General features: G+C 35.0%; 1 protein-coding gene and 1 pseudogene across 1 annotated transcript; both read right to left on the reverse strand.

Annotated features, from left to right (window-relative positions):
• Positions 1-7,863: 7,863 nt before the first annotated feature.
• Positions 7,864-9,735, reverse strand: LOC127104197 (photosystem I P700 chlorophyll a apoprotein A1-like; annotated as a pseudogene).
• A 1,691-nt stretch (positions 9,736-11,426) lies between these two features.
• LOC127107790 (protein DETOXIFICATION 40) lies at positions 11,427-36,543 on the reverse strand. Its single transcript, XM_051045108.1, has 6 exons — positions 36,111-36,543; positions 28,834-29,465; positions 12,679-12,735; positions 12,191-12,548; positions 11,848-11,934; positions 11,427-11,752 (listed from the first exon to the last, which is right to left on the reverse strand). The coding sequence occupies exons 1-6, from the start codon at positions 36,474-36,476 to the stop codon at positions 11,684-11,686; spliced, it is 1,569 nt and encodes a 522-aa protein (XP_050901065.1). The 5' UTR covers positions 36,477-36,543; the 3' UTR covers positions 11,427-11,683.
• Between the last annotated feature and the right edge of the window lie 35,546 nt (positions 36,544-72,089).

The following is a 72,089-nucleotide window of genomic DNA, read 5'->3' on the forward strand; positions in this document are numbered from 1 at the left end:
TTCCCAAACAAGTCTTTTCCTCTCAACGTCTTCAACTCCTTGTGCAACTCAAGGAACTGATCCTTCATTTCATCCATCTTCTCATAAACATCTAGGCCCTCAGACGGCTCAAAATGGTAGATGGTGTCCTCAACACGAGGCAAGGTATGAACAACTGGAGGCAGCACAGACATGAGCGGGCTAGATGCTAGCGTAGAAGCAAATGTGGGTGAAAACCCTTCAGGCATGAAATTCGGTGGCATCCCCCACGAGAATCTGGAAGGAATAGATGGACCAGATTGAGTAGCAGCAACAGGCATGGTTGAGGTAGCAACCTCTAAGATGACATTCCTCTGAGCAGGAGGGGTTGCAGGAGTTGGTGAAGACTGATTCTGCGCAGCAAGAACAGACTCCATCATAGCAGTCAGACACGCCATCTCATCCTTCAGTTCTCGGTTCTCTTGTTCCAAATGCTCCATAATTTTGGGTTGATTGATGCGAGTGTTGTATCGGTGAGTCAGCTTTGCTGAATCACAGAAGAATAACCGATAAGACATCTGGTAGAAGAAAACCTGTTATGCAAATGATGCATGAAATGCAATGTTTTTGTTTTTTTAATTTCAAGTAACATACAAAGTTATATTTGCAAATATTAAATAATAACAATAATAACAATTAGATTGAACATAAAAATCTCTTTTATTCATAAAATTTAGAAGGATTACACTGAGTACAATTTCATAAACCCAAAATACAAATACAAGAGAAAAGGAAACTAATCATCCTAAGGATCCCTTAGCAACAATGTCAGATGATCTGGTTGCGGGCGCGTACTTCCTTCGGATGCGTCGAATCTCGGACTCAAAAGATGTCTTCATCTAAGCCTTCTCGAGGACAAGTTGATCAACAATCTTCTTCCAAGCTTCGGAAGGCTGAGGCATACTAGAGGAAGATGGATCCTCTGGCTCTCTCTATCTCTTCACTACTCGGTCTTCAATAAGTTCAATAAGCGCATCTTTGTCCTTAGACTCAAGCTGCAACTCCTCATTTTTTCGGCTTAAAGCATGGAACCACTCTTCCCACATATCTTTCTCTTGCTTCATCTTGGCGAGTGCGTCTTCCAACTCCTCTACATTTTGGTTAGGGAGAGTTGATGGGTCAGCCACAACCATAGACATAGGTCTCTCACAAGAATACGACATCTTTAATTCCAAAGCTCTCTTCTTCACCTAAGTAGTGTAAGCTTCCAAAGCTACACAGTTGCACGGACTAAGCTCAGATCTTCCTTTCCTATACACATTATGCCAAGCATGTATCATCTTCTACTTCAAATGTTGGGGATCTTTACCCTCTTGATAGAAAAGACCTTTTAACTGAGTGTTATTAGGTTTGTCTCTCAAGGGGAACCCATGTTGACAATGAGCCAAAGCAGGATTGTAGTTAATTCCTCCTTGTGTACCAATGAGGGGTAAATTAGAGAATTCACCACAACTATCAATAATATCAACACTACTCAATGCAGAATTATACCAAACAATATCATCATTAGTGAGGGACATAAGTCTGTGAGACCACCGTAGACATTGCTTGTTTTCCATAAAAGCAGGCGTCTAAGGTAAGTGCGAAATAAACCACTTGTACAGAAGAGGAACACATCTTACAATAGTCCCACCACCTTTGGAATTCCTCAAATTCAAAGAGTAGTACATATCACCCAACAGAGTAGGCACATGATTCCCAATCAAGAAGACTTTAATGGCGTTAGCATCAACAAAACCGTCAATGTTGGGGAACAAAGCCACACCATAGATGAGAAACACAAAGTTGGCTTCAAAAGCATCCACACTAATGTCTTGAGCAAAGACAGTAGCTTTCCTTATGAGAAACTCATAAGTTAACCCGAATATTCCTCCTTTCTTTACCCAATGAGCCTCAATCTCAGACTTCTTCAGATGAAGAGCTTAAGCTATAATATGAGATCTGGGAATCTCCTCCAATCCACTAAAAGGCACCTTGTCAGAAACAGGTATTCCCAATAGATGGGCATACTCCTCTAACATAGGCACAAGCTCAAAATCGAGAAAAGTGAAGCAATAGTAGAGAGGATCATAAAACTGAACCAACACACTCAAGAGTCTTTCAACCACGTCAGTAGATAACACAGATAGAAGCTTTCCATGATGTTGCTTGAAATCCAAGGGATCTAATCCAAAAGATGATAGCTTCCTTAGTTCTTTCAAATTTGGACATCTGAAATTGTACTTCTTAGTGTTCCTTCATCCATAATCCATGGTCTGAAAATATTTGCAAATAAAACCTTAGTTCCTTGAAGTTATTTTTCGTGTGATGAATGTTATGATATGCATGAATTCAGAAATGCAACAATCACAAATAAGGGATCACACACAAGGAAAACAAAGGTCAAGGGATGAATCAAGTTATTGTCAAGATCAATCATCCATTTTGGTGGATAATGGTTTTCACCTTATCAACACCTAAGTTCCATTGATATTGACAAGACTTGATTGGATCAACCAAGAATTAAAGGGTTTGTTGTGGGTCACGAGCATGGAGTCAGGTTAAGAACAATCCCAAAGGAGTGTACTAAGGATAAAAAACCTGTAGATCATGTTGTAAAAAGTTCCCAGAGTCTTAATTCCATCTATCGGATATTATAGGTTATGGTGACTGACTTATCAACCCATAATATTCTCAAGAGAAACTCGTCTGAGTGTAGTATCGCGTAACAACTATTATCAAGTCTACACCTGAACAGTCTCCGCACTACATCCTAAATAGGCCAAGATGGGTTAAATGTTCTACGGTCCTCAGCTTCTCGGACCCCAAATCAGAGAAAGTAATTCCTAACCACAAATAACTTGTGTGACATCAATAACTCCAAAAGGGTCTCCATTGAGTAGATGGGTATCAAGTCGACATGTTAAGGACTACTCCACACAACTTGAAGATGACTACACCATCCTTCTATCTTAATTGCACTCAAGTTCGGGTTAGAACTTATCTCACCACTCAGAGATCACCAAGCACAACAAGCAGGTTATATCACACAAACAAGTATACAAACATAAAATATACAATTATATACACATAAAAAAGTAGGCTAAACCCACTGAGGACTACTCCCTAGCAAAGTCGCCACTTAATTTCTGTAGCGGTAAATTCAAGACTATTAAGCAATGGATAAACTTAACGTCAATAAAACCAGAGTCGCCACCGCAGATTTATTGTTTCCAAAGGAAAAGGGAAAAGTACGAACAAAACCCAAAGATAAGAAGTTTTCAAATCAAAAATAATAAAATTCCAGAGATTACATGTAAGGGGGTTGGTTACATAAAGGGAAGATGTTAGCACCCAAAGTGTCCTAGGTACTCCTAGGGAGCCCTTTTTTATGTGTGTATATGTTTTTGGTATAAAAGATGTTTGCACCAAATAGAGTGTGGGGATGAGAAAAGAATTCATTAATTATATTTTTGTGTTTGACAAGACCTTCAGACTTGTCCCTACGTACCAACATAAAAATGAGGGATCAAAACCTCGTAGTTCGTGGTGTCAATTTTAAAATGAGTGGATTGATTTTAATCAAAAATTTAAATTTAAAAGAGGCACAAAGGCCCAAAAGAGTTTGAATGAGTGTTATTTCTTTTTGTCTTTTCAAATTTTTAAGTCAATATGGTTAAGTTCATTTACAAATTTGATTAAGAAAAGAGTTTTAAAATGCAATGGCATAAGACCTAAGTTTCTAATTTGCAATAAAGTCTAAGTTTTGAAATCACAAGCAAAGAAAGTTTTTGAAAGGGGGGAGAGATTTTGAAATTTAAGAAGTGGGAGGAGATGAAGAGACTAATCCTAAGCATAAAATTAAAAGTTAAGAGTTGAAAAGATATGACCAATGGGATGCAATCCAACAGACAAAAATGTCATATAGAAAACCCACTTTCCCTTTGGACTTTTGAATCAAGCAATATCAATAAGAAATTAGCAATATGGAGAGCAAGGCATCAAATAAAGATAGCCACATCCAAGCAAGAAACTTCACAGCTAACAGTCTTCTTTTTCTTCTCATGTATCAGATGACATACTCCTTAATTAGCTCAGAATAAGGCATTAGACACAAGTTAAAAGTAACATTTGCATCAAGACCATGTAGCATATGAATTAATGTGGATACATATACTTACATCATATAAAATCTCAAATCACAATAACTTGGTCTCATAAATGTTGGCATTGGCCAAGTCCTTTTGAATAGGGAATGTTGCCTAATTCTAAGTTCGAAAACTCAGATCAAATCCAACAGTCCACACAAGCATTTTTTAGGGTTTTTGTTGTTTACTAAGTATTTTAAGGTCCTAAGACCACAAACACAAACAAAATACACAAAAAAAAATATATACATTCACAATATATGGCTCAAATGAGCAAAGTGAAAAATGACATAAACATAAACAAGATAAATGATATGTAAATGACAAATGAAATGGTAAATGGCTTGAATTTTAATTGGATAAAGTAAATGACTTGAAAAATAAAAGCAAGTATAATAAAAGGTTAGTCAAATATTAGTTGATTAGATGTTAGTGATGTTTTGATTTTCAATTGATTAAGTCATTCTTTGAAGAACATTGAACCCTCTATTCACAAGCATAGATCCTTGAACCAAGACATCTTCCAAATGAAGGAAAAAAGACCAAGTTTCCACACAATACCATGAAAGGGGGGAGACTTGAAATCTCCCTTACTATAATGTTATGCCTTTAGGGTCAAAATTTAGCTCTATGTTAAGCAATCGTAATTGGACTTATGTAGAAGTCACAACTATCTGAGGTCGGGCAATAGAAATGTTGGTGTTAATGCGTGTTTGAGATATGGTATAATGAACCATACTCCTAAAACATACCACACACAAAAAGAAAAAGGATCAAAGGATGGACTTATCTCATTCATACTTGTATTGGTTCATCTAACACAAGGTTGTTGATGAACCAATTAGCCTTAGGATATTGAGACTTCATTGGTAAATGGAAAGCATGGGACTGAATGAGATTGAAGATGAAGAGGGAGGGGAGATGAGAGAAACACAAATTGGTCATGGGAGGAATTTTATCAAATTAAAATTATTCATTCATTTTGGAAGATGAAATGTACATTTTATCAATCCCCTAAATCCAATGATTCTAATCCAACAAAAGTCAAATCAACCTTGACCAAGGCCCAAACACATAGTCAAACTTCACAAGTCAATAAAAATGGCTCAACATAATTTCTACACAATTAATCAATTAAAAATCAAATTAAAAATGCATTTAAATTAAATTTTGTTTGGTCAAAACCTAAAACCTCTTCAAAACACCAAATAAATGCCCACGAGATTTATCCTAGGTCAAACAAGGTCAAAGGACCTTAGCCAAAAAAAATCATAATTTTTGAAAAGTCAGAATAATTTTTGAACAATTAAAAATATGTACAAAAACAATTAATTCATGAAAAATATCTAAATTAATCCAAAAAATAATTTTAATTCAAAAAATGAAAAAGAAAAATATTTGAATTTTTTTGGTGAAAGTCCCATATTTTTTGGATTGAAAATGAAATTAATATGAATTAATCAAAATAAATGGATTAGACATAAAAAAAAGAAAAAAAAAGGCTATCAGATCTCCCTCATTAATTGAGGTGGCAGATCTGATGGCCAAGCGCTTATCATCCACCATAGTTCATAGTCAACGCGCATACAAGCTTGGTAATCAAATTGGACGCGTGAGATTAAAACATTTCAAACGGATCATGTGGCGGAGATGTGTGACAACACATCACCGGAGCTAGGGCTCCGTTCTTCTTCTCCGGTGGACCTTACCGGACTGGTCCACCGTCAACCATCACCAAAATGAAAAACAAAAGCATGGATTTAAAGAAAAAATGCTCAGGAGTTCGAATCTGACCTCAATTTTCTCCAATTTCAAGCATATAAAAAGATACGGGGATTTAAATTTTGAGGATCATGAACTAAGTTGCTTCTATTTGAACTCAAAGCAACTCAATCTTCTTTCCTACATGATAGGACTTCAGACAATCAAAAATCATAAAGGATGGTGAAGAATTAATGCAGAATCAAAGAGAAGAAATTTCTGAAAAATTCACCTTCAATGAAGCTTCAAACTGGAACGATCTTGATTCTAATTGTGCTTGGCCTTGCTTCAGATGCTTGTTGGAAGTGATTAGGATCAAAAAGAGGTCTGGACTCTTGAAGTTTCAATCTCAAAACAGATTGAGATTTGAAACTCGATTTTCAAAGAAAACCTTCAAGATTATCCTTCAATGATGAGGGTTTGGGATTGCAGGTTCAAAGCTTGGGCATCAGGTCCTTAATTTTGAGCAATGAGGGTCTTACTTATAGCCAAGGAGATTCATTTCCACACACTTTCAAATTTGGCAAAAATGAGAAATTTCCTTTACATGCTTTCATGGGCGTGTGATAGGCCTATCAAGTGATGTATTCAGGTCCAAAAATGAGTGAGAATCATGCTGAAATCATGTCGCAAGGCCATGAAAGTGTGTATGAAAAGTGGAAGTCGAAATCATCCAAATGGTTCTTCATATTGCACCCATGCGCGAGTCCTTTATCCTTTATCCAAATGAGATGATCTTGGACTTTTTAGAAAGGCGAGATCAAGGAGAACAACTTTCATGTTGAACACTTTTTCATTTGAAGCTTGCATCATGATGAAGTTTGAGGTGTAAGTTTGGCAAATCGCATATTTGAAAATTTTCTAAGTCCCAACTCAAATGTTCACTTCTTCCACCTATAATAACTTTCTTTATGGACTTCAAATGAGAAAAGTTCCTTCATCAAAGTTGTATCTATTTCAAACCTATATAATTTGGTCACAAATGTAACCTTATTTGGATTTGGAATGAAGGAGTTATGCATTTTAAAAGTTGAGGAAAATCACTTATTCAATGGTAATGGCCCAAAATGACCTATATCGTTTCCTCTTGGAACATGCATTTGAAAGTTGAATTTGAACTTCCTCCAAACATAAAAGTTGAAGTAGATATCTTGAATTTGATTATGGAATCTTAATGGCTTTCGTCTCATAAAAAATGAGCAAGTTATGGTCTTGGGAAGTTGACCTCCAAACTAGGGTTCAAACAAAATGACCTATAATCTTTCACCATAAAAAATGACTTTCCATGCAAAACTAGATCTAGACTTTAACCTGAAAGTTGTTTGGAATGTCATTTTGAGTAACTTTTCTCTTAAAATCAATTTTATATGACAAAACTTGTAGGAGATAGGGTCTAGGGAACCCCAGTTTTGACTAGTTGACTTTCTCTGGCAACCAACATGAACCATCTTGCTAGCTTGATATTCTCTTGAATTTTGGGACTCATGGAGGAGCATATATGCAGAAGATGATGTAATGTGTTTATATATTTGATCAATTGTTGAATAAACTTATTGAAGAAGTCACACAAGATACCTAGATGTATTAGGATTTCTTTCAAACTCTTGATGATTTCTTAATCGAAATGATATGTGAAGATCAAGGGGATCCATATATGATTCCTAGAGCCCATGTGAACTATATCTTGATTGAAATCCTTGCATTGAGGGTCTCAAACCCTAGATATGAGCTTGATAGAGCATAAGTGAGCATACACACTACCTACAAAAGCAACAAACCATGCATTGCCATATTTTTGGTATTTTGGTTAGTAAATAATGAAAAACAAAGTATGATACAATCAAATGTGCTCGATGATCTCTCCCAATGCAAACCCAATGAATGAGGTGTAAGGAGGATGCCAAGGTGTGATCCCAATGCCAATACATATGATGGGATAACGTGAGGGATCTTAGGGTCAAAATTGGGGGCTTACAGCATCTAGAAAAAAAATATCATATGTAGATAATGAGGAACCATAACACTTTATTACCTAGGATGCTTGCGCCTATAAGAAATCATGAAGCCACCCATTAATGGTAATCTAACTTTATGCAAAATTTCCTTTTGTGATATGAGTTACTACTCCTTTACCATTTATACTTCCCCAAAAATATGGTTGCATTTTCCAACTGAAATGGGATATTACTATAGAATTTCATTGTACATACAAATTAATACAAGGAAGACATGATCCCAAGCGGATACATGGCATGTCACCCCTCTTACAAGGCCATCACAAGGGAATTATAAACCAATATTTTCTTTATTCGGGATCAATCGCAAGCTACAAGCAAATATAACACCTTTTAGGAGTATCAATACCATCATATGAATTGTAAATGCATGAATATGATGTACCAAAAAATGTGCAGTTCCTAATGGCATAGGTAACAAAGCTACTTTCTGGCCACTGTCACTAAATCACGACCACCCAAAGTCAAATTGGTTCTTGTTGTTGCACTAGTGGTTGTTGTTCCAGGTGCTATGTATTTTGTATCCATTGTTCAAAGACAAGTTGTAATTGTATAGTGGTATCTAAAAACATATCTTGAGGGCACCCTAAAGCAATCATGGTATCATTATGAATATAAATCCCAAACTTGTAAAAGTCTAAAAATATACACACCCAGTTAATATGTGATATGATTGCATCATGATGTCTAAGAACACAATCTAATAGATCATTGTATCGACTAGAGAGACCATTGTCTTTTACCATAAAAATGGTTGCATGTGCAGCAAACCAACTATGAGAAAGCCCCCAATGCCCGTGTGATGTGTAGACAATGACAATTGTGTACCATAGTCAGTAGCTAGGTATGGATAAGGAGGCATAACATACATATGGTCAGCTACAATAATGGTCAAAAAGCCTAACGTATCTAGGTTAATAGATAATTGAGCATGCCATGATGTTGTTAGGATCTCATATAGACATTAATGACCATAGCCTATAAATGAACCATTGTGGTATTCTATAATATCTTTTATACCATAACCAATACCCCGGTTAGTTCTATAAATATGCCTCGTAATAAGAAAAAGAATTTCAATAGCTAAATGTTGATGTGCAATATCAGGCAGCCATATACCACCAATTATTGGGTCTAATCCTCCATTAAAAGTAAGTAAGTTAGCATATTTTGACCAATTCAAGGTTTAAAAAAATGGGGTTGCTCCCTCAACAAAACTTGGATAAGGTTGAGCTAAAAGATACTGATTCAAGATAAATTTATGAGAAACTGGGATCTCTTTGGGATCTACTCGAGCATTTAGAAATTGGTTAATTGGTAAAGATACATGTACTTAATGCCCCGCCTAAGAAAGAGACCAAAGTCCTAGTAGACTGCCAAATGGTGATTCAACATGGACTTTATATCTTGAAACCAAGCCAATTTCGGAGCAGCTTTGTGATAATGAAACTAACCAACAAAGAGCATTAAGGATGAAAAGACCAACGCACTGATTATAGTACCATATAATTGTAATTCACTGGTTATTTCAGATGCTCTCTAAATCTAGAAAAAAAATATAGGTTATTTGTTTTTCGTAGAAACCTCCGCCTACATCACCATTCAATATTTCTTGGCCCACTATTGGTCAAACCACCTGGGCACTAGGTCGAATGTGAGTAGGATAATTTAGCCATGCTTCATAATTGGAAAAATAAGCACCATGGAAATACATGCCACTTAGCCAAAGAAAGATAATGCAGAGTGGGCCAAAATATACTTAAGTACACCTTACCTTATGGTGTACCTCTTTTCTCTAACTAACAATAGTTCATTGCGAGAATGCACATTCGAATAAGCTCCACTTATTTATTTTCTCCTCTCAATGTGTCCATATGTGCGTGACCGTGTAGGTTCTCTTAATGTTGTCAATTATATCAAATCACATATTTAATATAATGAATAGTGAGTGTTATCTAGAAACACATCACTGCTACCCAAGTTACTAAAATATTATGTTATCTATTAACAAAACCTTTACATGATAACCTTTATATGTATAAAAACTCTTTTTCCTTCATGTCTATATTGAACATATGGTATTGACCGTGTTACCCTCGTCTAGTTCAATATTGGACCTTTAGACATTTATCTTGTTACACATAATGGACAAATTTCATCTAGGTCACTCATGTCCCTCAACATGATTTATGGAGTAGGAATCAACCATATTTATGGTCATCTTGTTACAGACAATGTTTAATTAGAAATAGAGTACTGAACTCCACATCTAGGGTCAATAGTGGTTTCAAGTTGAATGGTTATATACACCATTATCCCCTTGAGAATAACTTATGACACTTGCATAACATTCAATGTAGTATTCTCATAGAGGGTTAGTCTAGTATAAGTATTACTCTTAATATTAACACAAATGTGAAGATTTGATAACTCTTTATCAATAATCTGTGAGATATCAGTCTATCCATATTGTATTCTCAATGCTTTAATGTTATCCCACTTTAAAATTAAGCTCAACTACAAATACTTTGAGAATAATATTCTTTTGTTTAATGGTATCTCATGATTAAGTCATACTTAAGGTTTTATTAAATGAACTAGTTATTCTAGAGACTTTATTATTTTAGAAAAACAAATATAATAAATAAATGTCTTATCATAATTAATAGATAATTCAATACAAGTATCAAGTTCAATATAAAAATATTGGTCTTTAGGGATTACACTAACAAATCAATTTTTAATGACCATCTGGATGTCGTGAACTTTCACATTAATCAGATGAAATATAAAATTTGAATGTTGCATTAGATCACTATGAAGATTCTCTACCATAAAGGTTGAATTTGGGTCAGAGCTTACAACGTGGTTGTTGCTTAATCAATTTCAATTTATATTTGGGCAAAGTTCATTATCAATTAGATAATCATATGTAAAAATAAGTTGGATCGACCTTTGTTTTACACTTCTTTCATTGAGTTAATTTTAAAAAGAAATGATGTTTTCCTATATGAAGTTGAACTTGTCAAAGCGTCAGAGTTTGTTTAGTGTGCGTGTTGTGAAACAAATGAGAATGATATTTTATCACTTGTTCCTTCAACTATAAGACTGATATTCAATTTCTCATTTGTTCTATTCCTATCATGTTTTAATTAAGCGTATAGAGCAATGCACTGAAAGAAGGCTACATTGGAAACCTATTCAAAATTTAAAGCTTCACACGTTTAGCATTGATATAGTAAAAACCAAAATCAACAAGTTACATCGGTATACACTATTAACTGCAAAGTACTATAAATATTAATTTTAATAATTTATTTTTAATATCCACTAGGTGATATATATATATATATATATATATATATATATATATATATATATATATATATATATATATATATATATATATATATATATATATATATATATATATATATATATATATATATATATATATATATATATATATAGTGAAATCCACATAATTTTATTTAACAATTTACAATAGAAAGCAACCACAAATACATCATATTATCCCTAGCATAATGTATTATGATTGTATACATTGCCAACAAATCTGCATCACTTCCTCACAATTATCTGAACATAAATAATCATATACTGAATTTCACATGACATTAACATATTTTTTTAGTTTTTATTTTTCAAGAAAAAAAGAAAAATAAATCACTTCATACGTATCACAATACTGATTTATTTAGAATAATGATATCTTAATCACATTGCAAAACAAAAGGCCTCTTAGTTCTTAAGGAGTGTCTCATCAATCTTGTCCTCCCACTTGTTCAACCTCTTTCTTGATTCTTCAACCTGCAAATAAAATATAGTTTGACTCATGGATTGCGCCTAATGTTAACAAATGTAATAATAAATTCACTACTAGAAGGTGTTTAAGTAATTTAAACCTCTTTACTCCAATCGGTTCGAAATGTAGTCCACACTAAAATAATTGTTTGCAAAACCGTCCCAGCTAACATTCCCAACCATATTCCCTATACACAAAAACAAACCTCAAAAATAAGTAATAAGAACTAAAAGAATCACTACAACATTTTTTACTCTAGGAAACATTAGAAAATCGTAATTAAAACCTCTAAAATTGTAGCCTTAATATCTATGCAACGGTTTTTGTGACGTGGAATATGTTGTCGATGTCTATTCCTTTAGATTTGAGTTATTTTAACTCTATCCATGTATTCTAAACACTATTGCCTTAAACATGAATACACCATGGTTTAAAATTCATACCTTGGCACCAAATTTGAAATAGAAACCAAGAACTGAACCCAAAGGTATACCGATTCCATAATAACAACCAACATTTACATATGCAACAAAACTTTGCCATCCACATCCAACAGCCACCCCTGATAAGACAGGTTGAATGCCATTGAGGACAATGGCAAGAGCGAGGAGAGGACAAAGATCTGAGACAGCAGCAGCGACTTCTTCACCCTCGGTAAACATATAGCTAATGACATCTCTAAATGCAATCACCAAAAGTGCTGTTATGACTGATACTATGAAAGAAATCGCTGTCACCACCAAAACAGAAAATGAGGCTGATTTTGGATTTCCTGCTCCTAATTCATTGCTCACTCTCACACTGCATCATTGTCAAAACAACAAGGTTGTCAATTGTATTTCAAAGTTTGTATTCTATATAAGAGCAAACATTGCGTAAGTTTCAACCACAAGAATGATTAATATAAATAATTAAAGAAAGATAATCAAACCTTGCAGCTGCATTAAATCCAACTGAGGTCATAAGCATCCATCCAGATATTGAGGTACTGCAATATATGTAAAGAAACACATTGGTTAATAATATAGAAAAAGAAAACATAAAATTTGTTTCCAAGATAAATAAACCATCAATTTGTTTTAAAAAAATATGATGGGTTGAGGAAGTGTTTGATTGTTGGACTTTGAACCCTCTTTGTAATTTAAAGTAATGTTAATTATGTAGTAAACTAACATGATGGGTGGTTTTTCCAAAAATGTTCGGTTGACTTTTAACATTATTTGGTTCATGATGGCTTGAATTATCTCGAAAGAGCAAAATTGACATATTTTCTAGAATAAAGCAGATAAATTGCGGGTGTTATCTGAAAGTGTAAAGGTGGTTAAAGTCTAAATATATTTATTTTATGATTTTTTTAATCACTTTAGAGAATCCTATGAAGACCGTCCTCGATTAGATAGAGTTTCCTTCTGTTCTATCTTTGAAGAGGATAATGCTAACCTTACTGTGTCTTTCCTCTTATCTAAGATTGATCAAGCGGTTTATTTTTGTGATGGAAACAAGAGTCTTGGCCTGACAGATTTAACTACTTCTTCAAGAGGTTTTGGCCCCTCCTTAGAGATGATCTAGGAGTGATCTTTGCTTAGTTTCATCAGTTTGATACTCTCCCTATAGATTTTCCTCTTTCTTTGTTACTTTGATTCTAAAGGTTGATTTTCCTTCTCAGTTAGGGGACTCCATACCCATTTATTTGGTCGGGTCTCATTATAAGATCCTCTCGGACGTCTTGGTTTTTAGGCTCTCTAGTGTTATGGACAAACTTATCTCCTCTAACCAGTCTGCCTTTCTCAAAGGTAAACTCTTAGTGGATGGGGTGGTTGTTATGATTGTGCTTGTGGATCTTGTTAAGCGAAGTAAGAAATCTTATCTCCACTGTAAAGTTAATTTTAAGAAAGCCTACGATTCTATTAATTGGTCTTTTCTTGACTACATGCTCTCCAAATTTGGTTTTATGATAAGGAAAGGAGTTGGATTAGAGCCTGTGTGTTTTCTGGTAATCTTGTTGTCTTGGTTAACGATTGTCGACCTAAGAGACTAATATCCAATGGGGAATGAACTAAGGTGACCCTCTAGCTCCCTTTAGTTTTCTCCTGGTAGATGAAGGCCTGAGTGGTCTGATTTCTAGGGTTGTAGAGCATTCATCACTTATTCGACAAGAATTCATCTACTATGTAGTAATTTGTTCGTATTATGCTACCATTTCAATTAGTTTTAGATTCCATAAGTTGTTTGCCCAATTTATCATTTTGAGTTTTATTTTGAGTTTTCTGTATTTTATGCTTTGGTTGTCTGTTTTTGATTTTCTTCAGGTCCAAGTAGAATACCCAAAAGACTCAGTGCGAGAAAGTAGAGAAATCTGGTGTTTTGAGAAGGAAATTTCCAATCTACAGGAGGCCTGTCACGGCCACCCGTATCACCTAACACAGGTCGTGGCAGGATGATGGCCTTACAAGAAGTCAGGAAAATGGAAGATCAGTGGTGCAACATGGGCGCCCATGTCACCTAACATGGGCCGTGTCATCTTGCATTAACTTGAAAGAAAAGAATTGGACAGACCAGTGGGGCAACACGACCACCCGTGACAGCTGACACGGGCCGTGTTGGCTCAGGCACTGATTCTTTTTGCTCTTTTCTTTTTTTCTCAAGTATTGAGTTGAAAGGGTGTTCTGGGGAATTCCAACCAATGCTAATGTATTTTTACTATTTAGGAGAGTTTTTACAAGGAATTGGTAGACTTTTTTGGACCGAAGACAGCATGAAGAATTGAAACGATAAATAATTGGATAGGTCAAGGAATTTGGAGAGCGGAAGATTTTCATGAGCGGATGCAATTGAAGATCAAAGTTATCCAATCACTTGTAATATATAATTGTTATATTGAATTTATCTTGAACAATATGAGTAGCTAAACCCCCCAATGCTAGGGGATGTCCCTAATTTATATCTGTAATGACTTTGAGTTTGCATTTGCAATGACAATATTGCTTTTTAGAATTACCGTAGTCTTTTGATGTGTTTAATGTTTTATCTTTTGGAACAATTGAATTTGATGTATGATTATCGATTAGGCTGGATCTCTATTGGTAATGCTTTCATAAGATTATTATGCGGTAGATATCACCTAGGACTAGGGATACCCTAAATGAACCAGATTATTCTCGATACATTAAGGCTTAATCTCACCGATAACTTTTTATGGACATAATGGTTAGGGTTGAACGATTAAAGGTTTTCTCACCAAGGCCCTGGGAGAAAATACCCTTGAGAACTGATAGTAAATAATTGATATTTATTGATGCAATAGTGACTCAGAGTTGTTACAGGGACAAATTACACACCCTCCCATGCATGTTCCTTTACCTTAAAAACCTTGTTTTACAGTATTATTTATTTTATTTGCCCTTATTTTTCTAAATTTGAATCTAAAACCCCTAACACTAGTTTTTGTTTAATTGAACGATTATTCGAACTCGATATTAACACAGAGTCCTTGAGATCGACATTCGGGGAATTTCTCATTTATTACTACAAAAGGAAAAGTAGTACACTTGCTATTTTTTTGATCAAGTTTTTGGCGCCCTTGCCGGGGACTGCCAAACTATAGAGTTTGATTTTAGTTCAATTAAAATTTTATTGTTATGCTATAAAATTATTTTTCTGTCATTTATATAATTCTAGTCACTAATTTGTCTAATCTGTTTATGCGAGGAGATCCATCAGTTAAATTTCTTTTTGACGTAGAAATTAAGAGAACCCTTCACGAGAGACTCGGCCAAGCTAGATTGGCTAGACTGAATTTCGAAGAGGAAGTTCCCTCGGTTCACTCAGATTCAAACTCAGAAACATAAACAATGGTTGAAGCTCCTCCACCTCTACCTCCAAAAAGGCTCCTGGGTGACTATGGAGGTGCAAATACACTGGGTGGTAGATTAACAATTGCCAACCAACCGGTGAATGTGACTAATTTTCAACTGCATCCAAGCATAATCAATCAACTTGAAAGAAAACCTTTCACCAGAAAGGTGAATGAAGATGCAAACAAGCACTTGCAGAGATTTCTGACCATGAGTACTACTTTGAAAATTGATGGTCATACTGAAGAAGCAAAGAAGTTAAGAATGTTCCCGTTCACTTTAGCTGAAGAGGCGGAAGAATGGTTATATTCTCTCCTAGCTCGTAGTATTACATTATGGGAAGAGATGGAAAAGGCTTTCTTAAATGAGTATTTTCCAGCATCGGTATTTCTGAGAAAAATTTATGAAATCTTAAACTTCAAACAAAAAGAGGGTGAGTCATTGAGAGATGCCTACAGAAGATTCAAAAGGATCTTGGTAGCTTGCCCAACTTATAATATGGATCAGACTGAACAAATGCAGATGTTTGTTAATGGTCTCAAAATAAAGACAAAATAGTTTATTGATACAGTAGCCGGTGGCTCTACCAATTTCTCAACATCCACCGGTATTAAAAAGATCATTGAAGCGATAGCTGAAAATGAGCATTTGGAGTTGTATGATAGGTGTACGAGCAAATCTGGGGGAGTTATTGATCTGAAGCTGGAAACTAATAAAATTCGGTTGGAAGATACAGTAGTTGCTGAAGTGGAAAAGAAGTTGAAGGCTGTGAATATCAGTACTCAACAGGAAGCTCAAGTTCAACCTGCTTAGACCATCAATTGTGAGATTTGTAATGGACCTTACCACACGGTGTATTGCTTTACTACCCCTCATCAAATTGAAAAGATAAAATTCTTGAAGCAGAATAATCCCTACTCCAACACTTACATTCCAAGTTGAAAGAATCATCCAAACTTCTCCTAGAAAGATCATAGAGGGAATGTTTCACTATAGGGTCAAGGTCAATATCTTGCTCCATATCAACAACAATAGTAACAACAAGCTCTAAAGAAAGCAGATTGTCAAAACTTCTCCTGGAAAGATCATAGAGGGAATGTTTCACAACAGGGTCACGGTCAATATCTTGCTCCATATCAACAACAGCAGTAACAACAAGCTCCAAAGAAAGCAGATTGGGAGATTACCATTGAGAAAATGGTCGCTCAATATATCCAGTTCCAATAAGAGATTAGAAACAATCATAAAAACACCACTGCCTCTATAAGAAATCTTGAATTTCAGATGGGTCAGATAGCACAACAATTGGCCTCAAGTTCTCAAGCTCCGGGTACCTTGCCTAGTGGCACAGTGACAAATCCTCATGAGCATAATAATGTTAACGTTGTGATGACCAGGAGTGGTAAGTCTACTAAGAAACCGGAAGAAAAATTTTCAGAAGAAGATGGGTTGTTGGAAGTCGAGTTAGATATCAAAGAACCGAAGAAAACAAAGGAGGATGTTGTGATAATGTCTATAGTGGAGAAGGAGGAAGAAAAGATTGTGAAGCCAATTATTAAACCGTCTTATCCTCCGAGACAAAAGAAGAAAGACCAACATGAGAAGAATTTTGAGAATTTTTTTGGGATGTTTAAGAAACTTGAGATAAACATTCCATTTTCTGAAGCTCTGGAGCAGATGCCAATATATGCCAAATTCATGAAAGACATCATCTCAAAAAAGCGCTCCACAAATGTAGACCCAATCATCCTCACTAACACATGCAATGTTATTCTCCAAGGTATGAAAATTCCTATGAAAAAGAAAGATAGGGGTTCTGTTACTATTCCTTGCACTATTGGTGATAGAAATTTCAAGAAGGGTCTGATTGATTTTGGAGCTAGTGGGAGTTTGATGTCGTTGTCCATTTACAAAAAAAAATGGGCCTTGGCACCGTTCAAGACACTAGAATGATTCTTCAGTTTGTTGATCGCTCAGTTAGGCGACCTTATGGAATTCTAGAAGATGTTCTAGTAAAGATAGATAAATTTGTGTTTTCGGTTGACTTTGTCATTCTTGAGATGCTTGAAGATGAGGAGATCCCTCTCATATTAGGAAGACCGTTTTTAGAAACAGGAAGGTGTAAGACAGACATAGAGGAATGAACAATGACTCTCAAAGTCTATGATGAAGAATTGAAAATTGATGTTCACTACACTATACAATACAAAGATGATGTGGAACGAGTCACACTGTAGAGGTAATAGATCAAGTGATTGCTCAAGGAATTGAAATGAAAACACCACAGTTACCTTTAGAATGTGTTTTAATCTTGTCAATTTTTGAAAGTGATGAAAATGGGAGAGAGTCAGCCGTGCTACCCATGATGGGAGCACAACCTCAGTGGACTAGATCTAAACCACACCAGTGGGAAGATTTAAGACCACCCAAATCATCAGAAAATAACCAAGAGCCTAAAAAGGGACAGAGTTGAAACAACTACCTGAGAATTTGAAGTATGTGTTTCTTGATGCTGAAAAGAGGTGCATTGCCACTATCAATTCCGGTCTAAAAAATTTTCAAGAAGAAGAACTCATCCAAGTACTCAAGAAATACAAGAGTGATATTGGGCGATTGAGGATTTGAAAGGTATTAGCCCGACAGTTTGTATGCACAAGATATTGATGGAATATGATCATAAGTCAATGGTTCAATCATAATGAAGACTTAATCTAGCTATGAAATAAGTGTTTTGAAAAGAGGTTGCAAAGTTGTTGGATGTAGGGCTGATTTACCCCATATCTGATAGCTCGTGGGTTAGTCCAGTGCATGTGGTACCAAAGAAGGGAAGAACTACTGTGATAAAAAATGAGAAAAATGAGTTGATTCCAACATGAACTGTTACATGTTATAGAGTGTGCATTGATTACAGAAGGTTGAATATTGCAACAGGAAAAAACCACTTTCCTTTGCCATTCATTGATCAAATGTTGGAAAGGTTGGTCGATCATGATTACTATTATTTCCTTGACAGATACTCGGGGTACAATCAGATTGCAGTGGCCCCTGAAGATCAAGAGAAGACCGCTTTCACAAGTCCTTATGGTATTTTTGCGTACAGGAGAATGCCATTTGGGTGGTGCAATGCACCTGCCACATTTCAGAGGTGTATGACATCCATCTTCGCTGACATGCTTGAAAAACATATGGAAGTGTTTAGGGATGACTTTTCTGTTTTCGGTTATTCTTTTGATAATTGTTTAACTAACTTGTCTATTGTGCTAGAAAGATGCCAACAAACAAATTTGATCCTAAATTGGGAGAAGTGTCATTTTATGGTACATGGAGGCATAGTGTTGGGACACAAAATTTCCAACAAATCCATAGAAGTAGACAAAGAAAAAGTGGAGGTAATAGATAATTTACCACCACCAGTGAATGAAAAAGGTATAATAAGTTTCTTGGGACATGCGGGTTTTTACCGCAGGTTCATCAGAGACTTTTCAAAAATCGCCAAATTATTGACTAGCTTGCTTGGGAAAGACACACCTTTTCTTTTTGATAAAAAGTGCAGTGAAGCTTTTGAAATCTTGAAGAGTAAGTTGGTGTCTGCTCCTATAGTGATTGCCCTTGATTAGTCTCTCCCTTTTAAGATCATGTGTGATGCAAGTGACGTTGTAGTAGGGGCAGTGCTAGGAAAAAGAAAGGAAAAGCTCTTGCATGTGATTTATTATGAAAGTCACGTGTTGAATCCTTCCCAAATGAGTTATGCAACCACTGAAAAAGAGTTGATCACTGTTGTGTATGCTTTTAAAAAATTTAGGTCTTACCTATTAGGATCGAAGATATTGTTTATACTGACCATGTTGCTTTGAGATATCTTTTTGCTAAACAGGAATCTAAACTAGGGTTGCTGAGATGGAGTCTAGTTCTGCAAGAGTTTGATATGAAAATCAGACACAAAAGGGATGTGAAAATAGTGTTGCTGATCACTTATCCTGGATGTCTCCGATAGAAGAAACAGAGGAGAAACACCCAATCAAGGATGAGTTTGTCGATGAACGAATCCTAGTTGTTAATGGTGTTCCATGGTTAGCAGACTATGCGAATTATTTAGTAGGTGGAATAATACCTGACGATTTTGATTCTAACAAAAAGAAAAAGTTTTAGCATGCTTACAGGTTTTATTTATGGGACGACCTATTCTTGTACAAAAATGGAATAGATTGGTTGGTTTGAAGGTGTGTTCCAGAGGAAGAACATAGGGACATCCTTAAAGCATGTCATGACTCAGAGTATGGAGGACACTTTAGTGGTGATAGAACAACAACAAAAGTCCTCCAGTCTGGGTTGTACTGGCCTACATTGTTCAAGGATGCTCAAAGCATAGTGAAGGAATGTGACAGATGTCAGAGGACGGATAATATCTCAAAGAGAAATCAGATGCCTCAAAATACTATGTTGGAGGTAGAGTTGTTTGATGTGCGGGGAATAGACTTCATGGGACCATTTCCACCTTCATTTGGAAAGATTACATTTTGGTCATTGTTGATTATATGTCAAAGTGGGTAGAAGTTGTAGCATTGCCCACAAATGATGCTAAAGTGGTTGTTAATTTCCTCAAAAACTACATTTTCTCTAGGTTTGGGGTACCAAGAGCATTAATCAGTGACGAAGGTACTCATTTTATAAACAAGTTGATGGATAATCTGTTGAAGAAATACAACGTGAAGCACAAGATAGCCACACCTTATCATCCTCAAACGAGTGGGCATGTTGAAGTATCTACAGAAAAATAAAGCAGATTCTGGAAAAGACTATTAGTGCTTCTCGAAAAGATTGGTCAATAAAGTTGGAAGATGCACGGTGGGCGTACAAAACAACATTCGAAACCCCAATAGGTATGTCCCCTTATCAATTGGTTTATGGTAAAGCATGTCATTTTTCGGTCCAAATAGAGCACAAGGAATTTTGGGCCTCCAAATTCCTAAACTACGATCTTTCAAATGCCGATGAATCCCGGATTCTTCCACTACATGAGTTATAAGAGTTTAGAAATCAGGCTTATGAAAATTCCAAAATATACAAAGAGCAAACAAAAAAATTGCATGACCAAAGAATTCAGAAGAAAGAATTTTAGGAGGGACAATTGGTTTTGTTGTTTAATTCCAGGTTGAAGTTGTTTCTTGGAAAGCTGAGGTCAATATGGTCCGGACCTTTTGTGGTTCACAAAGTGTTCCCTCATGGATAAATCGAGCTTGTAAATCAAGCAAACGGGGACACCTTTAAGGTGAATGGACAGAGATTAAAACCACACTACCAAGGACAAGAGAGTGGTCTGGTAGATGATGTTCGTCTTACCGGATAAGATGGACGACTTTCGAGCCATGCAACATTAAATGAAGCGCTTCTTGGGAGGCAACCCACCCGTTTTATTTTTAATTGTTGTCTTTGTTTTTGTTGGGTGTTTTAGGTTTACTCAGGTATGCATAGTGCCTTGCATAAGAGAGCAGAGGCACTCAAGTGAATGAGAAATTTGCTCAAGCATCAGTGAAGGAAGTTGTACCGGGAGGAAAGAAAAAAATGTTGAAGAGGAACCAGCCACCTGACACGGCCACCTGTGTCATCTAACACGGTCCATGTCAGAAGGCCTAAAGGGAGCGCAGAAAATAATAAGGGAGGAATTACAGATGCCTAACACGGCCACCCGTGGTCGGTGACACGGCCCGTGTCAGGAGCCCTGAAGCAAGGCTTCAATTTGGAAATTATAGATGCCTGACACAGCCACCCGTGGTCTGTGACACAGCCCGTGTTAGGAGCCCTGAAGCAAGGCTTTCATTTAGGAATCAACTGATGCCTGATACGGCCGGCCGTAGTGCTTGACACGGCTCGTGTCAAGTTTACGAATTTGAAAAGTTGGATTTTTTTTGTTCTCTCTTGTGGACCCCACCTCTCATTTAAACCCATTCACCATCCATTATACACAATAACATAATTACAAATCATATTTTCACTCATTATCTCACCAACCTCATCTTCTTCACCATCATTCTCTCTCATAAACCTAAAAATCCATTAAACCCACCACAAAAAGATTCAACCTTTACCATCCTATCCACCCCAAATCAAAAACCTATATCAAAAAACCTTCACTATTTTTCGTCCTCATCATTACTCCAGTGTCTGTTTCTTCTAATTTCATTGTTCGAAATTTTCTTAATTTTTGTGCAGGTACGAAAATGCCCTGAAGAGGCTTGTTCGGGGTAAGAAACAAGTGGATGAGACTTCAAGGCCATGAAAGAGGAGTAAGCGTACACCGAATCCTCATAACATTATTTTCAATAATCCAGAGCAAGAGCGACGGTACTCCGTTCATGTAAAGCGTAAGTTAACTCCCATAAGGTACATGTGTGAGCAAACCCTAAATGAATTAGGTTTAAAAATTGAAATTGATCGGATGTTTCACGTGTTAGGAATGTTGGAATTTATGTGTCTCAAAGCGCCAACTTATGAGCGCATCACACTTGAGTTTGTAAGTACAATTGAGTTCCAACTAGAGAAAAGGTGGATTGGCACTACGAGGTACTACTATGGTACTCTCAATTTTCGTCTTTTTATTATAGGTCATGAGTTATCTGTCAAGGAGTTGGCTAGTATTATTCGACTCCCACTTTACGGACCCGAAGAGGTTCCTGAAGGATTTATTCTGCATGCTTTTTGGACAGCTATTACAGGGAGGACTGATTACTCCTCCAAAGGTGCAAAGGGCTCGGGCATCCAAAACCCATGTTTCTGATACGCCCAAAAAGGCCTTGCATACGCTCTGTTTGGATGAGGTGATAGTATGGTTGTGGCCACTCAGAGGGATTTATTTTTCTTGTATTCCATGCCTCAAAATCAATCCATTAATGTTATTGCCTTTGTAGTTAACTATTTGGGAAGAGTTGGCCAGGAAGACTCCGGTGGTATTTCTGTTGGAGGTATGATTACCCAAATTGGGGAACATTTTGGTTATGATGAGGTTTTACTTGATGAGACCCCTGAGGCAGGTAAAACTAAAATTGATATGTTCGCTCTCATTCAACAAGGCATGATTTCTATTTCTCGTGATTATTACTCTATTATGATCCATAAACGGTTTATCATTGCATTACTTAATCCATACAGAGTAAGTATTTCTGATTGTGCTAACTGGTTATATGTGAGTGTCGACCCTGACAAAGAGGACGGCCACAATGCTGACAATGTGGTTGCAGGTGAAACTATGAATGAAGACGATCAGCATCAGGAGCGGTTTGTACCCCCTCACCAAGATCCAACCCAACAAGGTGTCGGGTCATCATCCATGAATCAAGACCAGTGGACATGGGTACAAACTGAGCTCGGTGGCCTTAACACTGAGCAATTGGGGCAAGGAGTATAACAGACTCGACAAGGGGCTATTTTGGATGAGATGCACGCTATGATGTGACAGTTGATGTTGCATTTTTCGCCCCAGCCTCCTCAGTAGGGCACCCTCCTCTATTTTGTTCTAAAATATTGAGGCCAGTGTTTAGTTTAAGTGTGGGAGAGATTAAATTATGCTTTTGTTTTTTTTTGTTAATTCCTATTTTGTTTACATTGGTTTGTCTGTTGTTGTTAGGTGTTATTTGCTTCATGTATTTCAGGTTTTTGGTGTTGTTGTTGGATAAGTGATGACCATTAGTGACAGTGGATGAAAATATCACTTTACTTATTGTTGCTTGTTGTTGAATGATCCTCCCAAAAGTTGATACTGCTGAAGAAGAGGATCGGATGCAACTGTCTCAAACTTGACTGGCATAGGACCCTTGTGCATCCCGAGCTGAGTAAGAAGTTGCACCATACTAGAAGTACTTTGGCTTCTGTGAAGCTTTACCCAACATGGTGATAGCATAAAAGCCAAACAAATTTTTCATCATGAGCGATAGTTCAGGTATTTCTTTATCACTCTAAGTTTGCGTAAGTTCTCTTGGAATATCACTACTTGTATACACACACTGAGGCACTTTGTTTGTCTTATAAGTCATGAGCCTTTCTAGACATCCCTGTTAATATTATCCCTTGGTAACCCATTTGAGCCTATATTTGTTTGTTTATTGTATCACCGCATCTGTGTGAACCCATGTCCTAAACACTTCCCTACCCTGCTCAGATATGTGTAATTGGTATGGAACCTATGACAAGTTCTAAGTTTGGGTTTTGGACACCTAAGATCAATTAGGTAAGTGCAATAAAAAAAGAGAGAAAAAGCATAATGAAAAGATAAAAAGAAGGAAGGAAAAATAATGCACTTACCTAAAAGACGAGACTCAGAGAAAAAAAACCAAAGATATACCCTCAAAGGCAATACTTGAGTAGAAACTAAGGAGTCAAGCTGAAAAAGGTGTCTAAAATGCCCATTGTATGAATATTGCAAGTTAAAACAGTGAAAGGAATGACAACACTATTCTGAGCCCAAAACCATTTGCCTTTCCTTTTTGTGTTTGCCCCACAGTAACCCAAACCATGTTACAATCCAAAAAGACCTCAAAAAGTGTGTGTTGTGTGTAGGTGATATGAAAGGAGAAGCTATACAAATTTATGACTCGATATTGCATATTCTGAAATTTGAGTGTAAACACTTTAAGCCAAAGAGAATTGGTGAGAGTGTGAAATAAGCTGACAGGTGAAGCAGTAAGTCTATGTGGAAGTGCGGCGGAAAATCAATTGTGGAAAGCAGGGACTATGAAAGAAAGAGTTATGACTAGTGGCGAAAGATCTCAACAATATTGTGGTAAGTAAATTTCATGTATTTTGGGGGTGACGCGTTCTGTCGTTCAGAACATTACTTGAGGATAAGAAATGAGCTAAGTTTGGGGTTGTGATCGGTCATCATTTGTACTATATTTTCATCGCTTATTCGACATGAATCCAGGTACTACGGAGTACTTTGATACTATTATGCTACCATTTGAATTAGTTTTAGTTTCCGTAAGTTGTTTGCCCGATTTATCATTTTGAGTTTTATTTCGAGTTTTCTGCATTCTATGCTTTGGTTGTCTATTTTTTATTTTCTTCAGGTCCAAGTAAAAGATCCAAAAGACTCAGTGCGAGAAAGTAGAGAAATTTGGTGTTTCGGGAAGGAAATTGCCAAGCTATAGGAGGCCTGCCACGACCACCCGTATTACCTAACATGGGCCGTGGCAGGATGATGGCCTTACAAGAAGTCAGGAGAATGGAAGATCAGTGGCGCAACACGGGTCATGTCAGCTTTCCTGAAGTTGAAAAAAAAGAATTTGACAAACCAGTAGGGCAACAAGGCCACCCGTGTCAGCTAACACGGGTCGTGTTGGCTTAGGCGCTGATTATATTTGCTCTTTTCTTTTTTTCTCAAGTATTGAGTTGAAAGAGTGCTCTGGGGATTTCCAACCAGTGCTAATGGATTTTCACTATTTAGGATTTTTTTACGAGGAACTGGGGGACTTTTTTGGACCGGAGACATCAGGAAGAATTGAGACGATCAATAATTAGAGAGATCAAGGAGTTCTGAGAGCAGAAGATTTTCATGAGCGAGCGCAATTGAAGATCGAAGTTATCCAATCACTTGTAATGTCTAATTTTTATCTTGATTTTAATTTGAATAGTATGAGTAGCTAAACCCCCCAATGTTAGGGTGGTGTCCCTAATTTATATTTGTAATGACTCTGAGTTTACATTTGCAATGCCAATATTGCTTTTCAGAATTACCATAATCTTTTGATGTATTTAATGCTTTCTCTTTCGGAACAATTGAGATTGATGTATGATTATTGTCTAGGCTGGATTACCATTGATAATGATTTCATAAGATTATTCGGCAGTAGATATCACCTAGGAATAGGGACATCCTGTATGAACCAGATTATTCTCGATAAATTAAGGCTTAATTTCACCGATAATTTTCTATGGACATAAAGGTTAGGGTTGAACGATTAAAGGTTTTCTCACCAAGGTCCTGGGAGAAAATACCTTTGAGAACTGATAATAATTAATTGATATTTGTTGATGCAATAGTGAATCAGAGTTGTTACAGGGACAAATTACACACCTTCCCTGGCATGTTCCATACCTTGAAAACCTTGTTTTACAGTATTATTTATTTTATTTTCCCTTATTTTTCTAAATTTGAATGTAAAACCCCCAACACTAGTTTTATTTAATTGAACGATTATTCGAACTCGATATTAACACACAGTTCTTAAGATCAAAATTCGGGGAAATTCTCCTTTAATACTGTAAAAGGAAAAATAGTACACTTCTCCGGGGTTTTGAGCTCTCATATTCTACTATTTATAAGCTTTGGACCGTTAAGGCTCTTCTCCGGCATTTTGAGCTCGCCCCAGGCCTTCGAGTGAATTTTTCCAAAATCCATCTTATTGGGGTGAATTCTGACAAAGCTTTGAGATCCTGGTTGGAGCTAACCCCCGCCTAGCATCTACATGGGAACCTCTAGTTAATCTCTTATCTAGAAGGCTCATTTCGTAGAAGCATAGGCATGTCACCATGGCAGGGAGAGTAATCCTCATTATCTTCGTTCTTAATTCCATCCTTATCTTCTTATTATCTTTTTAAATACGTGTGTCAATTCTTGGAAGAAAATAATGAATATTCATAGGAGGTTTCTTTGGGGAAGATTGAAAGGGAAATCCAAGATTGCCTGGGTCAAGTGGATAGATGTATGTAAGCTTAAGAAGTTATGGGGGCCTAGGTGTTTGTGACATTCTATTTGTCAACTTAGCTCTCTTGAGTGATTGGAGGTGGCGAATGCTTTCGGGGGCTTCTGGTGTTTGGCATGATACCGCTAAATATGGAGAAGCCCCTACGACTTCTATCATGGGCAACATAGTTGGCTAACTTCTATCAATGGTGGGTAGGGGTTTCACTTCTAGGAGCTAGAGCTGCTAATTTTACTTTCTGGTTCAGGAATGACCTCTCCTTGAAAGTAGGTTATGGTCTTCTTACCTCCTTCTAGAAGGATATTTGGGTTGGGGACTCTCCTCTTCATCTTAGATTCCCTAGGATTTTTCCAATTTCTGACCAAATTAATAAATTTGCTGATGAGGTCAGTAGATAGGAGGGGAAGAGTTGGACCAGGGACCTCAAGTAGAGGTGTCTTGATTCAAGTGATGGGGTTTATTCGTTGTCTTCTTCCTGGACATCTCCGATAGAGTTATTCCTTCCAACTATTTGATGTAGCTGAGGCCCTTCTAAAGTTATAGTTTTCTCTTGGCAGCTTCTTTAGGATCGTATCCAAACTAGGGAAAACTTGCATAAGATGACAGTCCATTTTACCTCTGGAACCATTTCATGTCCCTTCAGCTCGTTACTCATTGAGTCGATCTCCCATCTCTTTGTGCCCTGTGTGGTATTATCCTCAATTTGGTACAGGATTTTTAGGTGGTTGGGTGGTGTGTTATTTTACCTAGAGATACCTTGACCCTTTTCCAGATGTTTATCCCTTAGAATGGATGTTCTATGACTATAAGGGGGAGGATGATTTGGCATGTCCCGGTTTGGTCAATTTAGAAATCACAAAATGATATAGTTTTTTTGGAATCTTCGATGACATCAATAGACATGGAAGACATGAACGTCGTTTTAGCATGGAAATTGTATCTTGATAGGTCCGTGAAAAACACATGCGCCTTCTCGATCTGCCTTGAGAACCTTATTCTATTTCTAAGCCAATAGAGGGCTGAGTGATTTCGACCTTCATTGAATGTGTTCTTGTTGCATTTGCAGCACGGAAGTGGACACGAGTTTTCATATTTGCCTTTAAAAATAAATTACTAGTTATGGAGGTTAAATATTTTTTTTTGCTTATAAGGGGTTTTATATACCGCTTTTTATTAATTTTTCATTATTTTGAATTATTTATTATTATTTTCGGTACATCTTCTGTTAGATTGACTTGTTTTAATCATTAATATATATATATATATATATATATATATATATATATATATATATATATATATATATATATATATATATATATATATATATTTCGAAATAATCTCTAATAGTTTAAATTTTATTAATTTTAATCCCAAAAATTAAAATCTACAGAAAACCTGCATTTAAACTGAAATAAAATAAAATTTAATATTTAAGAATTCTATCTTAAAAAAATTAATAAATAAAAATAAAAACAAACCAATTTACAGGACAAATGATTATTTTATATATATATATATATATATATATATATATATATAATATATATATATATATATATATATATATATATATATAATATATATATATATATATATATATATATATATGGAAATATGTTATTCTCTTTCCGATTCTTTTTAGAGATATAACTTATTTTTTAAATCGAATACATTAATTATTTAATGAATTTAAAAAGTAAGTTATCTCTTTAAATAGAATTGGAGAGAGTAATAAATGTGATGATTATTTATCGTTGTGTTTCATGAATTAAGATTTTTAAAAATCCTATCAATCAATTTTGGATGTTAGGTTCAATGATACCACCACCATAGTTGTGGTCGGCCTATTTATGGATTTCTTGGAGTCCCCTTTAAGTAAATTATTTGACATTTATGGATTTCTTGAATTCATCTTAAGTGAATTATTCAACATGTAAATGCTTTTGATTTTGTTTTTAATATACGTTAGATACACTTATTGATATTTTTTTCAAAGTCGAGTCACTCAAAGTCGCAAATATCTTATTTGAATATATTTCTCTTATTGTTGTCCGTTTATATATCTTTTCTCAAGTTTACTTGTGTCCATAAGACCAATAGATAAATCATTAACATCTGTCTCCTTGTTTGTTTGAGGTTAATCAATAAGAATCAATTCCCTTTTTTTTTGTCTGTGATAGGCTATTTATGGAAGGTCAATTGTCTTTAAGGCTCTATTTGCAAATTAAAAAGTATAAGCCAGCAACAAGATACACGGGCTATGGGCCGATGTATTTGACTTTGGCTCATTCATAGGGATCCAAATCAGTCCTATCTCATGGGCAAGATCTTCTAAACCCGGATTTAGATCCGACCTAAATTTCCGCATTGTACATAGTGTCTAAAACATGTGCCATGTAAAAATGAGATGTTAAAGCGAGAGTGAATGGTACGATTGTACCAAACAAAATGATTTATGCAGTGAAAGATAAAAAATTAAGTATATAACAAAGATTATGGAGATAAAAGATATAGGCAGAATGAAATAGAACTTACCAAATAGAGAGAGAATCAAGCGCCAATTCAGGATGAGGAAGTAGTCCAGCAAGCAAAACCAATATTTGAAAATACCAAGTCTCTAAACACAACATCACTGCTGATGAAGCTGATAACTTGAAAAACTCTGACAACCCTGAAAAGGCTTGAAAACTAAACCCTTTCCATGTATGTTTACACTTTTCACTCTTCACAATATACACAAACTGTGCTATCACAATTATCCACCAAGAGAAACTCAAAACCAACGAAGCACCCAATAAACCAAGTCCAATTTTGTACACAGCAACATAAGTTAATATAACGTGAATAAACAATGTTGCTATAGATATGTATGCACTTGGTGCAACTATGCTTTGTGCTTGAAGATATTTTTGTATTGGAAAGTTCATAGCATAGGCAAATATTTGTGGGATTAGACCATAGACAAAAAGTGATGCTGCTGATGCAATTTCTGATGATTCTCCTAGAAAGATCAAAAGTGGTTCGGAGAGTATGTATATTACTGTCAATACTAAACCAGTTATACTGAGAAGAACCGTTGATCTTTGCATATATATGCCTAACATGTCATATTTTTTTGCGCCAAATGCTTGTCCACATAGTGTCTCCACAGCACTCCCCATGCCCAACTGTTCATTAAAAAAATTCAACAATGAGGGTGATTGCTGACCACTGGATACTGGTTAAAAATTCTAAATAAATAAAATATTATATGTTAAATGCATTGAATATATACAATATTCTTTAAAAAAATTAATTATTTATGTTTTCAGTGCATTGAAAACATATATTTTTAGAAAAAATATTGTTTTTTAGTCTCTTAAAGAATGTTCAACTTACCTTTTTAATCTCTTAAAGAATGCTCAACTTATAACATTAATTAATAAATACTAGAGGTAAAAATAAGTTGGGTTGTACTAGATTTTATCAAACCTAAATCTAACTTACTAAAAAAAAGTAAATTTAAGTCTGTCAACATGAAATCTATCAAAGATTTATATTTAAGTTAGAACCTAACATTTTTTCGAGAGCTCAGTTGGTTCATTAATCTACTTAAATATATATAAAGAAGTTGTTGTGAAATGATGTTGTCAATGACAAAACAAAGTTGAGATAAATATTGAGTTTCTTAATCAAACATAAGAAATCCTATTAGGTTTTACAAAAGAGGGAAGAAGAATAAAAGAATTGGTTAAAACTACTTTACTATTCACTTACTCAATAAGGATTCAAAGATTACAAGTGAATAACAACAGTTAATCTCTCTTAACAACCTGAGAGAACTATTATATTTATAGAATACTAATTTAACTTAAGCAACAAGCTAACTTAAACAATTGAGTTTAAACAAAGGCCCAATTCGACATACTAAGTTAACATATTTCGACAACATGCTTGAACAAACTTCGACAACAACATGCATAACTCCTATTGAAATATCAAGATATCCCTTTCAAGATTAGAGTTCTATCCAAAATCTCACAAATATCCACCTTTGAACAAACTCTACAAACATCAAGGAAATAAACTAGGTTTCTTCATGTAGCTTTATCAACTGGATACAGTGGAAAAACTTGCAGCTTGACAATGTCTTGGTGGTCATATCAACAACATTGTCTTATGTCGAAACCTTTAGCACTTGGGCTTCTCCACGCTTGATTATCTATCTGACGAAATGTAACATCACATCAATGTGCTTGATTCGCTCATGATATGATGAATTCTTTGACAGGTGTATTGCACTTTGACTATCACATTAAACAGTGATAACTTGACCTTAGAGTTTTAGCTCTTTAGCAAAACCTTCAAGCCACAATGCTTCTTTCACAACTTCAGTGAAGGTAATATATTCCGCTTCAGTGGTTGATAATGTAACAACCTTCTAAAGTGTTGCTTTCTAACTAATTGTTGTGCTAAACATAGTGAACACATATTTAAAGATAGATTTTCTGAAATCCATACAACCTTCATAATCAGAGTCGACAAATCCTTCTATTTTTTCGACTTTGTAGTCATCACCAAAGGCTCCACCATAAATAAGTATCATGTTTAGAGACCCATTTATATACCTTAGAATCCACTTTAATGCTTGCCAGTGCGTCTTCCCTGGATTGGCCATATACTTGCTTACAAGGTTCACTCCAAACGCTAATGTTTGGCCTCGTATAGACCATAGCATACATCAAAGAACCTACTATACTAGCATATGGAATTATATTCATATAGGCTCTTTCGACTTCAGTACTAAGACTTTGAGTCAAACTCAGCTTGAATTAAGGATTAGTCAGTGTTACAACAGGCTTTGAATCTGTCATATCAAACTTGTCGAGAATCTTCTTCAAGTATGTCTCTTGAGAGAAGCATAATCTCGACTTCTTTCTATCTCTCGGGATGTGAATCCCAAAAATTTGAGACAGCTCCCAGATCATTCATGTTGAACTCCTTATCGAGTTCCACCTTTACCTTTGTAACATCTTAGAAATTGTTTCTTGCTATGAGGATGTCATCCACATAAAGCAATAAAATAACAAGTGAATTTTCATGTCGAAATCTGAAGTAAATACATTGGTGGAACTGGCTCCTAGTGAAGCCTATACGTGCCATGAACTTGTCGAATCTCCTATTGTATTGTCGAGGAGATTGTTTTAGGCCATATAACGACCTATTCAACTTTCACGCATCATCTTCATTTCCCTTTTCTGCATACCCTTCAGGTTTCCTCATAAGGATTGTTTCATCTAGATCACCATACAGGAAGATAACATTTACATCCATCTGTTTAAGTTCTAGGTCGAACTTCACCACCATAGAAAGTAGCATTCGAATGGATCTATGCTTTACAATAGGTGAGAACACATAATTGAAGTTGATATCTTCTTTCTTAGTGAACCCCCTAGCAACCAACCTTTCCCTACATCTCTTCGACATCACTTCTTTCTTCCTTCCTTAACCTTGAAGATCCACTTACAACTGACTAAGCTGACCCCTACAGGTTTCTCGATCAGCTCCCAAGTGTTATTATCATGAAGAGATTTTATCTCATCACCAATGGCTTTCAGACATTCAGTCTTGTTTCGACTCATAACAGCTTCCTTGTAATCTCTAGGTTCTTTGTCAAGGACCTAACTTGCAGAGACTAAAGATAATTATATAAGATATGCATAACTAAGTCTATGAGGTGGCTTGATGACTCTTCTCGACATGTATCTTGCCAGAAGGTATTAATTATAAATCTCCTAATCTTCAAAAATAACTTTTTCTTCTTCTTCGACTTCATATTGGTTATGCAATTCAAAATCAACATGCTCCACCTCAACGAGAATCTCTTCTTGTTCCAGCCCTTCTTCTGAGATCTTGGTACTTCGACCAACGTCATCAGTTTTCTTGAACGCCATTTTCGATTCATTGAAAACTACATCTCGACTTGTTATGTACCATATATGACCTGGCTTTAGGCATCAGAACCTATAAGATTTTACTTCTTCAGGGTACCCAAGAAACATACATTTTAAAGCTCTAGGTTCAACCTTGTCTTGCCTAATGTGACCATAGTCTAAGCAGCCAAATACTCTAAGTTTGTCCAGATTAGATGGATGTTGAGGTGTTTTCAACCCCAAAGTTATCAAGGGACACTTATTTATCAAGTAAGTTGTAGTCATGAATGCCTCACCCCAAAACACCTTATTCAATCCTGCACTAACTAAACTTCACCTCACTTTTTCCAAAATTATTCGATTAAACCTTTCAGCCAAACCATTTTGTTAAGGAGCCCCTGCAGTATTTTTGTGACTTAAAATACTAGGCGCATCACAATAGTTGTGAGTGCCTCATTGAAAAATTCAAGATCATTGTCAGTCCTCAACCTCTTGACATTCCTGCCAGTTTGGTTTTCAACCAGTGTCTTCCAACTTTTGAAATTTTCAAAAATTTCATCCTTAGCTTTCTGAATGAATATCCATAACTTTATGGAATAATCATCAATTATGGATAGAAACTACTTTGCACATGAGTGTGAAGGATTCCTTGTAGGCCTCAAAAGATCAACATGAATGTAATCAAGGGATCCATGTGTTATTTGTTTGCCTTTGTTAAACTCCATTCTACAGGATTTACCAAAACTCCAGTTTTTCGACCTTGTCACCACATATCAGATTTTATTTTGATAATTCGACCATGCCTCTTTCACTGACATCACCAAGTCTCTTATGCCAAAGCTTAATATTTGACACAGGTTTTATGGATGCCACATCTGCTGAACCACTTACAACCTTAATCTTAAGGGTATAAGCCTTGTTTCTTCACGCCTCTCAAGACTTCCTTCAACCTCTTCATTACCCTTAGGATTGTTTTCTCTCCTTTGAGAACATATCCTTTCTTGTAAAGTTCACCAAGACAAATCAACTTTCTCTCAAGATCAAGTACGTACCTAACATCAGTCAATAGCCTTATTGACTCATCATGGAGCTTGAATCTGACAAATCCAATACTTGCAATTTTACACGCTTTGTTGTTTCCCAGCAGCACTGATCCACCATCTTGATCATGTAATTCCTCAAACACATCCTTGTTTGGAGTTATGTGCCAAGTACAACCTGAATCCATAATCCACTCAATGCTAGAGTCGCTGCTTGAAACCACCAAGACATCAGATGATTCATTACCATCTTGCAAAATGGTTGCATTACCTTTATCCTTTCCCCCATGATTATTCAGTCGATCAGGGCATACTTTTTGGTTATGACCCTCCTTCTTACAATGATAACACTTAATAGCAAGAGCATTACCACCATAAGAGTTATGTATAATTTTACCCTTCTTTTTCTCAAACCTACCATCTTTCTTCAAGAATTTCCCCTTAACGGACAAACCTTCACCAACTGTCGAGGGATTTTGCTCCTTTTGTTCGTTCAAGTCCTTATAGTACAAGGCTGATTGAACATTTTCAAAGGTCAACAAATATCTTCCATACAAGAGGGTTTCTTTGAAGTGAGCATGAGACTTAGGTAAAGGTCACAACAACAACAACGTTTCATCTTCATCATCAATCTTGACCTTAATACTTTGAAGATCAAGAATCAACTTGTTGAACATATCGAGCTGCACAACCAAGGCTTTGTCTTCACTCATCTTGAATGAATACGAAGCTTGTTTTAGGTAGAGGAGATTGCCAACGATTTGGTCATGTACAAACCTTCAAGTTTTATCCATACACTAGCTGCAGTTTTCTCTTTCGAAACCATCCGAAGAACCTTGTCACCAAGGCTTAATACAATGGCGTCATGGGCTTTTTCAACCATCGTTGTCTTCTCCTTCTTCGATATGGCGACATCCATCTTGTTTGCTCCTTTCAATACTTCTAACAAACTCTGTTGAACAAGAAGGGTTTTTATCTTCAAGCGTCACAAACCGAAATCATTCACACCGGTGAATTTCTCAATCTCATACTTTGTTGACGACATCTTCTCTTCCACGCTCACCACACCAATTTGTTGTCAAACAATGTCGTCAATAACAGAACAAAGTTGAGATAAAGATTAAGTTTCTTGAACAAACACAGAAAACTCTATTAGGTTTTACAAAAGAGGGAGAAGGGAGAAGAAGAAAATAATTGGTTAAAACTTCTTTACTATTCACTTACTCAATAAGGGTTCAATTTGAACCGTTCAAAGATTACAAGTGAATAAAAACAATTAAACTCTCTCAACAACCTAAGAGAACTAGTTTATTTATAGACTATTAAGTTAACTTAAGCAACAAGGTAACTTAAACAATCAGGCTTAAACAAAGGTCCAATTCGACATACTAACTTAGAATACAAGTTAACATATTTCGACAACATGTTTGAATAGACTTCGACTATGCACAACTCTTGTCGAAATATCAAGTCATCCTTGTCGAAATTTAGAGTTTGATCTAAAATTTCACAGAACCAATTTAATTAATATTTAAATATATTAAATAATAAAAAATTAATTTAAATAATTATTTTTATAATATTGTTCCTAGTATTTTCAACTTTTTGTACACCTTTTTTTTTTAAATCCAAGACTTATTTTTGTAGTATTTTTGTATTATAATTCAACATATAAAATAAAATATTATTATCTATATTCCTTTATATAAGAGACAATTCATTTTCTAGGTTCATTGAATAACTAATGTATTTAGTCGATTTATAGACCAGATTCACAAATTATTCTATGAATCCAAATAATGAATTGTCTCTTATATAAACAAACGGAAGTATAATAATAAATTTATTTATATTTATTTAAATATCTTGTTTGAAAAATTTAAAAGAGATTTTTATTGTTTGTGGCTTATATTTTTTAACAAAAATAAACTTTTAAAAAACCCAAAGCTTTTTTATTTAAAAAAAATGACATACTCTGAATATGTGTAGCCTTGGGCATAGGCTTCTATATTCACAAAAATAGTCTTCAGCATTAAAAATAGAATCAGCAAACAATATTATGATATTTGAAACATAGTCTTTAGCATTAAAAATAGAATTAGCAAACAATATTGTGATATTTAAAAGATTATATTATTTTTGTTAGTTAATTTCGATTGGCTATGAAACTAAAGATATGATTCATAATTTATATCTGATATACTTTCATTGTTAATTTATTCTTTTTAAATATAATTTTAATGAGAAAGGTGATAGTCAACCAATAACATGTATCCCGTTTAGTTATCCAATAAATTTTAAATTACATATGATTTTTTAATTTTAAAATATATTTTGATTATATATATATATATATATATATATATATATATATATATATATATATATATATATATATATATATATATATATATATATATATATATATATATATATATAATTCTTTTTTATAAAATATTTCTCCCTTTAATTTATATAATATGTAATTTTGGATCTTCACATTTTTGTTCCAAAAATTTTAATCTAGTTTATTTTACTATAAGTTATATTTTTATTTATTTAAATTTGTAAAATGAATAAAAAATAAATAAATTTAATATCGCTAAAACTGAAGAGAATGATAAATTTGCGAACACATCTACAATTCTCAAGTTAATAGATTGAAATATTTACGTCTTCAAATTTGAATATAGTTGTTGCAGTTATTGATTCAATATAAGGTGAATCAAAGTTTATTTACCGATCGAATTAAACAAGTAAGTCAATAAGATAAAAATAAAACAAATAAATTCGAACCAGACGACCGCAAATAAAAGCAAAGACTTCTTAAATTACAAAGAGAGAAGAGATAGAGTAATACCATGAGGCCATAAGCAAAGATTTGGATCCCATTATTTCCAAGTGAAGCAGCAGCAAGTTCCAAATTACCAAGATGCCCAGAAAATATTTGAGTTAACATTGACATGACATAGTTGACAAGGTACACAATAACAGCAGGGGCAGCAAGGTAAAAAAGCATCTTAAGCTCAACCCATGAAGCAAGTCCAAGACGTTTAAGAAAAGGAAGACTTGTGTCAGATAGAATTCTTTCAAGTTCACCATCTGATTCATGTTTTGAACCAAACGAATGAGTGAAGGACGATGGTAGTTCTTGTGCTGTTGGTTCATTGGATGCTAGCAATGGTTCATCAATATCTTTGTGGGTGTGAGTGGAAGTAGTACTCATGTTTGTGAGTATTTTGGTTTGAGTGTTAGCCACAACACAAACGCAATGAATCTATGTCTCATCAAAGTGTGATATCTGTGGTGGTTATTATAGTAGATTTGGACTTTTCTGTGGGGTTTTGGAATTTTAACCTATTAGGTGTAAAGTTGATTTTAATAGAGACATGAGAATAAATTTGTACTGTATGTTACAAAATTATTAATAAGGACCATAATATCTAAGACCGATCTAGCTTATAGTTTAATCTTTTTATATTTAAATTTGGTCTCATCTAACCTATTTAAAAAAATCATAATTTAATTTTTTTAAGTATATTTAATTAAATTGATCATATTTAAACTATTAAAAAAATTATTAGAATTTTATAGATTGGTCTATATTTATATGTCTACTAGAAAACAGACTAAATGGTATATTAAAGATTGTGTTGTCTATTTAAAGAATAGATAAAATAAACTATTTAAAAATTTTAATGTGAAATAGTATCTCTCATCCAATTTATAAGAAAAAAGTTATTTTTTAAATTTATTCAATAACTAATATAATTAACTTATATTGTCCAAATATATTATTTATTCAATAAATCTAAAAAATAAAACTTTTTTTTTATAAATAGAATTAGAGGAAGTAAATTTGTAAATAAATTTTCAAATCATATAAAATTTTTAAAAAGGTTCAAAAAAAAACTAATAAATTATAAATCTGACTCAGATCTTAAGAATTTATTGTAAGTTATATTTAGACCTTCTAAAACCTAGTCTAGTCTAATTTATTCTTAAATGTAATTATTAACATATTTAATATATATATAATAAATAAATTCTATATAAAGTAGAAAATTATTATCAATAATAAATATAAGGCTTAAATGCGGTTATGTTTCTTCTATTTATTTATTTTTAAATTTTAGTCTCCTATATAATTTTTCAGTTTTTTAATTGTTATTTTTAGAATTGTTCAACCTTGATCGAGTTTTTTATGTTCCTCCACACTTTAGTCTATCTGACAATTGAAAAAGATGATCTGACACTCAATAGTTGGTGCCACATCATTAATAGAAATTAAAATTTTAAAAAATCTTTGATTTATTTTCTAAAATAGTATTTTCATAAGATATATTATTGTAATTTATAAAAACAAATTCAAACCTTAAAACATAAGCAGAATCCCTAAATCATGTTCATCCCCTTTCCTTCTTCATCTTCTTCCACCCAAACCGTCTTCCAATTTTTCATCCAACCACTTTTTCACATGCGTTCTTCTGACTTTATTGTTCATTACAAGCAAAGTTATTTCGTTTTTTCGTCCAACCACTTTTTCATCGGCGTTTTTCGTTGTTCATTACAAGCAAAGGTTTTCAAGGTTTTTCAAATATGAATAACCCTCCCAATTTGTGGAAAAGCAAAGAAGAAGTGAAATTTTATTTGAGGTATGTGAAATGCTTCTTTTTTTTCTGGGTTTAGGGTTTGTTGTAATATGTATATTTTTTCTGGGTATAAGTCATGATTGTGCATTTAAATTTGTTTTTCAAGCTATCTCAGAATCGTACAATTAGGTTAAGAATTCATCATATGGGAAAACTAGTTGAAAAATTTGTCAAGTGGTACATTAATAGAGAAATCTCTTAACTGAATTGGAAATGAGATGTGGACTATATGTACTACATCCAGCTGGAAGGAATAATAAGAAATGAGGGATATACAAATATCCAGTGCATGTGGTACTGGAACCCTAGGTTTTGCTTTAGTCTTGGCCTTGGACCCCTTAATTTTGATGTTGATGTGCTTAATTTTATTGAGGATGTTAATGGATTTGAATTGGTAGATGTGTATGTAGAGCATGCCATTGGTAATCCTGAAGTGATAAATGATGCAAAATTAGTTCATGATTATGCTGAGGAAGTACACTTTAAGGATGAATTCTACCAAATTCTGATGAGGAGGAGGTAGAAGCTGAAAGGGTTGATGATGATGTGCAAGTTAGAAGTCAAAATTTTGAGGATGAAGTATAGGAAGGGAGTGAAAGTGTTGACTCAGACTATGTTGGAAGTGAAGATGATTTGGATAGTGTCAGTAACACTGAGTATGAGTACAATGTGAGATAGATGACATGGATTGGAACACAATCCTACCTTCTGATAACTTAGTTTATAATGTAAACAATTCTGATATGGATGATGACTCTGATATGTTGCATACACCTTCTGCTAGTGATGATGATGAGGAACATGAAAGGTTTCCATCTTATAAAAGTGGAGAGGTATTCAAGTTTCAACTCGGTATGATGTTTAACAACAAAGAGATCGTTGGGGATGCTTTGAAGGAGTATGCAATGGAGATGAGGAAGAATGTTGCTCTGAAGAAAAATGATGGAAAGAGGATGGTAATAAAATGCATGAATGGTTGCAAGTTCAACATGAGAATTACTAAAAGGGTATGGAGCCAATTTTGGCAAGTTGCAAGTCTAGTTGATGAACACACGTGCCATAGAAATGCACATAATAGGCAAGCAACGACAACACGGATTTCCAAGAAATTTGCACATACTCTAAAACATAGCCTTGACATGAAACCAATGGGATTGATTGTTGAAGCAGTTGATAGATGGGGAGTGAAGTTGTCTCATGATGAGGTTTTGTCTTTGAGATAGATGAGGATTTATGTATGCTAAAGTCAAACCCTAATAGTAACGTAGTGGTGAAATGTATTTATTCTAATGAAGGTCTTTTCTTTGAGAGGATTTATGTATGCTTGGATGCTTGTAAGTCTGGATTTGCAAATTCTTGTTAGCCACTAATAGGTTTGGATGCTTGTTTTCTAAAAGGAGACTATGGTGGACACTTGATGACAACTGTGGGGAGGGATACAAATAATAAGATATATCCTATTGCTTATGCTATTGTGGAGGTTGAGACAAAAGACTCTTAGGACTGGTTCATCAACATTTTAATAGAGGATCTAAAAATCATAAACCATGGGGCATATGCTTTCATTTCAGGCCAACAGAAGGTAACCTTTTAATGTAACATCCTTTTGATTTCATTGTATAAGTTTTACTAAATATAGTAATTTTGCTATCACATTATATTGATGTCAGGGCCTAGTACCAGTAGTGTAGAGTGTGAGTGCACACGTGGAGCAATGCCTTTACGTGAAGCATCTATATGGGAATTGGAAGAAGAAATATCCTGAGTTAGAATTGAAAACTTTATGTGGAGTGCAGAAGAAGTGTGCATAACTCACACATGAAATCTTAGTACCATTGATCAAATTATTAATATGACACATTTAATTAGGTTTTATGTATCATATCCTTTTAATGAGAATTTAAGCGTCAAGCCCTTGAACTCTACTAACGGTGCCACTTCTTTCCCATATAGGTAAACTATATCAGAAATGCACACATAATTATGCATTCTAGAAAACACATTTTATATGTCTATTAAGAGAAGAACCTTGTCCTACCACATTTATTCTTATGATCCAAGTACTTTTATCCCTTGAGATGTATCTATTGTCAAATACTTCAATCACTCTAATAACGTACTTTCATCATTGAACTTAAGACTTAAAGTTAATCAAGTGTGTGTTGAGTTTTCACTTTCGATAATTAATTAGATACAAGCTTGTTCCACATCCCTAATAATATCTTCATTGTCTCAATTATATGCAAAGACATAATATTTTTGTCAATCCTTTCGTCAAAGAATTGCAAAAAATTTCATGTTTAATAAACTTTGACTATTTATTATTTCAAATAGCCATGTCTATGATTTTTTTATGTACTCTTGATAGTATTTACCAACTATCATAACACATGACATTTTTCCATTTTAGTACAATTATCCTATACAAAATAAAATATATTCTTGATAATTTTGACAAATTATCACCATGACACTTTTGTCATTCATTTTGTCATATACACAAATTTTATGTCGTTCTTCATTTGCTAACCTTTTTTAGTTTTAAGTTTTTCTTTCACTCAAATATATCCAAAATATATTAAATAAATTAAACATATATAATAATCGACAACCATGATCATACAAATTTATTATGAATAATTTTTATTTTATGAAGTGAGTTCAAACATTTAATTCACAAACTTCATATAAATATAACACCATATAATTTATTTCTAATATTTTAAAATAAAGAATTTTATTGCATAACTAACCAATGCATAACACATTATATGCGGTAAATTCATGTTTCATACTTAGCAATGTGTTAAGACATATCCAAATAAAAATCACAATACAAAATAAACAATGAAACTCATCATTAATATTTTTTATAACTTTTTTTTCATAAATGTTTGTCAAATTATAATAATCTAAAATATACCAAATTACTTTTAATATCAAGATGAAGAAGAAATAATATTTTCATATTATGATACACATATAATATGAGATAAATCACTTTAAATTTAATAAATTATTGCACAAACTAAAATACAATTGGAACATGTCATTGATATTTTAACATTTTGTTTACCAAAATAATATGTGGAAGAAGTGAGAAAAAATAAACAAGAGGAAGAAGTGAGCAAAAATAACCAAGAGGAAGAAAGTTGGAACTTAGTAAAAATTTGAAGAAAACGGAAGAAAATACGTGATTTTACCTCTATTTCTCTCGCAACTGCGATGCTCTCATCGTGGGTGCCATGAAGTCATACTATGATCATGATATATGCTAACATGGTCGCAATGCAGCACTTTTTCTGACACATGCTAGTTGCGATATTATAAAGGCTTTTTGCTACATTTTTTTGGTGTTCCAAATTTGAGAGAGAAAGTGATGGCTAAGAGCTTTGGAGCATGAATTTGGAGAGCATTAGAGCCATTGGAGAGCATATTTTACTCTAATTTTGATGGTTATTTCTGGTTAACTAATGATAATTGTCAATTTCACTATCAGTAGCTAAGTTATTTTAGACTATGTCTTTTGAGATGAACTTAATTGTACCATGTTGGAACAATATGATTGTTTGATATTATTTGAATTCCTTTATTTTATTAATCATTATTTAACCGTCCTTGTTGCTAAATGTTGTTTATGTATTGACAAGCACGTAAATTGAATCTGATGAGTAGGGATTATTGATCTTAACTCTATCGATCCAAATTAGGACAATTGTTCAACTTAGTACATAACTATATATAGATAATTATAAGTTGTGACTTTTGAATTTATGAACTTAGAAACGCCTGATTTAACTCTGAATTGGCCTAAGGAGTTAGGGAATTATTATGTAAAATAGTGAGCTATAAACCAAGGAATTGGATACAGTGGTCTTGTTCATTCACTGTGAGATTATAGCTTAATTGTATTTCATTTGATACATAATTCATCAAAATGTATAACTAAGGGATTTAATAAAAGATCTAATCACCTTTCTGCGTCGAACTTTACTCCATTAATTTTCTCGTTCTTATTTTGCACCATATAACTATTGAACCCCCAACTATTTAACTTATATAGATTTTTTATTAACTTGTTTTAATTCCCAATCCCCGTGGAGACGAATGATTTTATTACTTTAACGAGACTAGTACACTTCCTAATTTAGTCCATCAGTTTATAATCCCTCAGGCATGAAACTCAAATGAGAAAAATACTTTAGAAGGAGAGTCTGGAATATACAATGTCCCTCAAGTATAAGGCCTAAAGGAGAGAAGTGGATTGGGGGAAGAAACTAGAATGTACACAGTCCCTCAAGCATGATGCCCAAATGAGCGAAGTGCTTTAGAGGGAGAGTCTGGAATATACACAATCCTTCAAATATATCCTAGAGTACAATTTCGTTTCGAGTTCGACCAAGGTCCTAGTAGTGTCACCCAAAATTGGGATTCAAAAGGGAGATATACCTTTTTTGAGGGGTTGGAAATGGGATGTTTAGTAATTCTGGTTTAAAAATATGGTTACATGCCTCCCCATAAAAAAAATTGTTCTGTTTCCTAAAGTTTTTTCTATTTGACTCATAGCCTTACTCTTTTTACATAGGGTTTGGTTTTAATCATCATTTGCTTCCTTGTGACTCATAAAGAGATAATGTCATCATTAGATCAATATCCCTAGGCTAATAGTCTTAAATGTAGTCGTTCTATTGCATGCCACTTACGAACTTAAATAAGCGTTATTTTTCCTTATTTTAACCCAGTTCGAGTTTCATATTTTCTCAACATTCTCATATTCTTCTTGCTAACTCTCATTCTCCTTTATTGTTCATCGTATACTCTCCATTGTAGGTATAATCTCGTTCATTTTCTTGTTTTATTTGTAGTCATGGTTATTATTCGCGAGTGTGAGGAGTCTGGGAAATTTATTGAGCCCCAAAATGTTTCGTAGAAATATGAGTTGGAATCAATGCACGAAATCTTTGGAATGCATGACGAGAGTAGTACATTAGAAATTCATGGAGAGATGGGTGCTTGGTTCTTCTAACAGTTTCTCCAATGAAATTGATTTGTTGTCTTATTCCTCAAATTTTGTTTAGTTTATCATGGAGATTTTTGAGACTCCCTTGGGCTCCTTTTCTAAAGAAGTTCTAGTTTGTATTCCATATTTCTAGAAGACGGTTGGATGAATGGAATTTCCTTTGCTCAACAGAAGGCCATGATGAGGCTAGTCAAGGTTTGTTGCTAAAATACTCATGTCATTCACCATAGTGATCCTACCAGCTTCCAAAATTGTATTAAAAATGAAAGAAAGAAAATGGTTGATGGGAAAGTTGTCAAGGTTGTTCCCAGGAATATTATCACATTTTTCCTTGCCATGGAGGGCACTAAATTGCCTCAGGTGAAGATAAACAATGTTGATCATGGAAAAAAGCCGTTAATTATGGATGCATTTGCATTGATAGATCTAGAGATAGGAGGCATCATGGCAAGACTCGTGGTCAAAAGCAGCGTGACTCCCTTTTTACAAGGCAAATTCACTTATGGGAGAAAGGTTTTGATGAATTTGTGTATCTTTAACCACCTAAATTCCAATGAGGATATGAAGAAAGAAAGGTCTATGAAAGCTCATAAGATTCTCTAAAGTTTTTTCTCTTATTTGACGAGGATCGTCATGCTATGGAGGGACCTTTTTGAAGATTCTAACATGTCTCCTTAGTGGGAGAACGACCCAAAAGCTAAGGTGAAGAGGTTGAAATAAAACCAAGAAATTGACCATACACTATTGATCTTGGTCAATGAGAGGATAATCTCCCCTAAGAAGTACTTGAAGGAAGCTCATGATTATATTCATAAGGTGGGCTAATAAAGGGATTCTTTGCAGAAAGACAAGACATCATTTGAGGTGTCGGTCCAAAACCAAAGCACTCATCATGAATCCGAAGTGGGTAGTCTCAAAAAGGATGTGGATAAGACTCTGATGGAAGGATCATTTCTTGGGGATGACAAGATTGAGAAGGAAAAGGCCTAAGTGTCATGTTTATATCATGAGCTTGATCTCAGTGAGATGAACTATTTTAAGGTGGTCATGGAAGGTTGTTTCGTCAATGATATTGATATAGATAGTGATCAAAATTACGCCCTTAATGTTTAGACCTTGCCACCATAGAAGGAAGAGATAGTAGACGAAAATATTGTTGTTGAGGGAAAGACTCTTGCAATGGAGAATCCTTTGGAGGCTTCCCCCATAATTAAGGTATTTATTTTTGTTTGATTTAATTTGTTTTGTCTTGGGTTGTATCCTCCTTTCTAAAAAGGGATAACCTTGTAATTTTACTATACTTTTTGAGTTATATCATAATCTTCTTTTTCGTTATGTTTTGTTTCTTTTGCATGTTCGTGGATTATTGTATTTTAACATTCTTTCGAGATAGGCATAAGATTGTCTCTTTCACGACCTTTATATCCATTAAATGTCTTTAGTTGTTCCTTTATGCGACTAATTCCAAGAAAACTGGTGAATTTTTGCTTTTTTCTATAGTTAGAACCTTGGAGTTACGTAACGAGACCCAAATGAGTTCTTATGTTTTCTCTAGTTAGAATCTTTGATTTATGAAAGGAGAGACTCGTTAAAAAAACCTCGCCTTTGCATGGGAAAAGAGTGACAACCTAAGATTCCATTTTATTTAACAATATTCAATTGATTGCATAAAATTTATCCTTGAAGGATCACCTAAAATAAATTCTCATATTTGTGATGTTCCAAGTTCTCAGAATCTCATTGCCTTATAAACTTTCTAGCTCGTATGCTCTATAGGGATGCTTTTGACATACATGGTAAAGTCCTTCCCAACTGTGGTATAGTTTTTATTTTCTATCTAGGGATAATACATGTTTCAAGCCCATGTCATCTTCCTCTATTTTCCTAGGTTTCACTTTGGTGTTGTATCTCCTCTCCTCCCTTTTCTTTGTTGCAAACTCCTAAATTTTTATCATTTCACAAACTTCTTCTACCCGATCGGTTAAACTCTTGAAATCGACTTGATTATTAATTTCATCAAAATACTCCGTTCTCCAAGTTGACGAGTTAATAATATTACGCCACTAGAAATGGCGTACTATTTTAACAGTGATCTTGGCAACAATTTTGACTTCCAAACATTTTTTTGTAATAGTCGACCCCAACCAACATGAATTTTAATTGTATGAGGGCCAATGGAAAAAGCCCCAATATATCCATTCCGCATTAATAAAGGGCCTCTTCTTCTGTCAAGCCTCTTAACATAGGTGTGGGCCGCCCCATCTTATAGAACTTGTCTTCCACCATGACATATGTGGATGAAATTCTTCTTATTCTACAAGTTCGTTCTCATATTCTAGAAGTTGTTATGTCGTCAAGTATTTGATGATCGAGGACATCCACCTTTTGTCGATGTCCAACATCATCATATGGGTGACTTTAATCTATGTACTTAGGGCCTCTAAAGTCTCTTGAATCATGGTTTTATTGAAACTCGAATTCTTTGTACTTGAGAGCTTAGCTAGCTGATCATCCCGAATAATTCCTTCTCGGGGTACATGGACGACCTCAAAAAAGTGAAAAACCCTTTCTTTATTTCTTGGATTTATGTAAATACTTCAATAACAAAGGCTCTCTTTTCTAATAATCACCCTTGAGTTTATTGGCGATTAATTGGGAATAACTCCTTACTATAAGATGGGTGGATTTTACTCCAAGAGCTAACTTCATCCCAGAAATTAACGCCACATATTATGCTTGGTCGTTATTATATTTGAAGCCAAAACACAAGGATTGTTATAACAACATATCTCTTGGTTCTTCCAACACGATCTCGACTCCACTTCCTTTCAAATTTGAGGAACCATCCATTGATAATGTCTGGAGGGGCGAGAGCTCTGATTAACTTGGTGTGCTAAACTCGATCAAGAAATATGCCAATTTTTTTTTTTATTTTATGCTAGTAATGGGCATGAAGGAGACATCATACTCTAATAGATCGATTGCATATGCTACCATTCTTCCCACCAAATATGGATTTTTTTAGTACCTGTTTGATAGGATGGTTTGTTCTTATTATGATTTAGGCCCCTAAAAGTAAGGCCTTATATTTATAGCTATAATGATGTCTTCCCAAGCTAGGCGTTTTATTTTCCAATAGAGTGACTCAATCTCATTTATAACTTTAATGATGAACTAAATCAATATTTCTTCCCTATCTCCTTCCTGGACCAAAACAAAGCTTATAGTGTTAGTGGCCACTAAAAAGTAAGGAAACAAAGGCACTACATTTTTAGGCGTATGAGCATTGGTAGGGATGACAATAAGTTTTTCAATTCTTGGAAAAAAAACCACATTTCTATGTCCATTAGAAATTGTTCGACTTCTTCAATGTTGTAAAGAAGTGAATAGATTTGTCACATGGGAATGATAAGAAACGAGACAATGCTGTAATCCTCCATATGAGCTATTTAAGCTCCTTTACTGAGATCAGACTTCTCATGTCTATGATTGCTTAAAATATTTATTGGTTTGCTTCAATTCCTTGGTTTGTCAACATGAAGCCCGAGAACTTGTCGACATTCACTTTAAACAAACATTTGTTTGAATTCAATCGCATGTTATATTTTCTTACTGATGCCAAAGTCTCCTTCAGATCCTCTTATGTTGTCCTCCTTTTAGGGTCTTGACGACCATTAAGTCAATATATACTTTCGAATTCCAACCAATATGTGCAACAAAGAGAGAATCCATTAGCCTCTATTATGTTTCCTTGACATTCTTCAACCCAAAAGCCGTGACTTTGTAATAAAAGTTGTCGCAGTTTGTAATAAACCTCATCTTCAGAGCATCCTTGGGAATCATATTTATTTGTTTGAACCCAAATATGCATCCATAAAACTCAATATTCATAATCCAGAAGCATTATCTATAATTTCGTTAAAGTTGGGTAGTGAATATGGGTCTTTAATTAGGACAAACTTTATTCAAATTGAGAAAGCCCATGCACATCTCCCATTTGTCTGATTTTTTTTGTATCATCACTATTTCAACCATGTTGGATATTTGAGCTCTTAAATGACACCGACCTCCATCATGTTTGCCACCTCCTTCAAGATGGTCAACTTCTTATCTTCCCTATTTACATTTCCTTTTAACCATAAATTTGAACCTATGCATAATAAACAAATGGTGACATAACTCGAATCTATTCCAAGCATATATGTTAGAGCAAGGTGGGTCATGATATTTTAGAGGCTCAGGGAAAATAATAAAAATTGACACCTAATTCATTAAATTTTTTGTAAAATTGTGTAGCCCAACAAGAGTTGAACCGAGGAACCTTTGGTTCAAACAACACTGCCTTAATCACTCGGCTATCGCATGCAAAATGTTAAATGTTTAACAAACACTATATATTACTTATTATTTATTATAATTTTTTAACTCTTCTCCCAATTTTGAGCCCCCCGATTTTTTGAGGTCGTGGGTCTGGTTGCCCTAACTTAAAGTCGGCCCTATGTGAGATCCCAGATGAACAGGTCCACATTTTCTTGCACCAGTTGCACGATTTTGGCTTCCTTATCTTTCAACCGCGTGGTTCCAACTTATGTAGTTTGATGAAATAATTTGTTATATCAATAAACTAGATTTTATCATATTGAATTTGGCTACCTTTAAGTCTAATATTTAAAATAAGTTTTACTAGTTGAAAAGTGAATTTTATCGATGATAATTAGAAAATGTGTCAAAATTATATATTGTTCACCACATCTTTAATTTGATCTCTTTTTTATAATAAATAAATATTTACATGAACGGATTCCGGGAGCTCATCAAACTTCAAAAAATACTTACAAACTATCAATCAATTAGATTTTCACATCCACAATGGAAGTTCAACAAATATCCATGTAAAATATGAATAAACTTCTTCCATTTGAGTCGACTTTCAATGTATTATTTCTATTGTGTTGAATAAAATAATATAATTTTTTTATATCAAAAATTAGTTAAATAATAAAAATAATTTATAATTTTATCTGAAAAGTGTATCTTGCTAACAAATTTTAAAAGACAAATTTATTTTGATCCATTAACTTATTTTTTAATTTTATTACAATCTCCAATTTTCTAAGTTTAATTAATTAAACTCTAAATGTGATTAGACAGTTGCATCATTTCTCTCACTATTTATTTTTAAATATGACAATGTAAGATTAAGAGTGGTAAAATGGATTTGATTCGCGATCATGTATGTTTTGTTAGTATTTTTTTGTGTGGGGTGAATTCAAATTTTAGACATGCATTTAATTAATTTGATCATCTGGTCCTATTTGTTTTTTTAGGTTTTTATGGATGTGAACTCTAACCAGAAATTTTCCCACTTTTAAATTTTAGAAACACAAAATCTGCTTGCTTGTCTCTCGTTGTCTGATTTTGTGATATTTTGCAAACACAAATTTTAATAATAATGTTTATTACTTTTAGCCTTCAAGCATGTAAGACTTGCATGCCTCTGCTTCATTTTTTTTATAGAAAAATCAAAACTTTATACTTACACTCTTAAATTTACTAATCTTATCTCGTTTTTTTGACATACTTTTATAGAGGGAGTCTAATCGGAACAGATATTTGTCATTGTTTCCTTATGTAAAATGTGACTTACTTAATACTAATTAATATAAACTATTTTCATAAAAAAACATTATCACAATAAACTTATTAAATTGACGGTTGATGAATATACTATAAATATTTTTTATTAAATTTTATTTTTAAAACTAAACCTCGTGATGCATGCTGTGACTGTAATCACCATTCACAATCGATCTTATGGCTCTGAACTCTCTTCCAAAATTTATGTATCGTTTGCAAATATTCAATTCTAAATATAGAAAGATCCCATGTTGTTGAGAATAGAGTAACTAATCCAACACCTTATTTATAAGAGTCAATAATTCAGTGTATATTTCGTTTGAAATTAGGTACTCATTTTAATTCTCCAACTGTTTAAAATTAAATGCATTGTCCCATTGTCAGACATCCAGAGAGGTAGGTTCAGCTCTTAACAATTTTAATTAATATATATTTCAGTATAGTTGTCAATTTCATAAGGCCCATAAATTTATATTGGATTTGGATAGTTTAAAATGAAAGATTTGGATAGTTTAAAATGAAAGAAATTTAAACAATTTAATATGGTTTGGTCAAAATTAATTTGTCTAAGTTAAATTTAAAGAATTTCATATAACATCTACAAAAGAAATTTGAAATTCTTCCCTCATTTTATGAAATTTTAAAATTTGTAAGTAGGTCCCCATATTTTTAAATTTTCAAATTGCTTCTTAAAATTTTCAAAAAGAATTGCAACTTCATCCCTTATGATTTTAATTTTTTATAAATTGATCCCTTTAAATTTTAAAAAATGGAAAATTGGTCATTGTTTTCAAATTTTATCAAAACTTTTAAAATTTATAAATATAACTCAAAAAAATTTAACAAAGAATAATTTTAAGCTTTGTATCTTTTTAATCTCCTATGTTAATCCCGATGTTCTTTTTTATTTGTTTAACTTAAAATATCTATATTGGTCCCTAAACTCTTATCGTTTTAGTCATTTTCGTCTTATTAGTGACGAAAAACCTCAGAAATCGACTGGTAAAATTGTTGTTAGTCTCTAGTATGTTTCCTTGACACTCTTCAACACAAAAGGCATGACTTTGTAATAAAAATTGTTGCAGTTTGTAATGAACCTCATCTTCAGAGCATCCTTGGGAATCATATTTATTTGTTTGAACCCAAATATGCATCCATAAAACTCAATATTCATAATCCATAAGCACCTTCTATAAGTTCGTTAATGTTGGATAGTGAATATGGGTCTTTAATTAGGACAAACTTTATTCAAATTGATAAAGTCCATGTGCATCTCCCATTTGTCTGATTTTTTTGTACCGTCACAATTTCAACCATGTTTGATATTTGAGCTCTTGAATGAAACTGACCCCCGTCATGTTCGCCACCTCCTTCTAGATGCCACCTCCTTCTAGATGGTCAACTTCTTATCTTCCCTATTTACATTTCCTTTGAGCCACATATTTGAACTTATGCATAATAAACAAATGCTTACATAACTCGAATCTATTCCAAGCATATATGACAGAGCAGGATCGATCCTGATATTTTAAAGGCTTAGGGAAATAAAAAAAACTTGACACCTAATTCATTAAAAGATTTGTAAAATTTTGTAACCTAACAAGAATTGAACCGAGGAACCTTTGGTTCAAATAACACTGCCTTAATCACTCGGCTACCGCATAAAAAATGTTAAATGTTTAACGAACAATATATATTACTTATTATTTTTTATAATTTTTTAACTCTTATCCCAATTTTGAGGCCCCCGATTTTTTGAGGTTGTGGGTCTGGTTGCCCTGACCCAAGGTCGGCCCTGTGTGAGAGCCCGGATGAACAGGTCCACATTTTCTTTGCACCAGTTGCATGATTTTGGCTTCCTTGTCTTTCTACAGTGTGGTTCCGACTTTTGTAGTTTGATGAAATAGTTTGTTATATCAATAATTTATCATATTGAATTTGACTACCTTTAAGTCCAATATTTAAAATAAGTTTTTCTAGTTGAAAAGTGAATTTTATCGATGATAGTTAGGAAATGTGTCAAAATTATATATTATTCACTACATCTTTAATTTGATCTCTTTTTTATAATTAATATATATTTACATGAACTCGATTCCGGGAGCTCATCAGAGCCACCGCAGACCTCAAACTTCAAAGAATACTTACAAACTATCCATCAATTAGATTTTCACATCAACAATGGAAGTTCAACCAATATCCATGTGAAATATGAATAGACTTCTTCCATTTAAGTCGACTTTCAATGTATTATTTCTATTGTGTTGAATGAAATAATATAATTTTTTTTAATAAAAAATTAGTTAAATAATAAAAATAATATATAATTTTATTTGAAAAGGGTATGTTGCTAACAAATTCTAAAAGACAAGTTTATTTTGATCCATTAACTTATTTTTTAATTTTACTTCAATCTCCAATTTTCTCGATTTAATTAATTAAGCTTCAAATGTGATTAGACAATTGCATCATTTCTCTCACTATTTATTTTTAAATATGACAACGTAAAATTAAAAGTGGTAAAATGGATTTGATTCGTCGATCATGTATATTTTGTTAGTATTTTTTTTTGGGATGAATTAAAGTTTTAGACATACATTTAGCTAATTTGATCATCTCGCCCTATTTGATTTTTTTAGATTTTTATGGATGTGGACTCTACCAAAAATTTTCCCACTTATAATTTTTAGAAATGCAAAACCTGCATGCTTGTCTCAGCTTGTTTGTTTTTGTGATATTTTGCAGACACAAATTTTAACAAGAATGTTTATCACTTTTAGCCTTCAAATGTGTAAGACCTGCATGCCTCTGCTTATTTTTTTACACAACAATCAAAACTGAACAAATATTTATCTCCTTATGGAAAATGAATAGGCAGTAGCACCATATACATAGGGTTTCTTTGGTTTCCTTTATTCTTCCAAAATATATTCTGCCTTTACAAAACTAATTAATACTCGGTCCATTTCTTTTTAAATGTTATTTTTTGACGTTTTACACATACTAATAAAGTTAATCATTATTGTTACTTTTTAAACAACAATTGTTATTTTACCTATAATATCCTTAATTTTTATTACATTCATTTTACTTTTTCTTTTTCTATAATAATTACCTAAGGATAATTTTGATAAAAATGCATTTAATACTACATAAAATTTTACAAATGATAATTAAAAAAAATAAAAATTTATCAAAAAAAATGACACTTATAAAAAAAACGGATGGAGGATAAACTCCCTTCATAAAAAAAACGTTTATCACATTGTTGAGAATAGAGTAACTGGTCAAACACCTTTATTGATAGGAGTCAATAATTCACCGTATATTTCACTAAAAGATTCCTTACTTGATTTAATCAAATAAATACCTTATTTTTTCGTTTGAAATTAGGTACTCATTTTTCTTCTCCAGCTGTTTAAAATTAAAGGCATTGTCCCATTGTCAGTGTTCCAGAGTAGTTGGTGCAGCTTTTAATAATTTTAATTAATTAATATATATATATATATATATATATATATATATATATATATATATATATATATATATATATATAAAGTGGTTCGTGCAGCTCTTAACAATTTCAATTAATATGTAGAATTCATCATTTTGATCACTAAACATGAAAAAAATTTAACTAATATATTGTACTCAATATATTAAATTACAAACACATCTTAATCGTTGTCTTGTTTGCATATTTATAGATTAAATTGACTACTCAAATATATGTTTAAGTAGAGTTGTCAATTTCATAAGGCCCATAAATTTATATTTTGTTTGGGAGTTTGAATGAAAGAGAGAAAGAGAATTTTAGATATAGAAGTGTAGATAGTAAAATAGATAAATCTTTATAATGGATTTGGATAGCTTAAAATGAAAGGGAAGAGAGAGTTTTAGATAAGGAAAAACAAATTTAAATAATTTAAAATGGTTTAGTCAAAATTTATTTGTCTAAGTTAAATTTAAAGAATTTCTAATGACATCTAAAAAAGAAATTTGAAATTCTTCCCTCATTTTATTAAATTTAAAAATTTGTAAGTTGTCTCTATATATTTAAATTTTCAAATTGTTTTTTAAATATTTTAAAAAGAATTGCAATTTCATCCCTTATAATTTTATATTTTTGTAAATTGATCCCTTTAAACTTTAAAAAATGGAAAATTGGTCATTGTTTTCAAATTCTATCAAAACTTTTAAAGTTTATAAATATAACAAAGAATTATTTTAGGCTTTGTATCTTTTTAATCTCCTATGTTAATCCCGATGTTAATCTTGATTTGTTTAAATTAATATATATTGGTCCCTAAACTCTTCAAAACATATCATTTAGAAGTAAGGTCTTAAGAAGGATAAGGTTCTTTCATGTAAGAACAAGATTTTGTCTACAATTCTTCTCTAAGGTTTTGATGATAACAAAGGATGAAACAAATTGGTACCCTAACAAATTTATATAAGTGTGCAGGATTCTAACAAAAAAAGGATCAGATAGACAAACATCTGACAATCACACAAGTCTAGAACAACAACTTAGAATAAATAAAGACAGAGGCTCTGACTCTGAAGAAAAGAAAGCTCACAAAGTCTGACGGAAAGAAGACTCAGACACTATGAATCTGAGCAGTTTCACTCAACGGATCTGATGATTTACACTCCAAAGAAAGCACTATCAGAAGACATCAAGAACTTCTGAAGTAAATCTGCTCTCAGCAAATATCTGAAGATATACACACTGTAAGACCCCAATTTTGGCCCTAAGATCCCTCATGGCATCATAACATTGCATTTGCAAAGCCTCAAGGATCATGAGCATCTTGGTTCCCTTTGCCTTTGGGTGGGACCTCCTTGTGAGTGGTTTGAGATCCCTAAGCATGCTTGAATTTTATATTATTGCTTTTCTCATTTTTTTTTATTAACCAAAAGCACAAAAAATATGTCACTAACATTTCTTGTTCTTAGCTTGAGCAATCACAAGGTTAAAAGCCTCTAGGAGATCATAAGTACAAAGGTATGGTCAAGAGAAGATGAAGGCAAATATGGAAATGGTCCCCAAATCTCCCATCCATCAAATATGCCTCCCTAGCATCTCAATTCATCATTTTGATCAAAGCAAGTCAAAGGGTTTGAGGTTTGTTCCCCAAGGAAACCCTAGTTCATCAGATCATCCACAATGCCTTGCTCTTGAAGCAACCTCAGCCCATGATCAAATACAATCAAGGTAAGTTCTTTAATTCATCATTTCATGCATATCTGAACTTATTTGAGTGTCCTCAATCATCAATTCATCAAGATATGAGTCATGGACTTGAGAAGTTGATCAGTCAATTCATCTGACTATTTTGAAATGCACTGAGACCTAACTTTTTATGTGTTGGTCAAATGGAGATGATCCCAAAATTAAAAATGTTCTTAAGGACAATATGAACAACTTTCATGTTCATCAAAAATTGATTTGAAGCTTGGAAGGCCATCTCCCATTCCAATACATTATAGGTCATTTTGACTTAAACCCTAATTTTGGGTCAACTTCCCAAGAACATAGCTCATTAATTTTTTATGATTTTGAGGTGGGATCAAAAGGATTGGAAAGCTTAAGATGTCTACTTAAAATGTTATGTTGAACAAAATTTCAAAATCTCAAAGGAAATACATGTGATAATGCAAAACATTATAGGTCACTTTGGACCAAATGCATTGAAAGGCAAAAAAGTCCAACTTCAAGTGCCCATAACACTTTCATAAAAAATCCAAATGATGCAAAATTTAAGTCCATTTTGATTGTCTTAAAAATATCTACAACTTTGAGGTTGGAGGTTTTTTCATTTGAGGCTTGCATCATCAAAAAAGTGGGGCTTGAACATTGGCCAAATTTGGAAACCTTGCCTTTACATGTTTTGCACCTTACACTTTAAACTTAAAATTCACTAATTTCCACACTTCAAATGGATTTTTGCCCAACATAACATTTGTTCCTTACATCAAGACCTTTCCAACCATTACTCACATGCTCATGTTTGGATTTGGCAAATGGCATTTTCGAAGAGGAGAAGTTTTAGGCATAATTGTGCATAACATGTTGAATTTCATTACACAAGCCTATGCATTGCCAATTACACGTCCATTTCAGCTCAATTATGTCTCAGATTGCATTTGGCATTGAATTTGGGCCTTTTGAATGATCATGCAAGCCCATGCAAAGAGTATCCATTTGCCATGCACACGGATTGAATCGCACTTGCCTTGCCTCTCCATCTATAAATAAGAGCATCATTCCATTCAATTTCATCCATGAATCAACCTGAAATGCTGCTGAAATCAAAACCAAGCCACACCTAAAGGAACTAAGTTCAATTCTCTTCAAATTTTCAGATCTAAAATTCAACAAAATCTGGTTGAATCTTTAGATCTAAAGTTCCTAGACCTTCATTATCCAATCCATAGAACTTCTGTTTGGCCAAAGGAAGCAAGGGAGTCAGCTCAAATCTTCACAATCCAAGGTTGTTCTTCAACTGGTTTTCTCTTCGAAACTCACTATTCTTTGATCTATTTGCTTGGATATTGTGTTTGCTGAAGTCCTCACTTGAGAGGCAAGCCAGTGGTGGCTTTGATTTTGTGTTTTGATAAACTATAATTTTTGTACCTGAATCTTCCAGCTCAGATTTCTTATTCTATAGAAAGCTTGAGTACAATTCAAGGTTACAGAGGTGATGTACATCACCCCAACTTCATTTTGATGTATGGATCGTGTCATTTGGTTACCTCTTTTTGCTGTGCAATTTTTGAACGTGGCCGGAGAAGACGGTGGCGCTGGCCACCGTCTGGTCTCCAGATTCAATCTGGATCGTTCATCCATTTTCCCAGATGCAATCTCCACTGTCCAATGTTATGACTTTTAATAATGCCATGTGTTTCGCTGATGACTTTGGTATACCATGGAAGCGCGCATGTGGAGCGTCTGATCAGCCACGTCAATTAATGAGGCTTGATCAAACGATCCTTGTTTTTTTTGAATTTTCTATTTTCTGATTTAATTTCTTTTATTTCCATTATTTTCAAAAATTCATATCTTCTTCATTTTAAATCCAAAAAATATGGGACCAATTGCATTCTTCTCCAAATAATTTCTAGTTTTTAATTTTGATTTTTAATATTTTTTATTTTGTCATTTGATATTTTTTATGAATGTTCTCTTTTCTGGTTATTTTTAATGCATTTTAAATAGTTTTTGATATTCAAAAAATACAAAAATATTTTCCTAACCTATTTGAATGATGATGGATCTATGAAAAATACTCTCATCAATTTTTTTATTGATTTAAGATTTATTTGAGATTTTAGTTCAATTAGGTTATTTTTATTCATTTTTAATTGATTAAAAATAGTTTCTGACTTTTAAAAATGCTGAAATTTTTTGTCAAACTTTGCTTGACCTTGTTGAACTTGAGATAAATCACTTGGACCTTTCAAGGTTGATTTGAAGTGATTTTGATGTTTGACCTTTCTTTTATTTTTAATTCAAGTTTATTTTAATATTAAAAATGCCAAAAATATTTTGATTATTATTTGACCTCCAATCTTCATCCCATTTCTGTTTTCTCATTGTTTGACTTTGACTTTCAATGCCATTTGGTCAACACACATGGATTGGTACATTTTATTTCACCTTATGCACTTTATTCTTTCCATTTCCTTTTCCATTATTAATCTCTTTCTTCTTCTTCTTCTTTTTCTTTTTTTGATCAATGAGTGGAAGGTTGATAAGTTAGTATTGATTAGGGAGACTTAATCTTCCTTGACTCAAATCTAATTCCTCTTGATCAATTGATCAAGTGAATGGCTTTGCATTAAGGATAGGTTGTTTCCTAAATCATGCAAAAGACTTAAACCAATACAAGATCAATTCTCTTCTTCTTTTTGGCATGGCAAGTTGTTGGAACTTGGTTCACTAATCAAGGCTTCTAACTTGTGTTGTTACCTACATTATTATTGACCGGCCTCAGATAGTTGTGACTTCTACATAAATCCAATTACGATTGCTTAACATAGCGCTAAATTTGCCTTATGGCACACTAACTACTAACACTAACTATTAACCATTAACATTTACTTTTGCTATTTACTTTTATGCAATTTACTATTCTTGCACATATTATCCATTTGTTTTTTCCTTTGCTCACTTGAGCACATGTTTATGTTAATGCAATTTGCCTTTTGCTCACTTGAGCACATAATTGTGTATATACTATTGTGTTTGTGTTTTGTCTGATTGTTGTGGACCAAATGCAAAAATGGACAAAAGGACTTAGACTTTAGGACCTTCCCTATGCAAAATGGAGTCAAAGAGCAACTAGGCCTCATGCCTTTAGAGTGCTATAAATGTCAAAGAGCAACTAGGCCTCATGCCTTTAGAATGCTTAAAGCTTGAAGATGAACATTGAAAGGACCATATTCTAAACTCCCTCTTGTCCATTCTTTGATTTGTAAATAGAACCTTTTGATGTGTGTGTTTCTTTGTGCTAGGGGTTCCAACTTGATCCAAATTGGGGAACCATTGCCATGTGCTTCTAAGAGAGAGAGAGAGATTCAAGATACATCGAGGAACCTTCCAAGAGTTCATTTGATTGTTGATTGCTTGAGTTTATGCTTATTTGATTGCTTATTCCAAAGGGTGGGAGCTACTCGGATCATCCATATGATCTCAAGAGAGGAACTCCTTTTGTGGTTTTGTTTCTTAACCCTCACCTTTTGCATTGTTTAGGACCTTAGCCCTTCTTCTTCTTCCCTCCACTCTAACCCAAGTCAAAACTTTTTGTGCAAACATTTAATACTTGTTTTCAACATTTAGAAACCTAAGCCTTATGCTTTTGATTTTTAAACTTTCTTTTCTTAATACTCATTTTGAATTGAATCTCTAAGTCAACTTTGACCATATTTTTTATATACTTTTCATTTGTAAATATAACCCATTCAAATGCCTTTTGTGGTTTCAATGGCAACTCTCTTAATCAAAACTTTTTCATAACCTTTAGCTATTAGGTTTGAGTTATGCTTGTGGTAGATGTAATACTCACCCATATCCTTAGTGATGGACAATGAGTCTTCCATGCTTATTATAGGGTTAACCCCTCACTAGCATGTTGAAGCTATCCTCACATGGTGGATTTATGGTTTTAGGTTGAGTTTTCTCCCTTGGATAACAAAAGACCTTAAGGCTTGTGGGCCAATCAATTCACCAACTCATTTTGAGATTTTTACCCCAAACTACGAGGTTTTGATCCTAATCTTTTTATAAGATGGTACGTAGGCAATGGGTTTATCCATCCAAACACAAAATGTAAATAAACTTGTATATTCTCTTCTCATCTCTTCAATCATGTTTGCACAACAAATTTTCACAAAATACCAACCTTACAACAAGTATGAAAAGGGCTCCCTAGGAGTACCTAGGATGTTTTGGGTGCCTAACACCTTCCCATTGCATAACCAACCCCCTTACCCAGATCTCTGACTCTCTTTTACTAGTTTTTGATTCGATAAAACTTTTAGGTTTTTGTTCGCTTTCTAACCATTCCTTTGGATAAATAGAAGTGCGGTGGCGACTCGACTTGTGTGATTTACCTTGGATTTAGTCAATATCTCTAATGGTAACGAATACCCCGCTACAGAAAAGTGGCGACTCTGCTGGGGAAGATTTGCCTAGTGGGTTTTGCCTACTTTTCATATTTGTTGTATTGTATTGTATTATTGTTTTGTGACATATTTTTGTGCAATTTGGGATTACTGTATTGTATGTAATGATTGATTTGCTTGAGTATTAATTCCTTGTATGCTTGGTGATCTTTGTGAGATGAGTTCTATACCCGAACTCGAGTGCACTTAGGATAGGAGAATGGCGTAGTCTCGTTGACTTGTGTGGAGTTATTCCTTAGCAAGTTGACTCGTGTGGAGGTCATGTTGGGATCAATAATGTCACACAAGTAGTTGTGGTTAGACATTACTCTTTCCAATATAGACCTTAGAAGCCAAGGACCTTAGTTTACCAAGCCCATCTTGGCCTATTTTTAGGACGTAGTGCGAAGGTCGTTCAAGTGTAAGATTTGATACGATTGTTACGCGATACTACGCTCATAAGAGTCTCTCTTGAGAATATTTTTGGAATACGAGTAGTCTTTTATCCGATAATATCCGAAAGAAGGGATGATGACTATGGGAACCCCTTGTAGCACATGTTTGGCAGGTTTAAACCCTAGTACACTCCCTTTGGGTGGTTCTTAACCGAAACTCCATGCTCGTGACTCGCAACAAACCCTTGATTCGTGGTTGATCCGTTCATGTATCTTAATATCAATGGAACTTGGGTGTTGATAATGTGTAAACCATAATCCACCAAAATGGATGATTGATATTAAGGATAACATGATCCATCCCACAACCTTTGTTTGGTGTGCTTTGCTTGATCCTTGAGTGTGATTGTTGCATTCATGCATTCATGCTGTCGCATTCGCGAAAAACAACCGGCGGGAAAATACACAGAGCCGCCACCGTGCGTTATTTATCCCAAAGGAGGGAAAGGAAATGCTCAAAGTAAACCTAAGAAAGGGAAAGGAATGGTCTTACGACCAGAGATTGCTAGGATCGGGAGTCGGTTACGCATGGGGAAGGTATTAGCACCCCCTCACGTCCGTCGTACTCGACGGGATCCACGCTCGAAAGAATAGAATAAAGTTGCTAACAAACTGCTCAAAAACTGCACAAAACTGGAATAAAACAGGTGAAAGATGGAAGAAGATGACTCAGTAGGATGTCGCATCCTAGGCCTACGTAGTTTGTCATAAACAAACATCAGAGTCAACGTAGTTCGGGGAAACGAGAAACATGCTCGCTAGGACATCGCATCCTATGCATACGTATCCTCTCTAACCAGAGTAAGAATCAGAGCACTCGTAGCTCGGCTAACGCACGCCAAAACAAACACTGAAACGAGACGCTGAGACGTCAAACGAAACACACAACAGGAAACGGAATGCCAATCAATGGACTTACATCCAATTCCGAACGAGCAAACACACGGGAAACCGAATGCCAATGGTTGGACTTACATCAGACTCCAAACACACACACAACACCGGGAAACCGAATGCCAATCGCTGGACTTAGATCAGACTCCGAACACACACACAAGAGGGTGGAAAAAGAAAAGAGTGCAAGGGTGGTGAACACACACCAAACAAAACAAAAAGGTTGCCCGGAGAGATCAGTTCAATCTCCTACCTACGTACCTCATCTGGTATGAGGATCAGGGCGACGTAGTTCCCCTTAACAGGGAAGAAACTCTCCTAACCAGAGACTAGGGAGACGACGAACTAATAGGGAGACTACGACTCGAGCCTAGAAGTTGTCATGCAAACGATCCCTAAGTTGAGGTCTCTAATCAGAACCTAACTCGCACAGGAAGCAAGCTAGCCTAAACAGCAAGTAAACAAGCACAGGTGAACAAGTATCACACACTATATGCAAACAAGCGGCTCATACAAGGCTGGGCTTTAGTCAAGGGGTCATATCAACCTCGACAAACAAGCCAACACTGTAGGGGTGTCTAAGGAAGCTCTTAACCACTGACATTGACCGTCAGGGTGAGCAGATGAAAGGTAATGAGGATTGGACCTCATAGCTCTTAACTCGGGCCTGGGTGAGCTTTGAATCAATGAAGGTGTGGGAGTCCAGAATGGGGGACTCTACTCCACTTGACTGACTCTATATACAAGGATCTTGGGTTAGGTTCAAGAGCCTCAGCACGTAGTGCGAGCATAATGAACGACTCCACGACTAACAGGGGATTGACTGCTAATCCCTTCTATCTGTCAATTGCCTCTTCACTTAGGAGAACTTGAAGTACATGGCACAAATATAAACAATCACAGTCATTGCCTCTTAAGGAGGACTTCAGCCAAATGCCTGCCAAAAGAAACGACAGGGCTTCCAGACTACATGGAGTTAGAGGATGATTACCTAGGTGGTATGCCAACCACAAGCAAAGCAAAGCTCAAGCAATGAGCTAAAAGCGACTAAAGTACCTGTACAAAAGTCAAACAAGTCAATATTCACATTCAGACAAATCAAACAGACAGTCAACAGTGGTTCTATATGTACACAAGTCAAGCTCTATGTGCAAGCATTCAAGTGATTCCACCAATGAACCTACAACACAAAGGATTAGTGCACAAAATAATTTTCATCTCAAGTCATGAGATTACATCAACCATTAGGGGCTAATTGCTTGAACCTGAAATACAAAGCTCAAAAGGTGAGTACAAACCACTAGTGCAAAGACTAGGGTCAAAGGCAAAGCAAAAAGTCAAAACAGAAGTTGATTTTCCACATGAAGCACATTTATTCAAGTAAGAACATGTCCTAAAAAGGATCAAACTCAAATCAAAAGGCAAGGCCATCAATTGATCATGATAAGGCAAAGGCATACAATGTGACCAACAATTGGACATTCAAATGAGAAAATGCACATTAAATCAGAAACACATCCAATGATCATGAATTTTTTTATGTGATATCAACATGTTATGGACAAGCATGATGCAAAAAATTAGAATCAGAGGACATCAATTGACATGTCAATGAAAATAAACAAGATCAACATCAAAATGTGTGACACACATTGTCACACCATACATTCATGTGTCCAAAACAGAAATGAAAAAATGCTAAAAATGCCAAACCAATTTTCAAAAATCATGCAACATGTTAGGATCAAGCATGTCAAGTTTCAGATTAATTGGAGAAAGTATGAGCATTTCACAAGTCAAATAGCACAACATGTCACATTTGCATCATGATCAAATAACAACTTACCATAAAAAATCCAGAAATGATAAAATCAGGAAATTCATGCCACAAAATAATAGACATTCAAATGATCATGTAGGAAAAAATTTGGATTTAATTGGATTCATTTTCTATTTTTTATGATTTTTCCAATTGGATGAAAATATAATGAAATAAAATGAATAACATGAAGAATAATGTGAAAATGATAATATGAATGAAAATTGGAAACTGCATCATGTGAGGATTGAACACAAGACCTTCAGGTTAAATAAACGCTCAGAAAATAAAATGAAAATGCGCATGGCGCTGGTTCGAACCAAGGACGTTCAGGTCACCAGCGCGCCACTTAAAATCAATTGGCAATTTCCAAAAAAACACAAGCCAGGATCGAACTGGCATTTGCATGGTCTAAAGCGTGTGCTAAAACGCAACCGTTTTAACTTAACAAAGGAAATAAAAGAAAAAAAGCGCAAGCGATGAGGTTCGAACTGGAGACTGCGAGATTACCAAGCGCTAAAACATAAAACCCTAGGATTGAACCAGATGACCGGAACAGTGTTTCCGGTCATCTTCTCCGGCGGTTCAACAGTATCTCACATCAAAAATTTTCCAGAATTCTGCATGGCTTATACGATTCGATTCGTCTCAACACCAGGACCATGGATCTATCATTATTTAGGCCTATAACTCCATGAATGAGGCAAATCGAAGCAAAACATTATGTACATCAAAACTTTAAACATTCATATCTCACTTAATATTCAACCATTTCAAAATCTAAAAGCATCAGCATAACCAGCATGAAAAGATCTACAATATCATGTGCATAAAATGGAGAATCATGAGGTTCGAATTCTAACCTCTTGAAGAGCAGTGGATGAAAACATGCGTATTCAAGGCCTAGCAACGTCCAGATCTTCTCCTTCACTTGTATATTGAAGCTTTAGGCACAAGTTGAAGCTTGAAAAGGCTTGGATCTTGACCAATTTGAAGCTTCCATCTTCATGTTCTTGAGCTTGTGCAGCTTGATCTTGGCTCAAATTCTTCAAATCAAACCTTGATTCTTCATCAATAATGCTCAATAAACCAGAATATGCAAGAAAATTACTATGTTATGTGAAGAATTTTCAAGTTTGGATTGAGAGAAAAATTGGAGGGAAATGAAAAATCTAGATCTAGAATGTGTAAGAATGAACAATTCTGTTATGATTAAGCCTTTATACCATATGCTAATTACTTTGCTAATGACAATTAGGCTTGGCTAATGAAAGTTTAATGCAAAATGAGGTGTATGACCAAATTGCAAAATTCACCTTATGCATGGCAAAATGGACATGAACAGTACCATGTGGATGTTCAAAATCACTTAAAATGAAATTATGAACATGATGGAATGATCAAAAAGCTTGTAGCATCAACCAATTTTAAATTCTTCATTTTCCCTCCAAAAAGCACATGCATGGACAAATGATCATGTGATATTATTTCATGCAATGCCATGATGGATTTGGAAAATATTGGTCATGATATGCAAGATGCAAAAAGAGTGGTCTAAATTGGAGTTTTGAATCAAAAGTTATGGCACTTTGAAGTTTCATGCCCACTTAGTGATCATTTGCTCATAACTCCTCAACCATTCATCAGATGCTCATGATCTTGGACTTTTTGGAAATGGGAGAGAAAGATCTTCAACTTTCATGTTGACCAAAATTTCATTTGAAGCTTATTTGATGTTGGAAAGTCAAGTTGAATGTGGTCCAAAAACTTGCCATTTTTGGAAACTTGAAATTACAGGTCACTTTCCATTTTGGGAAACTTTTGATCTGGCTTCAAATTCTTCAAGGTAGATGTTTGTTATGATGGATAAACCTCTTTTGGACATGAATGAAGTGTCTCAAACCATTTCTCCACCTTCTATCCCTTAGTTGACTTTCAGTTGACTTTTATGGGCCCTAGATGACCTGGAAATGTACTGATGACTTTGAGCCTCTAGCACTTGGCAAAATTGCTTCAAAATGAACCTTGATTCATATAAGCTCTCTAGAATCACTACGCCAAATAAGGGAAAAGAGGGCGCTTATTTTGGCCTATAACAGCGCTTTTAAGCGCCCTCTAAAGTGGCGCTGGCATAGGTAAAGACAGCGCTTTGTTTTCCTGGAGAAAGCGCTGTCTAAAGTGGCCCTTTAAGGGCCACATTATAGTGCGCTTTCAGAAAAAAGCGCCCTCTGGAGTGGTCCATAAAGGGACACCTTAGAGGGCGCTTTCTGGAAAAAGCGCCCTCTAAAGTTGTCAATGTAAAGTGTTTAGAGGGCGCTTCCTACAGAAAGTGAAGGTGAGAAAAACAAGAAAGGGGGGTTTGAATTGTTTGGAAAATAAGCGCTTTTTCAAAATAAAGACCACACAAGGAATTTATACTGGTTCGCTTATAACACAAAGCTACTCCAGTCCACCCGGCCAAGGTGATTTCGCCTTCAACAAGGACTTAATCCACTAATCTTGAAAGATTGTTTACAACCAACGTCTAAGAGAAAGATCTCTTAGTCCTCTCAAGTATACAGACTGCGCAGAGTCACTTGAGGAAATAAAACAATAGATAAAGGACTATGTAATCTAGAGTGCTTCTCAGATAAGCAAATATTACAACAGTAAGAACAAAAGTGTTTCACGTTCTAAGCAAAAGCTTTGTGAAATATTGAGAGAGAGAGAGAGAATGTTTCAGTGTATGCTTTTTCTCTCAAAGTTGATTGCTGTCCTTTATATAGGAGTGAAAGGACCGTTGAAATTGATGGCAGATAATTTGTCTTGAATAGGAATTAATGCCATAACTTCTGTTGTTTCTTGCCAAAACAAGTTTTTCTCCCCGAATAACTTCTTTCCAAATATAGTTCCTTTCCATTTGAATTTGAAGTTAACGTTACTCTTTCTGTATTACGAAATCCATTACCACATTTGAATTTGAAGTTAACGTTACTCTTTCTGTATTAGGAAATCCATTACCAAAGTCTGAATTTGAAGTTAACGTTACTCTTTCTGTATTAGGAAATCCATTACCAAAGTCTGAATTTGAAGTTAACGTTACTCTTTCTGTATTAGGAAATCCATTACCAAAGTCTGCGTGACTCTGGGAATCTTGGAATCTTCCTGTGTTGATTCGGAGCTTCTGATGATGTCTTCAGATGACGCTGAGAGCTTCTGGAATGATATACCGTTGTTCAGAGTCAGAACTTCTAGAGTGCACTTCTTCTTCAGATGCTTCTGATGTTCTGCTGTTTTGCTCAGAGTTAGAACTTCTTGAGCGTGTTTCTACTTCAGATGCTTCTGATGTTCTGCTGTTTTGTATCTGATATGATTCTGTATCTGATGACGTCATTAGATCTCTTCCTTCTTTCCTTAGAACCCTGCACACTTAGAAACTTTTCGTTAGGGTGCCATTTTTGGTTTCATCCTTTGTTATCATCAAAATCATGGAATCTGGTGTAGAACAATTTTTGTTCTTACAATTTCCCCCTTTTTGATGATGACAAAACAAACTTAAATAACAGATGAAACATAACAAATATCAGATCAGATGCTCCCCCTGAGATGAGCTAGGGAGTTCAGAAGTTCTTACCAGAGCTTCCAAACAATGAAGTTTCTTGATACCTTCTGCAATTTCTTAAGTCCAGTGTTAGATGAATTTATTTTTAAGAAATAGTATGTTGCAGAGTGCTTAAGGTATTAGGCAATATATTTCATCAGAGCTATATTCGATTTCTCCCCCTTTTTGTCAGAATCAAAAAGACTTAAACAAATTAACCAAAAAGATGTTATATTCAGATAAAAGAGCAACAGAGATAATGGCAAGAAGGCAAACAAGCAAACATCAGAACAAGGAAAACAAGGCAACAAACAAACAAAATCCTAAGTGCCTAAGGGTTGGGAGGCGGAGGCATCCTCTGAAGCAGTTGAGCCAGCATGTTCTGAATGTTGTCGTTGACGGTATCCTGTTTGTCCATTCTGGCTCTGAGTTCCTTCTGGTCTTTCTTAAGTTCTTCAAGTGTCTGGAGAACCATAGGGACAAAGTGGAGGACTCCCCCTGAGTCAGAGCACTCTGTGCTTCAGCAGCGGCCTTTGCTTCAGCTTCAGCAGCAGCTTGTGCTTCAGCTTCAGCAGCAGCTTGTGCTTCAGCTTCAGCGGCAGCAGCAGCATCGGCCAGAGCTTTGGCTTCAGCTTCCTTTGCCCTTTGGATTTCTGCTTGTCGAGCTCTTTCTTCTTCTTGTCTTCTTGCTTCTTCTTCAGCTTCTCTGGCAAGTTTTTCCTGTAGTCTTGCCTCAACATCTCTGATGAAGTCGTTTCTGACTTGCTCAGAGATGTGCTTCAGTTTGAAGGCTTCAAAAGTCATCCAGCCAATGACTCTGTTCCAGTGTGTCCTTACAGAGCCAGGATCATCATTGATGCCAGAGTTAATGGTCAGAGACTTGACCTTTTGTACTGAAGCCCCTGCGAACAACATTATGGCTTCCTCAAGGGTAGGCATGGAATGTTCAGGTTCGGGTTCAGATGTTTGGGGTGGAGAGTTTGGAGGGTTTAAGTTTAATGTTAGAGGTTCAGGTTCAGCGGAAGTGTTTTGGGGGGTGATGTCAGAGGGTTGAGCTTCAGAAGGGTCGTTGGTTGTTTGTTCTGGGGGTGGTGAAGTCACTTCAGGTTCAGGTGGAGGTTGTTGTGGTTGTTGTGAGTTTTGGTTTAGAGAGTAAAGGTGGGCTAAAGTGGGAGAAGCGGGGTCAGAAGGTTCTGGGTCAGAGGAGAGGATAAGGTAGGGGGTGATTCTGGGTTTGAAGATGAAGAGGTGGTTTGATTGAGTTCTTCAGCTTCGGATAGAGGTAGTGATGTATGGGCAGGATTAAATTTAGGTCGAGGTTGTGAGGTTCTGGTTGTAGAAGGTGGGGTTTCAGAGGTGGTGTATATAGGTGCTGGGAGAGGATTAGAGGAAGCCACAGGAGGTTCAGAGAGAATAGAGGGAGCAGACTTACTAGTAGATACTTGCAGAGGCGCTGGAGATCTTGTTTCTGAAGTTTCTCCTAACCTTGCTTTCTTTGCCTTTGAAGACTTCTTTTCAGAGGGACCTCTTTTGAACTTGACGAAGTCTTCTTCTGAATCTAGACAATCTTCCAGTCTGAAGTCAGAGATGTCAACTCCTTCATCCTTCAGACGCTGCATATAGTGAAGGATTGCTTCTCTGGGTTCATTCTTGAAAAACCTTGCAAGACCATGTGGTAGCTTCCTCTGATCTTTTAAAGCGTCCCAGGAGGTGTCCATCGTAGGTTTGACTCGAATCTCCTTCAGAATTCCCATGCTTTTAAGATTTCTGGAGTTAAGAGGCTTTCCAGTATCTATCGCCAGATCTTCCATAAGCTTGTTCTTCTCCAGATGATCTACAAGCCCATTTTCGATCAGAACATCAGACAGAAGTCTTCCCAGAGGGAAGTAGGTTCTGGGTTTCATGTTGTTTCTGGTCTCCCGTACAGAGTCTCTGAGATACTTGAAGAGTAGTGCTGGGAGGCAGAGCTTCAAACCCTTGTGAATGTAATACAGAATGCACTTCTGATCTGTATTGATGTAGTCAGAGGAGTTTGATGCTGGGCGGTGATGAATGGTTCCCAGAATGATCTTGAGCCATACTCTGAGGTTCTGATGAAGTTCTTTGTTCTTTGATGGATTGCCTTCAGTGTTGTGTTTGAAGATGGTGGGATTGATTACTTGAGCAATGTACCTTGATCTAGGGTTGATGTCGTAGATTCTTCTTCCTCCAGTTTTCTCCATGTTCAGTAAAGAAGCAATTGACTTTTCAGTAATCACTATCTTGACCCCCAACACGTAGGAGACGATGAAATGGTCATCAGCGTCAGCAAATCTCCAGAATTCTTTGATGAGGTATGGGTAAACAGGGCCATAAAGCCGTTGAAAGTAGTTTTCCCAACCTTGTTTACGAAGTTCTTCAGTAAGATCTACTCCATTCCTTTTCATGTTGTTGAAGTCTACCAGTGATTCACATAAAACTTCCAGTCCCTCAAAGGGAGTTGCCAGGTTGATATGAGGCTCACGATCAAGAACATGGGGTTCCTTGTACACTGGAGTAATGGATACACCTGTAACTGTTGGAGTGGGAATGCTTGTGCTTTGGGCTGTGGTGCTTGATTCCATTTGTTGAGAAAACTTGAAAACTTGTTGTTGATGAGCATCCATTGTTGATGAAGATGAGTTGAAGATGAACTGCTTGCAGAAATGCTTCAGAGAATAGGTTGAGAGTGAGTGAGAGTGAAAGTGTGTGAAGTGTGAGAGGAGTGTTTAAATACCCTAAACAAAAACACATGCAAAACGACACACAAAATGGCGTTAGCACAAAAACCAAGTTAGCACGCTTGGGGAAAAATGATTATGGCTCATTAATGAATGTCTAATCCCAACAGTATGCACACTGCTCGAGGAGATCTCAAACGTCTGGCCTTTGAATTTCTTCTGGACAGCTGTCTAGAAGTTCCAAGGTTAGACGCTAAGTGCTCCACGTGGTTTGATGTATCTGATCTTCAGGAATACCAAAGGATTGGTTCCTGGAGATTTCTAACTCAGATATCTTCTTAACTTGGTAGAAGTATCAGAGTCAGAGACAGAAGCTCATTTGTTTATGTCAGAGTCTCATTTTACATCTTCAGAGGCACAATTTATTCAGGGCAATTTTGAATGTTCAGATTTTCTAAGATAAAAAGAAATCTATCTTCAGCTAAAGGCTTAGTAAATATATCTGCCCATTGATGATCTGTATCAATGAACTTCAATGTTACTATCCCTTTCTGAACATAGTCTCTGATAAAATGATGTTTTATTTCAATGTGCTTAGCTCTGGAGTGTAGAATGGGATTCTTACTTAGACAAATGGCAGCAGTGTTATCACAGAAGATAGGAATGTTACTCTCGAAGATTTGCAGATCTTCTAACTGATTCTTCATCCAGAGCATCTGAGTTGTGCATAGTGATGCTGAGATGTATTCTGCTTCTGCAGTAGATAGAGCGATAGTTGACTGTCTCTTGCTGGCCCAAGATATCAGATTGTTTCCCAGGAGCTGGCAATTTCCAGATGTGCTTTTTCGTTCTAGTCTATCTCCTGCATAATCTGCATCACAGTAACCCGAAAGTCTATACTCTGATGTTTTCTCATACATCAGGCCCAGGTTAGGAGTTCCTTTCATATATTTGAGAATTCTCTTAACTGCTGTTAAGTGAGTTTCTCTAGGATCTGATTGGAATCTGGCATAGAGACAGACACTAAAGAGAATATCAGGTCGAGTAGCAGTCAGATAGAGAAGAGAGCCTATCATACCTCGATAGAGCTTCTGACAAACCTTTTTGCTTACTTCTTCCTTTTCAAGAATGCATGTGGGATGCATGGGAGTTTTTGCAGAGTTGCAGTCAGCGATGTCAAATTTCTTCAGAACATCTTTAATGTATTTGCTTTGATGAACGTATGTAACTTCTGAAGTTTGATTAATTTGAATTCCCAGAAAGAACTTTAGTTCTTGCATTAAGCTCATTTCAAATTCTGCCTGCATTAACTCAGAGAATTCTTGACAAACAGAGGCGTTAGCTGAACCAAAAATAATATCATCAACGTATATCTGGCATATCATGAGATCATTGTTAAGGTTCTTACAGAAGAGTGTGGAGTCAACTTTCCCTCTGATAAAATTGTGTTCCAGAAGAAAATTGCTTAAATGTTCATACCAAGCTCTGGGAGCTTGTTTAAGTCCATATAAAGATTTTTTAAGTTTAAAAACATGTTCTGGAAAATTTGGATTTTCAAAACCCGGAGGTTGGTTGACATACACTTCTTCTGATATATAACCATTAAGGAATGCGCTCTTGACATCCATTTGATATAATTTGATAGAGTGGTTTATAGCAAAAGATACAAGAAGACGAATAGATTCTAACCTTGCGACTGGAGCAAAGGTTTCATTATAGTCAATACCTTCTTGTTGACTGTAACCTTGAGCTACCAGTCGAGCTTTGTTTCTGACGACTTCTCCTTTCTCATTCAGCTTGTTTCTGAATACCCATCTGGTTCCAATAACGTGAGTGCCTCTGGGTTTTGGAACAAGATCCCAGACATCATTCTTTGTGAATTGATCTAATTCTTCCTGCATGGCTGAAACCCAGTCGTTATCTTGAAGTGCTTCATCACAGGACGTAGGCTCGATCAGAGACACTAGTCCCAGAGGAGTATCTTCAGAGGTCCTGAAGGTAGATCTGGTTCTGACAGGTTCGTCCTTGTTGCCCAGAATCAAATCTTCAGATACGTTGATACGACTTTTAACTTTCTTTGGGATTTCTGGGGATTTAATTTCCTTAGAGTTCTGAGTGACAGTTGCTTCTGGAGCTTTATCAGATCCTGCAAGAGTGATTTCTAAATCTGCAAAATTTTCAACTTGCTTTGACTTTTCAGGGTCAAGCTTATCATCAAATCTGACATGAATTGATTCTTCCACAATTTTGGTTTCTGTGTTGTATACTCTGTAGCCTTTAGAGCGTTCTGAGTATCCTAACATAATACCTTTCTGTGCTTTGGAATCAAACTTGTTCAGATGTTCTTTAGTGTTTAAGATAAAGCAAGAACATCCAAAAGGATGAAAATATGAAATGTTTGGTTTCCTTCCTTTACACAGTTCATAGGGAGTCTTTTCCAGAGTAGGTCTTATTGAGGTTCTATTCTGAATGTAACACGCTGTATTTACAGCTTCTGCCCAAAAGTGCTTTGCCACATTAGTTTCATTGATCATAGTTCTGGCCATCTATTGGAGTGTCCTATTCTTCCTCTCTACAACTCCATTTTGTTGTGGAGTTCTAGGACAGGAGAAATCATGGGATATTCCATTAGAGTCAAATAATTCCTCAAAGGATTTATTTTCAAATTCCCCACCATGATCACTTCTGACTCTGATAATCTTAGAGTCAAATTCTTTTTGCACTTTGGAGCAGAAACTAGTGAATACAGAGTGAGACTCACTCTTGTGCTTTAGGAATTTCACCCATGTCCAGCGACTGTAATCATCAACAATGACTAGTCCATACTTCTTTCCATTGACTGATGCTGTTTTCACAGGACCAAATAAGTCAATGTGGAGAAGTTCCAGAGGCTTAGAGGTAGAAACAACATTTTTCTTTTTGAAAGACGTTTTTGAAAATTTTCCTTTCTGACATGCCTCACATAGAGCATCTGAAGAGAACTTCAGTTTAGGTAGACCTCTGACTAACTCGAGTTTATTTAGCTGAGAAAGTTTCCTCATGCCACACCCATTGTTCTTCGTGAACAGACATCAGACATTTAACATTTTGTTCTTTTAAATCAGAAAGATTGATTTTATAAATGTTGTTTTTCCTCTTGCCTGTGAATAGGACTGAACCATTGTTTTGATTTATGGCTTTACATGATTTTTGATTAAAGATCACGTCATAACCGTTATCACTTAATTGACTTATGGATAACAAGTTATGCATTAATCCTTCTACGTAAAGAACATCAGATATAGAGGGAAGAATACTGTTATCAATAGTTCCGGAGCCTCTGATCCTTCCTTTATGATCTCCTCCGAAGCCTACAAATCCAGCGTCTTTAAGTTCCAGGCTTTGGAACATAGACTTTCTTCCCGTCATGTGTCGCGAGCATCCAGAGTCCAGGTACCATGACTGGTGTTTGAACTTTGCTGCATAGGATATCTGCAACATAAACAATCTTATCTTTCGGTACCCAGATTCTCTTGGGTCCTTTCTGGTTAGTTTTCCCAGAGTTTCTCATGACCTTGGGTTTTCTAGCATTTTCAAATTTTTGTTCTTGTGTGTGCGTATAGTGATATGAAAATGGAGATTTAAGTTGGTCACCAGTAGAAGTTTTATCTTCCTTAGGATCATACCCAATTCCCTTTTTATTGTTCTGACTGACTCCATAAATCATGGATGCCATGACACTCCTACCTATCCCATTTTTCAGAAATTCTTGAAAGGCTTCTTCGTATTTATAAATTATTGTATTTGAAGTCTGTGGAGCTTGAGATAACGCTTCTTCCAATTCTAAACATTTTCTTTTTGCTTCATCTCTTTCTAATGTTAAAGATCTGATTTTATCTTCACGTGCTAGAATTGTCATCTCAAGTTTGCCACATTCTTCAAATTTTGCTTCAAGACAGCCTTTTATATTTTTAAACTTTTGTTTTAATTTCTGATATGAGCTAAGAGTTTCTGACAAGCATGATTCTAGATCAGACCGAGAGAGTTCAGAAAATACCTCTTCAGATTCTTCATCGAGCTGCTTCTGGATGTGGTAGCCATAAATGCCACATTGGCCTGTTCATCAGAGTCAGATTCTGATGAACCAGATTCACTATCATCCCAGGTAGCCATTAGTCCTTTCTTTGTCCTGAAGGTATTTTTCTTGAAACTTTCTTTTCTGGGATTATCTTTATTTAGCTTGGGGAATTCATTCCTGTAGTGACCTGTTTCTTTACATTCATAACAAGTAATGTCTTTGTTAGTTTTACCTTTTGAGGTTGATTCTGATCGATCCCCTATGGGTCTTGGTCTTCTGAAGTTGTTGTTCCTCTTTTTCCAGATTTGTTTAACTCTTCTGGTCAGGAGGGACAATTCTTCTTCATCATCAGAATCT

Source organism: Lathyrus oleraceus, chromosome 7, assembly GCF_024323335.1.
Source record: "Lathyrus oleraceus cultivar Zhongwan6 chromosome 7, CAAS_Psat_ZW6_1.0, whole genome shotgun sequence".
NCBI classification, from domain to species: Eukaryota; Viridiplantae; Streptophyta; class Magnoliopsida; order Fabales; family Fabaceae; genus Lathyrus; species Lathyrus oleraceus.

Coding starts and splice junctions, on each gene's coding strand:
- LOC127107790 (XM_051045108.1), bottom strand. CDS start 36,476: ATGAGTACTACTTCCACTCACACCCACAAAGATATTGATGAACCATTG. Junction 29,466..36,110: donor TCTTTGCTTATGGCCTCATG/GTATTACTCTAT, acceptor TTTAATGAACAG/TTGGGCATGGGGAGTGCTGT. Junction 12,549..12,678: donor GGATTTAATGCAGCTGCAAG/GTTTGATTATCT, acceptor ACAATGATGCAG/TGTGAGAGTGAGCAATGAAT.